The sequence below is a fragment of the Rattus norvegicus genome, chromosome 3 (assembly GCF_021556685.1).
Source record: "Rattus norvegicus strain SHRSP/BbbUtx chromosome 3, alternate assembly SHRSP_T2T, whole genome shotgun sequence".
Classification (NCBI taxonomy): domain Eukaryota; kingdom Metazoa; phylum Chordata; class Mammalia; order Rodentia; family Muridae; genus Rattus; species Rattus norvegicus.
The window spans coordinates 153854799-153915746 of NC_141536.1; the positions used below are offsets into that span (position 1 = coordinate 153854799).

The following is a 60948-nucleotide window of genomic DNA, read 5'->3' on the forward strand; positions in this document are numbered from 1 at the left end:
AGAGAAACAGGGTTGGGACAGATGTGTGATCCAGGAAAAACATTCATTCTAGGTTAGACCCAAGGATGAAGCCACAGGTGTGCACTATGGCAAAGTGAGGCCATGTGAAACTGTTGCTTTGAACTTATAATGAGCTGATAGAATGAAATACTGCTTTGAACTTACTATCAACATCCTTCTGTAACTCCCCTTTTGTGTAACATTGTATCTATGAAGTAATTTTATAAACTTTTGTCAGGGCTAGAGAGATGGCTCAGTGGTTAAGAACACTGACTCCTCTTCCAGAGGTCCTGAGTTCAGTTTCCAGCAACCACATGGTGGCTCACAACCACCTGTAATGGGATCTGATGCCCTCTTCTGGTGCTTCTGAAGATAGCTACAGTGTCTTCATACATATATACATAAAATAAGTAAAATTTAAAAAAAAGAACTTTTGTCTAGAAGGTATATATTACCTGAGAGAAGAAATAGAGTGTGGTATTTGGGGCTCTGCCCCATCTACCTAACTTATATATGTATGGGTCTGTCTGTCTATATATATGTACATGCATACGGGTGTAGGTAGGTGTGTATGCGTATAAGTATGCATGAACACGTGTGGAATTGGTGAAACAGGTGGTCAGACCCAACCAAGGTGTGTTTGTGTGTGTTAGCATGTGTGAGTGTGTCCATGTGTCTGTGTGTATGCCTGACTTTCTTCTTTTTCTTTTCTCTCTGACTCACAAAGAGTTAAGGAATCCTAAGCTCCTCACCTGGCCAGCAAGGAGCCCTTGAGCCAGAGAGATAAGAGCTCAAATAACTAAATTTCTTAATCTCCTGCTGCTATCAGCAGGAGTTAATTGCCAGAAGCCAGTGCCTTTTGGCCACAAAATAGCAGAGAGTTAGAGGAAAAATTACCAAAAGTAAGCAACTTCTGCCCCCCTCAGTCGCTGACACCTTTCTTGCCTTCCTCAGTTTACCCTGTGACACCAGGCTGGACCTCAGCATATACCCTCAGGTGAGATTCTCGATCTTTCTGGGACTCCATGCAATGGGAGAGTGACAGTGCCAGCTTCAATGGACGCTCATTGGGACACAGTAAATACGGAGCACTTGGCTACTGGGCACATAAAAGGAACTCAATTATATAAGTTTTGAATTTGTGTGTGCATGTCCATGTACACATGCTCAGGTGCATACTTAAGTGAACCTGTGTGTGTGTGTGTGTGTGTGTGTGTGTGAGAGAGAGAGAGAGAGAGAGAGAGAGAGAGAGAGAGAGAGAGAGACAGAACTTGATGCCGGGCATCTTCCTGTATTGCTCTCCTCCTTACTATTAGTGGTGGGCAGGGGAGATGTGTACCACGGTGTGTGTGCATGTGAGGGCAGAGGACAGCTTTCAGGAGTTGGTTCTCTCCTTCCACCACTTCTTCCAGGGATCAAAGCCAAACCGTCAAGCTTACTGGGCAACTCCTTTCCCTGAGGCGACATCTTACCCAGTCCCCTTCTCCTTATCCTCTGAGACAGCATCCCCCACTAAACTGAGTCTTGCTGTTCTGACTGCAGTGGCTGGCCAATGATCTCCCAGGATCCACCTTTCTTCCTCACCCTGCCCCCCCAAAACCCATGCTGGAGTACAGATGTAGTAACACTGAGCTTTTATGTGGGATCTGGGGATCTGAACCCAGTTCCTCACTTTACCCAGTAAGCCATCTCCCTAGCTCCGAGCCTTAAACAGTTCAGCATTTACAGAGCAAACTTCCCCTAGTTTTTTAGTTCCCCTAATAATGACATCTGAAACTGGAGCACAGGAAAACACCCCCTCCCAGTTCCCTAATCCCTTTGACCTACTTTGCTACAGTTCATTATTCCCCCAGCCCCACCCCTTGGCCTCACTCCTCATCTTGCTCAGTGTACCCCTCCTTTACTCCCTTGTTCTCAACTCTGGTGCCCTCTCCCCTCCCCAGTTACTGCTGAGAGGAATCCTGACCCTCCTGAGACCAGGGTCCAGCGCTGAGCGGGGCCAGAGCAAACTACAACATCTCCACAGTAGGCCAATGCTGCTGCTCTTCCACGTGGCCTGGGCAGCGCGCAGAGGCCCCTGGGTACCTTTTCATCTCAGTTTGTGAGTCCTCATTCCCTTGGTTGATGACCTCTTGTTTTAATGAGTTGGAGGGAAGAAACTATAAACTAAAAAACAGCTTCTTCTGCCCCCAGCCCCTGCTCCCAGCTCCTCTCTCCTCAGAAATGTCTCTCCCCTCCTTCCAGATCAAGTCACTTTGTCCCCTACTCCCAAACCCTGGTGCCACCATCTCTGTTTTGGACCTTAGATTAGTCATTTTCCTCATTCCTTCTGGAAAAACAAACAAATGAACAACAACAACAACAAAAGCAACTTAAGGAAGGAAGCATTTACTTCAGCTCACAGTTCAAGGGAACAGTCCATCACTGTGGGGACGGCATGGCGGCGGGACCGTGACGCAGGTGGTCACACAGGTTACATCCGCAGTCAGAAACCAGAGGGAGACGACACTGGTACTGAGCTCTTTTTCTCCTTTTTATTCAGGCCAGGATCCCAGGCCATGGGATGGCGTCACCCACATTCAGGGTGGGCCTTCCACCCCAGTGAACCCAGTCTAGAAACTTCCTCACAGATGTGCCCAGAGACCTGTCTCCTAGGTGAGTCTAGATCCTGCATGTTGACAACCAGTAGTAGCCGGGCGGTATTAGAACTTGAATATCTCCAAAGGTCCGTGTGTTATAGGCTCAGCCCTCAGCCCGGTGCTGTTTAGAAAGTGGTGTGGCCTGGGGAGGTTTTAGGTCACTGGGGTATGTCCTCAAAGGGCACAGTGGGACACCAGTCTCTTCCCATTGACTAAGCATAGCCATGACTTGGGCAGGCCTCCTCCTTTGCAAGCTCAGACCACAATGCACCATATCATCACAGATCTAAGACGCAGTAGTGCCCACCCACCACGGACTGGAATCTTCCAGACTGTGAACTTGTTGCAGCGCTAGCACCAACACCGTAGGGCCACATGGCATCTGCAGGGTATTCTCATCTTAGCAGCGGCCAGTTCTAGTGCGGCCCCGCCCCCATTGCTAGCCACCCTCTCCCAGTTGGCCAGCCAGGAACTCTCTGGTCCCAGCTACCTGGTAAAATCAGGACACTAGAGGTCCAACTGCCCCCTGGTATAAACTCCCAGCAACCCGTTAAAATTAAGATTCAATCGGCTGTCATTTAGCAATCAGATTTATATGTTAAATCCTCAATCCACAATACGTCCACACAGTAAACTCACAATCAATTGATAAGGATATTAAACACCCACCAAGATAAATGGCGTATAGAAATCCGTCCCTTAAGAAATATTCATAACTACCTATGGCCATTTAAGGCTACACAGATCTGGGTTGTCCTTCTCTGCCTCCGTCTTGGTTTTCCTTTTCTCTCTTTTCACTCTCTCTCTCCCCTTACCAAAACTCTGTGCCCGCCCCGCTTTCTCACCGTCCAATCACAGGCCTCGGCTTAACTTGTGCCAGCCCACACCTGCACATAGACATCAACCTATGTGAACTAAGAGAAACCTTTTCCTTTCTAAGCTGACGATTTTTACCAGCAACGAGACACCGGACACTGCACGGACACTGCACCACTTCCTTCCGTAGCACCATCCCGGTCCTTCCAGCAGCAGCGTCTGCAGACTCTGTCAGACGAACCATGCTGTAGAATGTGGTCCTCTGAGCATCAGAGCTGCTGTCTTCACGAGTTCAGCTGAGCCTCGCTGCGAGAGACCATGAGTGGCATAGGCCATTGACGTTTCCCAGAGAAGAAAGGGACGAAGAGGGTCACTGGGCCCTTCCCTGAGATTCTGGTGGGTTTTGACACTTCCCAGCCACCTGTCTGGGATTCCACCCAAGCTGTCATGGCTTGGGGGGTAGGGGAGTGTGTCTCAGAGGTACTTGACTGAGAAAGGTTAACTAAAAGGGAGGGCTCCATCTCTGTGGCTATGGGAAAGCCATCAACCATGCTGGAAAAAGATTTTCTAAAGAGGCTGCTTCGAGGTCTCCCAAACTTCTGTAAGCAACCCATGCTCCATAAGTAAGAACAATAATTCAAACTTTGGTTTGTCCTTGGGGGCATACGGAGTGGGTAGAGACTGTTGCTATCCCCTCCTAGAGGGAATCTTCATGACAGACCATCCTCGGAGTCTTTTTTGTTCTTAATACAACGAGGGCTCATGTAACTCAGAGTGGACTTGAATTCTCACCTTTGACATTCCTGGCTTGAATTCTTCGCCCCTTTAATTTTAAAATTTACTTCCTTTTTGTCATGTATGCATGTGCATCTCTCTCTGTCTCTTTCTGTCTCTGTCTCTCTCTGTCTCTCTCTGTCTCTCTCTGTCTCTCTCTCTGTCTCTCTCTGTCTCTCTCTGTCTCTCTCTCTCTCTCTCTCTCTCTCACTGTGTGTGTGTACTTAAGTCATGGTTCTATTGCTATGAAGAGACACCACGACCACAGCAACTCTTTCCTTTTAATTTATTTAATTTATATGAGTATACTGTAGGTGTCCTCAGACACACCAGAAGAGGGCATCGGATCCCATTACAGATGGTTGTGAGCCACCATGTGGTTGCTGGGAATTGAACTCAGGACTTCTGGAAGAGCAGTCAGTGCTCTTAACCAGTGAGCCATCTCTCCAATCTTACAGCAACTCTTATAAAAGGAAACATTTAATTGGGGCTGGCCATCATCATCATGTCAAGGAGCAAAGTGGCATGCAGGCAGACATGGTGCTGGGGAAGAAATGAGATCCACATCTGGATTCACAGGCAGCAGGAAGTCAGAGACACTGGGCCTGGCTTGGGCTTTTGAAAGCTCAAAGCCCACCCCTGCGACACCCTTCTTCTAAGAAGACACCTCCTCCTCCATCGAGGACCTTCCCTCTAATCCTCGTTAAGTAGTGCCATTCCCTGAGGACTAAGCATTCAAATATGTAAACCTATGGGGGCCATTCTAGTTTGTTTGCTTTTAAGACAGGGCTTCTCTGTATAACAGCTCTAGATGGGCTGGAACTGGCTCTGTAGACCAGGCTAGCCTTGAACTCACAGAGATCCATCTGCCTCTTCCTTTTGAGTGCTGGGATTAAAGACTTGCACCACCACACCTGGTTGGGGGGTCATTTTTCTTCAAACTACCACAGTGTGTGTGTGTGTGTGTGTGTGTGTGTGTGTGTGTGTGTGTGTCTGTGTGTGTGTGTGTGTCTGTGTATCTATCCCCCTAGCACATGTGGAGACCAGAACAACTTTCAGGAGTCTCCTTCTAGTGTAAGTTCTGGGACTCAAACTCGGTCAACAACAGGCATGTGCAACAAGCAGTTTTCCCTGCTGTGCCATCTCGCTGGCCTCTTTTCATACCTTCAAAGGCGGGTTGAAGAATGAGAGTCTGTGCCAAGCCCCCTTCTCATTTGATCCTCTGCTGCACAGTCTGGTAGCCCCTCCCTTTTGCAAAAGCAAACCCTGCAGCAGCCATTGTTTTCAGGCCTGAGTCATCTGCTTAAGAGGAAGCTGGCGTTCAAGCCTGGTTCTGTCTGAGTCCCAGGTCTGAGGCGTCCGAGACATTACCTTGTCTCTCTCTCGGGACGGCACTCCGCTTCAGATAGAAAGAGAGGCAGAATGGTTTAAAATGGGCAGATGCAGCCCAGGGAAGAAATTTATGGGGACTTGGTTCTTTAAGCAGGAAGCAAAGGGCACGAGGCAGCCAGCCAGTCTGCTTTGGCTCTCAGGGGCTGGGTGCACATAATTCACGATAACTTAATTTGAGGAAATCGTTCTTCTGGGAACCGAGGTTTCTGGCATATTTGTGTGTGTGGAAGCAGAGGGAAGAAAGGACGGGCCCCTTGAAGACTGTGGGGAGCAGGGAGCTGTCAGCCCCAAGGGGGAAAGCTCAGCTGGCCTTGAGGGACAGGCATGTTAGAACAGGGAGCCAAGGGTATGCGTGTGAGAGTGTGTGTGTGTGGGGGGGGGGGGAGGCCAGTCAATGAGATTTGCAAAATTTCCAGCACACATGGCAATGAAAATAATAATGACCACTTACCAGTGTAACTAGAGGTGGAGGGCAGGCACCATTGTAAGGATTGTGCATTAATTTATTTACTCCTGGGGACTTGCACATTGCATCGGGTTGAACCTTCACCCCCGACTCTTTGGATCAGGAATTATTCTTATTACTTCCATTTTTCACAGGCTTAAGCTGGCGCTTACAGAATTAAGCCATTTGCTCTACGTGTATTTAGTAGCAGATCTGGGGCTTGAACAAGTGGACTCTGACCTTGAGGGTCAGAGCTCTGGAAACCACACCGCAAACCTTAAGGTCTGGAGCGCCCCCTGGCACGTTTCCTCGAAACAGCTTTCCTTGAGGGACACTGGGAGATTTCTCTTTTATTTTCTGCCCTTCCTTCTTCCCTATTTCCCTCCCTAACCCACCTTCTCTCTCCTGATTTTTCTGAGACAGGGTTAGCCCAGGTTAGCCTTGAACTTGTTTTGTAGCTGAGGATGACCTTGAACTCTTCACCCTTCTGCCTCCGTCTCCCAAACTCAGGGCTTAGAGTGTTTGTTGTTTTTGTTTTGCTCTACTTTTTGTTCTTGTTGGAGACAGGGTTTCTCTGTGTAGGCCTGGCTGCCCTGGAACTCACTCTGTGCCCCTTCTCCAGAGTGGGAGGATCAAAGGTGTGTGCCGCCATGCCGAGCTTTTCAGAATTAAAAAAATACTTTTTAAATTTTTTAAAATTTATTTATTTTATTTATATGGGTACACTGTAGCTGTTTTCAGACACACTAGAAGAGGGCATCAGATCCCATTACAGATGGTTGTGAGCCACCATGTGGTTGCTGGGATTTGAACTCAGGACCTCTGGAAGAGCAGTCAGTGCTCTTAACCACTGAGCCATCTCTCCAGCCCTTTTCAGAACTTTTTAGAAGAAGTATTCTATTTTTAACTATTGTGTGTACTCGGCAGCCTGTGGGTACGTGCACATAACAAGCCAGGAGAGGCAGTCGGATTATTTGGAGCTGGAGTTGCTGGGAACTGAGCTCACATTCTCTGGAAGAACAGCCAGTGTTCTTAACTATTGAGCCAACTCCCCGTCCTCCAAAGTTGTCTTAAGAAAGTATGCTGGCACCCCGTGGGTGGGCTACTTTAGCATACAAGAGAGTTGGGGGGGGCATGGGTTCTTGTGGGAGGAGCACTTGTCTGAACAGGAGCTGTGTCTCCAGCAACACCAGGCTTGGCCCTAGGAACTGCTTTTGCCAGCAGTAAGACCTCAGGTGATGGCAGCACAAAATCTTAATTAATAATAGGAAGCATTTAACCAAGTGTGAGGCATGAGTTCCAACAGATCAGGGTATCTCTGAACAGGCTGAGAAGACATGAGTAGTGTAAGCCTAGATCCCAACTACACAGAATGGTAAGGTAGGAGGATTGCAAATGTAGGGCCAGCCTGGGCTACATATAAAGTGAGTTCAAGACTGAGGCTGGAGGATCACAAATACAAGGCTAGCTCAGGCGACTTAGTGAGATCCTGTCTCAAAACCAAAAGGGAAGAGAGGACAGAAGGAACAGGCATGTGCTGTGTGTTAACCTAGCGTGCCCAAGGTTGGAGGTTCACTTCCCAGTATAGAAAAAATCAATCAGATAAGCTTGGACGATGAAGATTCCCTCTCTCTTGCAATCCCTTGGTCTTCACCCTGAAAAGCAGCACCTGAGGGGCCTGGTCTGTGTTTCCTTGGGCCCAGCAGACACCTGAGAAAGTTTTGCTGCACTGTCTGGGACTTTTCAGAAGAACTAACTATCCATTTGTTAAGAAATGGTGGCAGCCATCATGAAAGGAATGGAGGAGGCAGGCCCACCACTCTTATCCAGAGACCGTCTTGGCTGGGGACAAGGCCCTGTGGCTCTGGTGAATTCTGTATAAGAAGTTCTCCCTCCCTTCTAGACAGATTGTCTGGTTGTTTTCTGCAAGTATCTGTTGAGTATTCCCTATGTATGACCTACGTCATAAACCCTCATTTTTATATTCACAGCCAGAGTGTAAGCAGAGAAATGTAAACTCTGTGTGTGTGTGTGTGTGTAAACGTGTGCATGTGTCAATGTGCATATTTGTGAATGTGCAGGTATGTCAGTGTTTGTAAATGTGTATTTGTGAGTGTGAGGTGCAAATGTGGTGTATGTGTTAGTGTGTGGGTGTACAAGTGTGTAGGTGGATGTGTGTGTGGTGGATGTGCACGTGTTTGTACAGATGTGTATGACTCTGTGTGTGTGTGTGTGTGTGTGTGTGTGTGTGTGTGTGTGCTGAGCCACAAGAGGACCTCCAGTGCCCTCCTCTATCATCTTCCACCTGATTCCTGTGAGAGAGGATCTCTCACTGAACCTGGAGCTAGGCTGGATGCCATCAGTACCCTCTCCCCCAACCAGCATCCTCCTGTCTCCGTCCCTCTCTGGCTTAGAGATACAGGTGAACACAGCCAGGCAACTTTTGACTGGGAATTCCAGTTCAGACCCTTATGGCTATACAGCCTACCCCTCTACCCACCGAACCATCACAGCAGCCCACTTCCTCAACGATCTGAAGGCTAGTGATCAAAACTGCAATGTCTGCTGCCGTGATCGGGGCCAGGGCGTCATTTCAAAACCATCCTTTCTCCTCCATCACCCAGTCTGACCTCCTCTCAGCATGGGTGTGCAGACCTTTTCCTCGGGGTAAGAGCCTTTACTCCGGCCTTTGTCTAACTGCCATCCTTCAGCCCAGTTGTAGATGTCCCAGAAATGCTCTGGGTACCCATGGTTCAGTAGCTTCCTGAGCTCCTCACCCCGCGGGTTGGCTTACCCTAGCTGATGCGGCCTTTCCTTCCTTCGCCCGCTGAATGAACGTCCTGATGTGGCCATGTGACCAATCCTGTGTCGGGTCCTTGTTCCTAAGATATCGCAGCACATATTCGCACAGGGTCTGCTCCCTGCTGGAGGATACAGCTTACTCCCAAAGATGCTGTCTCGGAGCCTCAACTAAACCCTAGAGAGGTCACTGCCACCCTGCCAGGAGACTGTGTTTGGGGATGTTGTACATACTCATTACCCAAGTGTGTGGATGTGGATGTGAATGTGTAGATGTACATGTGTTTGTGTATGTGAGTACATTTGTTCTGCATATGTGTGTATATATGTGTATTCGTATGTGTGTATACATATCTGTCCATATATATGTGTGTGTATATATATGTATGTGTACACACACACACACACACACACACACACACACACATATATATATATGTGTACACTTGTGGATATATGTGTTTGTGATGGGCCAAGACAGGGCAGAGGTTCCTCCACCTTAAATTCTTGCTGAGGTCATTTTAGGCTTAACTAGAATCTGATCTCCTTGATGATCTCCTGTGGAAACTTACTCAGCTCTATCATAAGAACCTTAGGTCAAGATGCCCCTAGCTAACTTACTTAGCTTCTGTTAAACTGTCTGTGCAAAACCTCTCCCTGCAGCTACCCAGGATGATATCACGATGTAGCTTTTGCCTTTAAAAAAACCCTTACTCTGAACACTTGGCATTACCCTTGAGAACGGAGTCCCTGAGTGTGGTCCCAGGCAGCCAGAATAAAGACTTTCAGTCGGCTATAAACCGTGTCTGAGTGGTCATTTCTGGTAGGCTCCCCACAACAGGTGTGTTCAGGTGTGCACGTGTGCAGGTCGGTAAGTGTGTATATGCATGCACGTGTGTGTACAGGGCCTCAGCAGCACTAGTCTGGGGCAGGGTAGTGGGAGAAGGGGGCTGACCGTGAGCAGAAGCTGGGCTCAGGGAACCTGCAGGCTGGAGCAACACGTAAACTACGGTAGATTCAAGAATGAACCGACTTTCACTCCCTGATGGAGATGCATTTTGTTTTGTTTTGTTTTGTTTCGTTTTGTTGGTTGGTTGGTTTTGAGGTGGGTCTCACTATGTAGCCTTGGCTAGCCTGGAGCTTGCTGTGTAGACAAAGCTGACCTCAAACTCACAGAGATCCTCCTGCCTCTGCCTTCTAAGTGCTGGGACTAAAAATGTACACCACTATACCTGGCCAACAAAGTTTCTCAAGCCCGTGACATTTCCTTTCTGATCGGGATGCCCTCTGTCTCCTGTGGACATTTGTATGAGGACGGCCCCTTTGGTTGTTTTCCGGGCCATTTTAAATTTAATTTTTATTTCCTTGATTACCAGGGTGAGCTAATAGTGTGTTTTTTACTCTTAATTTCCAACATGTGATCGTATGGTTGGTGACATTTTGAGTTCTTTTTATATTACATTGAAGTAGACTGTTCATCAGTGTAGGGATTGGTCTAATGTTGCTTTCATTCTAATGCTAATTTGGGGCCCCCAAGACAGGTTACCCCAAAGATGAGAGAATCTGCAGATAAGACACTGAGTGACCCCGCCCTCAGTTAGCGTGATTGGTAACTAAAGATGGGGGCTGGGGATTTAGCTCAGTGGTAGAGCGCTTACCTAGGAAGCCCAAGGCCCTGGGTTCGGTCCCCAGCTCCGAAAAAAAGAATAAAAAAAACAAGACAAAACAAAACAAACAAAAAAAAAAACTAAAGATGCCAACAGCCAATAGCCGGGCAGAAGAGACATGGGTGGGGTTGAGGTTTTGGGTCTTGGTGAGAGAGGACCAAGAGGATGAAAGGAGGAGGAAGAAACTGTCATGGGGTAAAGGAACAGGAGGAGAAAGGGAGCGGTTGTGTGTTAAGAGAAAGGAGAGCATGGCTCTGAGGGCTGCCCAATTGCTAAGAGCAGTCAAGACGGAACCTAAGAAATAGTGGTAACTCGGAGTGATCTATGAGAAGGTAAATTCTAACAGCATGGAGGGTAGGCAGCTGCCCAGCCACTGTGCTGCTTAAGGTATACTGAAAATATAAAGACTGTGCGTGTCTTTCAACCGGTAACTTAATGACCAAGGTGGGGGAGAAGCCCCGGGCCGGGTTTTAAATAATTTCTACTACATGTCAAATATTCAGTTTATTGACCTTGCACTATTTTCCTGCCCAAGTAGATAATACATTTTGATAAATATTTCACATGTGTTTATTTATTCTTTTTAAAGACTTTTTTTGATTTATTTGAATTTGTAGATTTTCCTTTAATCCTATCTTTTCTCACAGGGACACTGATTCTAAAGAGACCTCCTGGGGGCTGGAGAGACGGCTCAGTAGTTAAGAGCACTGACTGCTCTTCCAGAGGTCCTGAGTTCAAGTCCCAGCAACCACATGGTGGCTCACAACCATCTGTAATGAGATCTGGTGCCCTCTTCTGGTGTGGCTGAAGACAGTGACAGTGCAGTGTACTCACATACATGAAATAAATAAAATTAAAAAAAGAAATCCACTGGGAGCCCCAGCTGAGGGTATATTTGATATTCTCTCTCTCTCTCTCTCTCTCTCTCTCTCTCTCTCTCTCTCTCTCTCACACACACACACACACACACACACACACACACACACACACACCTGCTTCTCTTTCTCATCACTGTCCTTCCTTTCTTTTTAACTTTTGTTTATTGCAGTACTGGGGTTACACCATGGCCGGCCGGTTCCTGGTTGTTATGAAGATGTACAGCCGCATCTACCTCCCTTTACTCGAGATTATGTCGAGACGGCTAACAGAGGCAGCTCTCTCTGCTTTTCTCTGACATAGCCCTCCCCAGCCCTCCCCCTTCCCAACCCTCCCTTCCCATTTCACGGGTCCTGATCCCAAATCCTACCTAATGAGCTTCCTGCAAGTTTATCTCTGTTTCCAGGTCTCTCCTCTAGAGAAACCAGTTATGAAGCTAAGAAGTCTGTCGTCTTGGGGGATGCATGCTTGAGTGAGAAATAACATGGGTAACTTATTTCCGAATAGCTCAGGAAACAATATGCATGCGTGTGTGTGCAAGCAAACAATGTGTGTGTGTGTGTGTGTGTGTGTGTGTGTGCGCGCGCGCGCGCGCGCGCGCGCGCGCAAGAAAGAGACCTAGACACAAAGTAACTGTGAAAGAGCTTAATGTGTGGCCAAGGTGAACGGTTCATATATAGGCGTTTACTGCGTCGTCTCGCATTCCCTGGGCATTTGACATTTCGCAAAATTTGAAAGTGAAAGCTAAAGCCATCTCTGTTTTTAATAGTTGCCTTACCTGAAACCTCTCTGCAAGGTTTAATCGTTTTTGTTTTTATAGTGCAGTTTTTAATGTTGGAATTCAGACTTGGTCATGCCTCGCAAGTGTTTTTTTTTAATATTATAGTCTCATTGTTATTCATTAGAAGTACTTTCTAATTTTGATTTTGATTTCCTTTAACTGCATGGATAATTACGCCAGTGAGCTTTGGAGATTCGAGTCCGTAGAGGCTCTGCTAGCGATGAGTTTTTGGTCGTTGATTGACTCCTCTCTGCTTGGTCAGGTCTGGTCTTACTGCCCTGGGTCTAGGGAAAGGCCTGGAGGGTTCTGGAGTGTTTCTGCCTTTTGGAATGTAGTGGAATCCTGGGGGATGGTTGCCTGAATAGATCTCCACTGTGTTTATCCTTCCAGCCACCAAGAACTGCAAGGATGGCTGGCCAGTTAAGACTACTGCCTCCACGGGGCTCTGGGTTCAGTCCCAGCATCCACAGGGTGGTCCACCACTGTTCCTAACTTTTGTTCCAAGGAATTGAGCATCTTCTTCTGGCCTCTTGTGCACTGGATCCATAGGGTGAATGTGTTCACACAAGCAGGCAGACAGGCAAACACTCAAAATAAATAAATCCACTTTTGTTAAATTATTTTATGTATGCAGGTGTTTTGCGTGTATGTATATCTGGGCACCACGTGTGTGCCTGGTCCCCAAGGAGGCCAGAAGAGGGACATCAGATCTCTTAAAACCAGATGGTTGTGATCTACCAAGTAGTTGCTGGAAATCCAATTCAGGTCCTCAGGAGGAGTGGCCAGAGCTCTTAAACACGGAGCCATCTCTCAAGTCCCTTCTTCAGTAAATAAATCTTAAGGAAAAAACCAAACATTGAGCCTACTGTGAGTTGAGCTGCTTTGGGAGTTAGAGTAGACATGAAACCCAGTTCATCCCTTGAGTAACCACCTTCTCCTCAGAGCCCCTGAGAGAGCTCACAGACCAGAGATGTGGGGTGCAGTGGTGAGAAGAAAAAGCAATGAAATCTGGGAGCACTTGACTTAGAGAATTCAAAGCTCTCCCTTCCCCACTCCAGGGAGATGCCGCATCTGCCCAGATGTGCTTGCTCTGGGCTCACTGCTACAGCCTTCAAAGGGTGTGAGAAGTAATCACTGTATGGGCTTTCAGTGTCTGGGAAAGAGCCGGCCTTTGCAGCATGGGGGACCAAGAGGGTGAAGCCAAGACAGCCGGACCATCTGTTACTCAAGATGCCCCCACTGTCGATCTCAGTGGCTTTCTGTGGGCCCTGAAGAACCAAGGATGATACAGGTACCCCTAGCCCTGTAGTAGAAAGATAAAGAGCCAGGCTACCACAGAGTAGCAGCCATTCACCTACAGAAACAGAGAAAAGATCCTGATTTGAAAACATCGACATCGCAGTATGAAGGTTCTGGAGACAGTGCAGATACATGTGCGTGCACACACACACAAGAAGTAGCTGTGTGTCTCCTCCTCATCCGCAGACTAAGAATTTCAAGTAATGAATCAAAAGGGGTCGGGGTGAGCAGCGGGTGTTGAACTCTGACCTGGAACCCAATGTAGAAAATAGCCAAACACAGTTGGAAACGTCAAATGGATGGGGGCTGTGAAGGGAGATGGAAGGCCTTGAATGCGGGGTTCAGGCAGCGGAATGATCCCAGTGGAGTTCCACAACAGTGACTACATTACTATGAATGAAGCAAACAGGATCCTCGCTGATTAAACGAATACTGGAACACTGGGAAGATGTCTCCCCTGAAATTCTCTTCAGTGAAGACTTGACATGCAGACTTAAGAAGATGACTACACTCCCTCAGAAAGAGTAATGCCCACTGTGACGCTTGCCCGCCCCACACGATGAACATTACACGTATGTAGGGAAACCTACTGGTGTCCAGGAAGGGGAAAGAGTGGTGTGCACACAGCAGTAGTGAGGTAGACACTGTGTTTCTGTGCATCATGTGGAAGCACTTGGTGATGTAGTAAGATTTGCAGACTTTGGGTCATTGAGAAGGCTCAGTGGCTTAACAGCGTTTGCCACCAAGCCTGGTGACTGAGTTTGATCCTCAAGACCCACAAAGTGGGAGGAGAGAACTGGCCCCTGAGAGTTGTTCCCTGACCTCCACACAACTGCCGTTGCACACCTACCTCTCTCCCCAAATAAATAAGTAAATATATCGAATTGTATAAGAAATACCTGTAATCTTCTGAGAGAGGGCTGTGAAGAGAAGCTTGCAGAAGAGGAGGTACTGTTGGATCCGAGTCCAGTATTGGGGGAAGGAGCAGGCAGAGATAGAAAATAACGGTTCTGAAATTGATTCGGGTTTGGGGAGATGGGGTGTAAATAAATTATAAACAAGTCATCTCGAGGTAGAGAAATAGACGTACTGATTGGTTCCTTCCCAGCAGGATGACTTACAGACCATGATAATGATCTGTGTGTTTCAAAAAGCCAGAAGAGGCAAGAAAAGAAAACAGAATAGAGAAAGCATAGAACGTTACCATCTACAAGAAGATGTGGGCCAGGCATGGTGGTGCACACGTTTAGACCCTGCACTCCGGAGGCAGAGGCAGGCAGGTCTCTGTGAGTTCAAGGCCAGCCTGGTCTATGGAGTGAGAGACCTTGTCATAGCAAAAATTTAAATGCACACACACACACACACACACACACACACACACACACACACACACGAAAAGATGCAGGAACAGAGTAAAACAATTATGAGCCTACAGAAACATAAAGTAGGTCGAATTCACTTTGACACTCTCCTCAAACAGGGTGGACCCTGTTAGGACCAGAGTTCACTGGCTAGAACTGGAAACAAAGTTCGGTCATGCGCCTTGGTTAGGAATTTGCCAACATGCAGAATCCTGTGTGACAGAGTCCCGTTGGCATCGGGTTTCGATGTGTGAGAGATTCAATCTCTCCATGTACAAGACTCTAGAAGAGTCAGTATGAAAAGAAGTGGTTGCCCAGGCTATCTTAAATCTCCATGCTTCTTTCTCCCTCTGTACTTGTCCTTGACTTGGTGGCCCAAGGTGGCCTGTCCGATTGTGGCGTGACCCACCTGCTCTGGCTACTGTGTGCTTCTCATGATGGCCAGTTATTCCAGCTTCTGTTTTTAAATAGACAGACAGTTCATCTCGGTCTTATTCCTTCCTCTGTCAGGGATCTCCCCTCGGCTGGCCTGGCCTGGCTGGCCACTGTGAGTGTGAGCTGGGTTGAGGGAGTGGGGGTGGGGACTCATTCCCACAGCTCATTTGTGTCCCCTGGGTCTGCTCTGCTTAACCCTTGATGTCCCACTCCTATCCTGGCTGGCTTCTTACCATATGACTTAGCTAATATGACAAAATCTGCCTCACCATGGAGCAGTTCTGCCTGCATGGCAGCTTCTTGTCCCGTGATCCCGTGATCAGATGCTCCGTCCCCACCAGGGCCCAGTAGCACCTAGGAGCTGAACGGTGTACCCTTCTCCGCTGTGGACAACGTGGCCTTTATCCCAGTGTGGTGGTTAAGTCCCATTGCCAACCTTGTTCCATTTAAAGTCACTATGGAAACACACCTCCCACAGTGCTTAAGAGGGTGCTTCCAGAAAAACAGGAGGAGGGGAGACAAGCACCTTAACCCTGCCTTCGCTACCACGATGGCCTACGCCCTCAGACTGTGCTGCGCTCCATCCTGAGCCTGCCCTTGCTCCCATGATGGATGGCAAACGATAATAAACCTTTCCTCCCTTTAAATTGCTTTTACCAGGTGTTTTGTAACAGCAATAAGAAAGGCAACAAATACACCCGAAATCCAAGTTATCTCTCCCAGGAGACCTCCTGTAAACCTCGCTCTCTGCCACCACAGGGCCCCGACTTCCGGGCCCTTCTGTTACAGCGCGCCCCGCTGCAGATTTGTTTTTTCTCTGCCCCCGCGCCCACCCCCACCCCCAAGCACGGCAGCCTTTTCCCCCCCTAGTATTTGCACCCACCGGCACTCTGGGCTTTGGAATCTGCTGCCTTTGACTCCAGATACAAGGAGGCAGGATGTGGAAGATGTAATCGGCTAACCCTTCCCTTGCAAGACATTCCAGATCCAAATTATGGCGATCCGGACCTGCCCACAAAGGATGGTTCTCGGCTCATAGTACAAACCCCATTCATTCGGTCCTTATCCAAGGGTCCCAGCTGTCTATTACCTTTCTATTGCTATGATTGAAACATCAAGACCAAGGCGGCTTATCAAAGAAAGCATTTACTTGGTCTTACGTTTCACAGGGCTGGGGTTGGGGATTTAGCACAGTGGGGCCCTGGGTTCGGTCCTCAGCTGGGGGTTGGGGGGGGGGAGACGTTTCACAGGGCTGGAGTTCACAGTGGTGAGATAAAGGTACAGGGGCAAGAAGAGCTGAGAGCTCATATCTTGACCCACAGACAGGAAGCAGGTCCCACTCGTGGGATGCAGGCCTCTGAAGGGTTGGTCACATGTTGGAACGGAGCCTTTTGACGTCTCGAAAAGTCTGCCTTGTAGCTTCGCAGCTGCGGTTCTCGCCCCATCCTGGGCTGACTCAGCGTGCCGCCTGCACCTTTCCCTGGCAGATGCTCACAACCCTGGCATCTCTAATCTCCTGGATCCCCACTGCAGTTTGGCTCGGCCCCTCCCCCCATCCTAATACACTGCACCTTCAGGGCTGCCTGCGGGGATCCCAACCTGGCCGCACTCAACCCGGCGGCTTGCCTTTGAAATTGGTGTGGCAGTCTCTGGGGCCCCGCGACTCACACATGCTACATGCCTGCCCAGCAAATATACTGTGAGCAACGCACGCCAAGGTTTGCTGCCGGCTTGGGCAGCAGCTGCGCCTGCTTGTAACATTCCTGCAGCCGCCTAATGAAGCAGTCCAGACAAGAAAGCGCAAGGAACAGTGAGTTCCACACCTATGTGCTCAATAAAAAGCGAGAACTGATCTAGTGTCGGGCAGCTCCCCAGCTGCCTGCGGATGGTGCAGGGAAGAGGAGGGTGGGAATGCTGGCGGAGCCGGAGGACACTTGGGGACCATTTTGGGGTGCGGATCCATACCGAGCAATGACTGGATCTCCAGTCAGGCCTTGCTGAGGCTGGGCAGCAGCACGCTACACCCCAAGTTTTAGAAGATTTGATTAAAAATCCCTCCTAAATGCTGGCGTGCTGTAGTGACATTAGCATTTAAAAAATGATTTATTTTATGTATATGAGTACACTGTAGCTGTCTTCAGACGCACCAGAAGAGGGCATCGGATCCCATTACAGATGGCTGTGAGCCACCATGTGGATGCTGGGATTTGAACTCAGGACCTCTGGAAGAGCAGCCAGTGTTCTTAACTGCTGAGCCATCTCATTATAATTTCTCAATCTACTCTCCCTCTTTCATTCAATGTTTCTAAACTTTTGTTTTTAGAATGATGGCTCCTCAAGTAAGCCTTCTAAGGTACTTTCCTCTTAATTGACCCCTTTTCTGTGGAATTACAGAATCACAAATATGCTGTACGTTTATTTGCCTGTGGTGTATTCGAATTTTATCTATCTATCTATCTATCCATCCATCCATCCATCCATCCATCGTAGTCTTCTGGAGGTGCACAAACAGATACGATAGGTGAGATTTTGCAGGGGGCGGAACAGAAGTACCAGGTTTCGCCCTATTGCGGATGTTACTGACTCCTGGGGATACATGTATTATTCCTCGGCAAAAAAAAAAAGGAAGCAGAAACAAAGCAGTATGTAATTAAAATGTAAATCTACACAATTTAATTACCCATGTAGTGACAGAAGTAAGTCTCTGGAATGGTCTCCTCAGCATTGCGCGCTGTTGTATAATAGATTAATGAAAAGCGGGGGAGGGGATGCTGAACGGACTGGCGTGACCAGAGAGCTTTCAGTCCAGGGAGATTGTAGCCTTTACGTTTGTGACCAGCGCCCTCTGCTGTTCATTACGGGAACATCCTCCAGGAAGTCAAGTTTAGCTTCTTCATTTAGATCCTGCTTTCCCCTCGCCAGCCATGGGAGTTAGGAGTTAGGTTTCGGTCTGAGCTTCACTGAGGCCTTACGACATTCAGAGCCACATCAAGGTCGGTGGTAACCTGGGGATGGAGAATCCGTTTTCTTTCAGCCCCAGATCCCAGGACACTCCCTAGTCTGTTTTAATGGACTTTAGAGGGAAGCCACCTTCTTAAGCTCTGAGGCAGAAAGGAAGACCAGAAGCAGGCAGGGGTGGCTTCAAGGAAGAAGTTGGAGACATTTAGGAAACTGTACCATTCAATGACCCTAATCTAGACGCTGGAGACAGGGATGAGGATGACTTGGGTCAAGCCCCATCTGCGCTGGCTTGCTGTAGAGACCGTTCCCCAGAGATGGAGAAAAACTGGGATGGGGTGTGGTGTGGTGCGGAAGCAGAATTCTCCTGGTAACCTCTCAGGAGGGCGAGACACCTAGAGAAGGTTAAACTAGATGTGAGGACCCAGGAGGCCTCACAAGCAGATCTCAGAAGGGTCGATTTTTCTGGAGGAGCCCACCTTCCTTTGTGGGACCAACGGCATGTCCGTCGGGAGCCCCGACAGCCCGCGCTGAGCCTGCCGCAACTCTATTAGTGCCTCGAATGGTTGTGCTGCTGGGAAACAGAGAATCTCAAGGAGAAGGACTCAAAGATGGGTACCAAAGAGCGAAGAAGCCATCGTCCACTCCCCCAGTCAGGACTCACCAACAGTTTAGCTGACACTTCCTCACCTGCAATCACTTGCCCACCAAGCCATTTATTGCTGGTTATTTATTGCCTGAGCACAATGGCCCCCAAGGTTTCATCCAGGGCCCAGGAGGAGCGTGAACACAGCAGTATTTAAAGGGAATGTGGAAAATAAAAGGGAGCTGGACTGCTTTCTAACACTGTCAGTTTCGCTGGTGGGAATGTATACAGTTGGCTGGTGCATAGGATGCTGTAGGTAAATGTGCCATCGGTCTACAAGGCTACGATTTGACCAGGTCCCCCCAACCCTTGTGTTGGAATGTTAATCTGAATGCAACATGGGAGTGTTCTGGGACTAAGGGCAAGATTAACCCCAGTGCCAAAGTTCTGGGCTTTGCTTCAATCCTTTGCTCCCCTCCCTTTCACTCCTCCTTCTCTTGTCCTCTGCTAGGAGATGAAACGGACGACCCCCACCAGATTCTCACCCCTTCGTCTCGGACTTAGCCTTCCAAATTGTGAGAAATAAATTTGTCTTCAATGTAAACTAGCCCGCCTCGGGTGTCCTGTTACAGCAGCACCACATGGCTAAGATAAGTTAGGTCATATTAGGATATCGAAAAGCCTACATTTCCCCCATCCAAAGCTCCACAGAAGTTGAATTTAGTAATATAATCACACAACTCACCATTACAAAGTCACACTTTATTGGGTCAATTTAAAAATATATACCTTGGCTATCTTCTAACTTTCAAACCCCCCTTTCAACTGACTTTAAATTTCTTCTTTTCCTTCTCTTTTTCTTCTTCTTCTTACAAATGACCTGGTGTTGTTAGATCTAGGGTTTTTGTTTAAATTTTTAATTTTACTTATTATTATTAGTGTGTGTGTATGTGTGTGTGTGTGCGCATGCACACGCACATGTTGCATGTTTGGGCTCAGAGAACAAATGTGTGGAGTGAGTGTTCTCATTCCACCTTAACATGGGTTCCGGTCAATCTGAGGTCATGAGGCTTGTGAAACAAGAGCTTCCACTGACCCCTGGCCATAGTTTTTAACTCGTCACTATAGCACATGTGCACACATGCGCACATATGCACATCACATAGATTTTTTTTTCTTTTTCTTTTTTTCGGAGCTGGGGACCGAACCCAGGGCCTTGCGTTTGCTAGGCAAGTGCTCTACCACTGAGCTAAATCCCCAGCCCCCATCACATAGATTCTTGTTTGAGCTGTTGTTTTTTGTTCTTTTTTTTTCCCCCCGGAGTTGGGGACCGAACCCAGGGCCTTGCGCTTCCTAGGCAAGTGCTCTACCACTTAGCTAAATCCCCAACCCCATTGAGCTGTTGTTTTAAGCCATTCCTGGCATCTTTTCACATCCAGGGCTTAGATTCCTGTACTTTGCTTTTGGTCTTTTCCACTCTTGTTCCTTTATCTCTGTCAGTGTCCTTTTTATTGTCGAAAAGAATAAACTAGGAAGGAAATGGAGGGAACACGATGAGAATGAGGCTGGGTCGGCGATAGATGTCTTGTTTGTTCCGACTGAATCAGTAAACCCTCCCTTATCATGGTTATGATGGAGCCTTGCTTCGTCTCGCCTGAAGAGCAGATGGTGTTCTGTTATCTCGCCTGTAATGAGTTCTGTATCACGTCTGAAATATAACTTCTAGTTAGACAATATTTCCACAAGGACATTTTTCTCCGCATCCACGGAAATCATATCTTTCTCCTTCCACAGCGTTGGAGACCTGTTGAAAGTATTCACATGTTGGAAGTATTTTTTTTAAGTTTATTTATTTATTATATTTAAGTACACTGTAGCTGTCTTCAGACACACCAGAAGAGGGCATCAGATCTCATTCCAGATGGCTGTGAGCCACCATGTGGTTGCTGGGATTTGAACTCAGGACCTCTGGAAGAGCAGTCGGTGCTCTTAACCACTGAGCCATCTCTCCAGCCCCCTGGAAGTATTTTTTATGTTTTCAGTCCTACATTAATTCTCTAGTATCCATCACTTATAACCGGTTAGTGGAGTTCTGTCCGACACGTGTTGCCATGGCAGCATCTTGCGCTCGCATTTTGTCGCTGCTCAGTGAGCTTCTCTGGTTGATTCGGATTTCTGCCCGTGAAGGCTACTGGTGGGTGTCTTCTTCCTGTGTGTTTTCCTTTGATGCTTGGTAAGGGCCGACCTCTGGCTGAAACTCTTTTTGCATTCTTCACATTCGTAAGGTTTTTCCCCCGTGTGAATCCGCCGGTGTTTTGTGAGGGCGGACTTCTCATAGAAGGTCTTCCCGCACTCGAGACATTCGTAGGGTTTCTCTCCTGTGTGAGTTCTCTGGTGCACGACGAGGTTGGACTTGACACAGAACGATCTCCAGCACGCGCTGCATTTGTACGGCTTCTCTCCCGTGTGAGTCCTTTGGTGCTGTGTAAGGTTGGATTTCACACAGAAGGTTTTCCCACATTCACTGCATTTATATGGTTTCTCTCCCGTGTGAGTTCTCTGGTGGACCGTGAGGGCGTACTTTTGGCAAAATGACTTTCCACACTCTTTACATTCGTAGGGTTTCTCTCCTGTGTGAGTTCTCTGGTGTTCCGTGAGGTTCGACTTCACCATGAAGGACCGGTCACATTCATTGCATGCGTAGGGTTTCCTCCCCGTGTTTGAGCTCTGGTGCTGAGGAGGGCCTGCGGTCCTAGAGCAACTTTCCTCACACTTGCTGCACTCCTGGGCTTTCTGTTCTTTCCAAATGCTCTGATTTTTATTATGGTCCAGCTTCTCATTTCCCTCACACTCTGGTTTCTCCTCCAAGGACCATCTCCCATGTTGAGTGCTTCTTGATTCCTTGAGAGAGAGGCCCGATGACTTCTCGCACTCAACCCCTTTGGGGTTTTTCTCTCTTGTGCTGATTCTCTGATGTAGGCTCAGACTCGACGTCTTTAAGGCTCTTCGGTTGTCCGCACACCTGGGTTTTTCTGCTGTGCAAGTTCTCTGGTTCTGAGTAAGGCACGGCTTCCCACGAAGGGTATCCCCACAGTTCCCATGGCCACAGATCTCTCTTACATGAAGTTTCTCATTTTGGAGGTGAGGTGAGCTTCTTATAGTGTTCTCACTGACACTATGTTCACCACGTTCTCCTCCTGGCTGCCTTCTCTGACCTCTGCTAAGATCCGATTTCTCATTAAAGGGGTTCACAAGAACATCACACTCACAGAGTTTCTCCCTCACATGAGTTCCTGGATGTTCATGATTTGACTTCACACATGACGGTTTTCCATGTTTGCTGGCCTCTTGAGCCTTCCTTTCCCTCAGGGTTCTTAGAAAAGACTGGAACCTTATCTTGTGGGCAGTGGCTTGCATGTATTTGCTGTCCTGAGAGGGATCCTGTCCAGAGTGAACCGTCTGGTGTATAACGGAGGCTGCCTTTCTGTGTGTGGCCTTCCCACAATCTTTATATTCAAGAAGTCGTTCCAAATGCAATGTCTTCTGCTGTTGAGCAGGGCCCTTCATAGGACTGTGAGGTTTCTTCTTTTGATCATGTTCACAGATTTTGCATCCTATGTGAGCTTTTTCATACTCAGTATCAAGGGACCCAGACCCACCTAAGCCACCCAACTTTTTTGATGCGGAGTTTCTGTTACCAGTAGCTAATCCTGTGATATTTTCCAAGTTTGCGTCCATCGAGTGACACTTCTGATGTATTTCTCTCGAGGCCTCTGAGCTTGTGGCCAGATGAACTATTTCTCTTAGAGCCTGGCTTCTTCTCTTCGTCAGTGTTTCACTGCTGACAAACACTCGACTCAAATATCTGCCTCCGTTTTCTCCATTTGTTGTCATGGTATCGACCCTCTGGGCTTCTGGAAACGTGAGAAGGGAAGTGTGTTACACATCTAAGCAGTGTTTTAAAGGGAAGGGGTTATACACAGATGTCCTCTGCTGACTTGGTTCTGGGGTTCCGACACACTCCCCTGAGAAAGCAGCCATGCTAGGCAATGTCTCATCTAGTCTTTCCGTTGGAAATGTGAAGACAAAGAGTAACCTTGTTACCAGAGTAGCAAGGGGGAGAGATTGAGGAGAGAAGTGCCCCTGCTTTGGTTTCTAATAAACATGAACACCAAATGGCTGGAGGCCTTGAAATAAAACATAACCGGCAACAAGGAATGCCAGACAGGGACTCATCCACGGAAGGAGGGTATTTAAAAATGAGGCAAAGACAGAAGGCACTGCCCATGCGATAAGGTTCTGGTCTTTTCTAAGAACCCTGGGGGGAAAGGAAGGCACAGGAGGCTATCGAACATGGAAAACCGTCATGTGTGAAGTCAAACCATGAACATCCAGGAACTCATGTGAGGGAGTCAGACCTGATCCTGCATACGATCGCTAAGCCACACCCCTGCTTCCGGTCTTCTCCGTCCCACTCTGCGTACTGACACCCGAGAAAACTTTGAAAATAACCCATTCTCTCAGACCTGAAGGCCAGGCTTGCCGTCATGGGGACACCGGTGCAGATTCTGGGTCTGTACAAGGTGTGGAACAGAGTTAAGCTCTGGGACGAACTGGCCATTTCCTGTTACTGACTACTGTGGACCTGCTGAGACCAGGCGCGTCAAGCTCCTGCTGCCTTGGTTTCCCTGCCAAGATGAACTGCACCTTGAACTGTGCGCTGAACAAACCCCTTCCTTCCCTGAGTTGCTCCTGTCTGGAATATTTTAATCCCAGCAACAGCAAAAGAAAGCAAGACACAGACTGTTGATGTCTTCCCTAAAGTGGGATCTGTTTTTGCTGTCAAATTCACCCAAAGCAAGCTGGGCAGTGGTGGTGCACACCCTTTAGTCCCAGCTCTTGGGAGGCAGAAGCAGGTGGGTCTTTCAGTTTGAGGCCAGCCTGGTCTACAGAGTCTGTTTCAGGGCAGCCAGGGCTACCCTGTCTGGAAAAAAAAAATACAAAAAAGCAAAAATGAAAACATTCCACCCAAAGTCCTTAGTTTACCTTGAGTCTGACCCCGCAGTTGTATATTCTGTGGGAAGGGGCGGGTGTATAATAACGTGTCCACCATTACAGTCAAACACACCGAATAGTTTTACTGCCATAAAGCCCTGTGTGCTCTGCCTATTCACACCCCAGTCCCTTGAAACCATTGGTTTTCTTACTCACTTTTCAATGTTTTATTTTTTTATTTTTTGAGACAGGGTCTTTCTATGTGGTCCTAGCTGTCCTGGCCTCAAACTCACAGAAATCCTCTTGCCTCTGCCTCTAGGAATGCAGGGATCAAAAACCATGGGCCACCGCACCTGGTCTCATTTTGCCCTCTTACTAGCTTTGCTTTTTCTAGGTGAACACAGAGGTGGAACCCAACAGCATGCAGCCTCCTCCTGATGGCTTGGTGTCTTTCCCTTAGAGACGTGAGTTTAAAGTCCTTAACTAACTTCTGTGGCTTGACAGGCTGCATTTGGGAGCTGAGTGTTTCCACGGCCTGTTTGTACGCTATTTATCCACGCTGGCTGCTTTCAAGTTTCAATGATTATTAGTGAAGCTGCTACTATACACTTGAGTGGAGGGTTTCATAGAAACAGCTTCCAACTCTCAGATTTGTTTGTTTATGAAGCAGGGTCTCCAAGCCTCATTCTTTATTGCTTTTGAAAGTTTTTGCACTACTCCTACTACTCCTACTCCTACTCCTACTCCTCCTACTATCACCACCACCACCACCACCACTACTCTTACTACTACTACTACCACTACTGTTACTACTAATAATAATACTAATATTACCACTACTGTTACTACTACTACTACTATTACCACCACCACCACTACTACTACCACTATGACTACTACTATTACTACTAGTAGTAGTACTATTACCACTTCTGCTATTACTACTGCTACTATTACTACTATTACCATCACTACTATTACTACTACTATTACTATTAATACTACTATTAATACTACTACCCTTACCACCACTACCACTACTATTAGTATTAATACTACTGCTAGTGTTGGTAATACTACTATTACTACTATTACCACCACTACCACCACCACCACCACTACTACTACTACTACTACTACTACTACTACTAGCTCTTTGTGCTTTCTACTGCCTCCACCCTCCACTGCAAATGTAGCTGGTGTTTATTTGTTTTTATTTTCCCCATTGGCTTTTGGGTAATTTACATGAAGAGAGGAAGAGATGATCCTGGGCAAACTTTCTACTTGCGTCTCTGTATTGGAACTCACTTCTTCCATCTAACCCTATCCCATTGCTTCTGACCTCTGTTGCTGTTTATCTCACCAAGCACCCACCCGTCTCAGAGGCTCGGCCCCTGCTGTTCCCTGGCTCAGGTGGAAGTCTCCAGCAGCCTTGCTCCACCTGTCACCCACGCTCCACACTCCGCTCCCGTTCTTGCTCATTTCCTCCCGGAAGCACCTACCCCCATTTCCTCCCAGAAGCACCTACCCCGTCACTCACCTTGAACTCAAGCAGTGCTGACAGCTACTGGCCCTCAGATGTGCAGATTTGCTACCCCAAAGCCTCTGTGTCCCCCATGGTAGAATGGGACTGCCCCTGACAGGCACTTAACAGACACTTGTCAGATAGAGGACTTCTCTATGAATGAACGCACAATCCGCATCCAGAACATTCAGTCCCGGAGGCAACACATATACTAGTTACAGACAGTAAAATAGAAGCAAAGATTTACTTTTTTTTTTTCTTTTTTTTCCGGAGCTGGGGACTGAACCCAGGGCCTTGTGCTCGCTAGGCAAGTGCTCTACCACTGAGCTAAATCCCCAACCCCGCAAAGATTTACTTTTATTTTTATTCTTTTTATTCTTTTGAGGCAGGGTCTTACTACACAGCCCTAGTTGGCCTGGAACTCTATGCAACCTAGGCTGCTCTTCCTGCCCCTACCTCCCAAGTGCTGGTGTCAAAGGCGTGAGCCACCACACACAGCCTGCTGAAAACATTTGTACCTGGGGGAATTGATCAGGCTACGGGCATTTTTCTTCTGGCCTTGAAAATTCTAGAGCCTCTCAGAGATAGTATCTTTGTTTGTTTGTTTGTTTGTTTGTTTGTTTTGAGAAGGGGCATCCCAAGCCGACCTTGAACATCTGACCTTCCTGCTTTGGGGCTGGGACTGCGTTCAGGCCTGTGCCATCTTGCCTCTTTGATGCTGTGCTAGAGATCAAAGCCAGGGCTCCGTGTCTGCGAGGCAAGCATTCTACCAACCAAGCCAGGCATGCAAAGAAACCAAACCTCGCTCTGACCTCCCAGGACCTCATGTCTGCCCTCTTCTTTCTCCTTGACCTCGACTCACCTGAGAGGCCATGGCCTGGCGGGTCCCAAGGACCTTCTCCGTGCTCCAACTTGCATATCAGCTCAGGTTTGGTTATACTGTGCCCTGTGATGGGAAAATGGCAGGGCTTGTTAAACTGCTCAGGGCTGCGGGAGGGGTGCACAATGATGGGGGTCTGGTGTCTTTCACCAAAGCCAATGGCTGCATCCTCACAGGGTTGGGGTGTCACTGCTGAGGCCAGTGGTTAAGCCCTCGGCTAGAGGATCAGGCATCCGGTGAGTGACTGCAGGAGTGCAGGTGTCCAAGGAGGCCAGAGTGGGCATCAGAGCCCCTGGAGCTGGGGTTTCAGGCCGTTATAAACTGCCACATGTGGTACTGGGAACCGGATTCGGAGTCCTCTGGGAGAGCAGCAAGCACTCTTCACTGCTGAGCCATCTTTCCAGTCCCCAACTTTAAAACTTTACTCTTGACACTGATTCAGCTTCCAAGGTATGAAACATAAGCTGACGGGAGCGGTGTGGGGGTGGGGCTTACCCACTGCTTGTAGGTGCCTGTAGGTCTCCAGCATCACCTCCCTGTACAGGTGCCTCTGGGCAGCATCCAGCAACTGCCACTCTTTCTGAGTGAAGGCCACAAACACATCTTCGAACAACACTGGTCCCTGCAACAAACCAGTGGGGCTCAGTTGGAAAGGCTCAAAAACAAAGTAACAGGAGACACAGTGAGGGAATGAGTTACCATGGCATTCTAGAAAACGGCATAAGGTTACAATCCTGTTACAATTCTGTATGCTGTACGCTGGAGGAGTAACGGAATGGCTGCAGAAACACTAGGCAAACCGCATTTCACAGATAATTCATAAAGCGGCCCCGTCTGTGTAGATCTGATCTGTCTGCTGAGGGCACTTAGGCAAATAAGACTGCAGCTTGTTTTTAAGGATCTTACAGACCTGAGATTTCCTACACAAGCAAACACTGGCAGCAGTGGACTGTGGGAGATGGGCTTCTTTCTTTAGGTCACATGTCACCAGGTTTGTATGTGTGCATGTATGTGCACATGTGTGTGCTCATGTGGCTATCAGAGGTCAATGCTGACTTTCTTTAAAATCAATTTTGTTAAGATAAGGTGGGGGTGTATATTTGTGTACATGTATGTGTGTATATGTATGTCCGTGCATATGTGTAGTGTGTGTGTATGTTTATGTATGTGAGTCTATGGAAATGTATGTTTATGCTTGTGTGAAGGTATAGATACATGTATATATGTGTATATGCATGTGTTATATGTATATATGTGTGTATTGTGTGTATATGTGTATCTGTTTATGTATGTGAGTCTATGGGAATGTATGTTTATGCTTGTGTGAAGGTATATATGTATGTATTTATATATGTATATGCATGTATTATAAGTATATATGTGTGTATTATGTGTATATGTTTCTCTGTTTATGTATGTGAGTTTATGGGAATGTATATTCACTCCTGTGTGAAGGTGTGTATGTATGTGTGTGTATGTGCATGTATGTGTGTATTGTGTATGTATGTTTATGTGTGTGAGTCTATGTGCATATATGCTCATTCCAGTGTGGACCACGCATGCCGAGACGTGCATGTGGTGATCACAAAATGACTGCGAGGACAGAGGATGTCTGTTTTTACCTCTCCACCTTATTTGAGACAGGGCCTCTTCAGCCTGTGCTCCACAGCTAGCTGGCTGTGAGTTTCTGGGAAGTCGCTTGTCTCTGCCTCCTAATAGGGAGCACACCAGGGTTGCTGAGGCTTGTGTCACCTCGCCTGGTATTTGCCTGGGGCTTCAGGATTTAAACTTGAGCTGTCAGGTTTGTGGGGCAAGCACTCATACCCACGGATCCATCTCCCCAGTCCTAACTGGAAAGAGAGCACCCTCTACCCAAACACATCTTCCAGTCTCTGCCTCCCAGGGGCTGGCATTACAGGTGTGTGTCAGCATACCTGACTTTTTAACATGGGTGCTGGAGATCTGAACTCAGGTCCTCATACACAGCGGGCACTTCACCCTCTGAGCCATCTTTCTGGTCTTTGTGTCAGGGTTTGGTTGTCCATGAACAGCAAGCTCTGGGTAACTGCAGCTGTAGCATGAGTAAAGGCTTAGAGAGTAGCTGAGAATATAGCTGGTGTTAGAGGAGTCACAGTGAGGGTGGCGAGCAAGGAGGAGGCTGGGGGCCTGGGCAAGACCAGAACAGCTCAAGTGTGAGGGGATGGGGCAGAGGGAGAAAGGGTAGGCCAGTGGCTTCCATCAGAACATCCCTTGGCAATCTTTAGTGTATGCACACAGCCCTCAAGTAATCCCCCAAAGTTCAACAACTTTATTTTTAGACAAACAAACAAGCAAACAGCTCTCTCCTCCAGCCAAGCAAGATGCCCAAAGGAAAGAAGGCCAAGGGGAAGAAGGTGGCCCCACCCCTGCCATCGTGAAGAAACAGGAGGCCAAAATTTTGGTCAATTCTTTGTTTGAGAAAGGCCCAAGAACTTTGGCATTGGGCAGGATACCCAGCCCAAAAGAGATCTCATACACTTCACCAACAGCCTGGCTACACCAGGCTGCAGCAACAAACAGCCATCCTCTATAAGCAGCTCATGGTACCCCCTGCCATTAACCAGTTCCCGTAGGCCCTGGACAGGCAAACAGCAACTCAGCTGCTTAAGCTTGCCCACAAGTACAGGCCAGAGACAAAGCAGGAGAAGAAACAAGGCTCCTGGCCCATGCTGAGAAGAAAGCTGCTAGCAAAGTGGACATCCCAACTAAGAGACCACCTGTCCTCCGAGCAGGGGTCAATACAGCCACCACCTTGGTGGAGAACAGGAAGGCTCAGCTGATGGTGATTGCCCATTGAGCTGGTGGTTTTCCTGCCTGCCCTGTGTCGAAAGATGGGGGTGCCCTACTGCATCATCAAGGGAAAGGCCTGGCTGGGGTGTCTGGTCCACAGGAAGATGTGCACCACTGTTGCCTTCACACAGGTTAACTTGGAAGACAAGGGTGCTCTGGCTAAGCTGGTGGAAGCTATTAGGACCAATTATAATGACAGATATGACGAGATCCGCCGCCACTGGGGAGGCAACGTCCTGGGTCCTAAGCCTGTGGCTCACATTGCCAAGCTGGAAAAGGCAAAGGCTAAAGAACTCGCCACTAAACTGGGTTAAATGTACGCTAAGTTTTCTGTACATAAATATAATTACAAAATTATCTTCCAAAACAGACAAACAGACAAATAAAAACCCCAAAGGTAATGGGCATTTCAGTATTTTTCCCAAGACGCCTCTGGTTTAGCCTGTTCACTTCTCAAGGAGCATCTCCCTTCTTGCAGCCAAAATACCCATATACATTGAATTTAAAAAGAAAGGAAGGAAGGAAAGAGGGAGAGAGGAAAAGAAGGAAGGAAAAGAAAGAAAGACAGGAAGGGAGAGAGAGAGAGAGGAAGAAAGAGAGAAAGAAGGAGAGAAAGAAAGAAAGAGAGAAAGAAAGAAAGAAAGAAAGAAAGAAAGAAAGAAGGAAGGAAAGAAAGAAGGAAAGAAAGAAATAGAAAAACTGGTTTCCCCCTTCTCAGCCACAGCAGTTGTCTCCCGGGAACATCTGGTAACATCTGTGGACTGCACACTTGCTAAACAGAGAGCTAGCGCCATCTAGTGGATCCATCCAGACACACAGCTAACAAAGCGTTGCCCCTCTCCCAAGTGACCAGGTTTGGAAATGGCTCTGGCGAGAAGTTCTCCAATTTCTCTAACTGCTGGTAACAAGCCTTACTGATTGGTGTTGGCATCGAGGATGAGGACGCTGTGACTGACTGTGCCTGGAGTAGAGCAGGAAGGAAGAGGAGGAACATTGAAGACAGTGAGGGGTCACGCCGCTTGGGGCCACATACCGTCCAGAGATGGGACAGCATAACCCAGAGAATGCATTATGGGGGGGTTGGGGATTTGGCTCAGTGGTAGAGCGCTTGCCTAGCAAGCGCAAGGCCCTGGGTTTGGTCCCCAGCTCCGAAAAATAAAAGGGGGGGGGTAGAGGGGTGGGGAAGGGATAAAGAGGGAAAAGGAGGGAGGGAAAGATGGACATAAGACAAGCTTTGGACTCCAGAGAGAGATAGAGACAAACCCACTCTTTTAGAAATCAGACCTCTCTCTGAAGTGGAAACTTCCAGTTCTTTGGAAAGTCAGTCATGTCAAATGATGGCTTGCTGGGGCATACAGGTGAAAGGCTGTCTCGCTAAATCAAACACATGAAAGACCGTTTTCCTGGAGCAGACACACATGAAAGGATGTTTGGACAGAGCAGACATGTGAAAGAACTCTTGATGAAGGAGTGTGAATACGATCCCACAGACAGTGGGAGAGCACGGAGCATCGGTTTGGTTTGCTCTGCCTCGCTTTTATTCCTCACTAGAGACACACAGGTATTGGTGCGTGTCTTTAGCAAAGCCTTTACATAGCGTTGTTGAGCTCGACTTGAGATAACTCCACCACTGAGAGAAACTCACCTAAGAACTGCTGGTGAGGTCCCCGCGGCACCTGCTGCCTCTGCAGCCTCGCCCTAGACCCCTTAGCAAGCCTGGTGGTTTCTTCAGGATTGAACTGCAGCTGCTGGTTCGTGCCTGGTGTCTGCCCGCCTAGAGGACTGGCCAGCAGCTGCTGAGTCGGATTTGGGACTGCACTGCAGAGAAAGAAGATCAAGCAAACCCCCAAAGAACTGCTGCTGGACAGGTCCTCTTCCCCCACATCCTAATAACTTTTCTCTTCTACTACCTCTGCTGGGTTGTTGAACCCTCATTAAAAGTAGGTTGCAAAAAAACGTATGCCTACAAATCTCAGCGGTACACAAAACTGTACCACAAAGAACATAAAGGTTGGGAAGCAGAGACAGATAACCAGTGAAGACAACTCCCAGGTCCTGAGGCCCAAGAAGGGACCGGAAGCAGGGTTTGTGGACCGGAAGCAGGGCTTTCGGTCTGCAGTGTCGCTCAGTCAAGCTCGAGAGAGAGAGGGACGTTCCAGGGTTTACGTCACATGGCTTGCTCTTCTGATCTTCTGGGCAAGGGAGCCCCAGGCTTATCTCCACAGAGGAGCACTGGGAGGGGCTGTGGGCGCGCCAGATATTTCTGTTAGTTTCTGGCAGAAACGGAGTGGGTGGCGGGAACCCCGGACACCTGTTGCCACACCACAGACACAGACTGAGCAGCGCCTCGGGCCTCCTTACAGAAGCCAGCAAGGCCTCTCAGCTTAGAAAGTACAGAGGCTGGGGGTTGACCAGAGCTGTGATCAGCAGACAGACTGCCAGACTTCTGGGCAGATTCTCACCCCTGAGGGTTAATATTCAGGGTCATTCTCCAGGATGAGCAGGGAGCTGTCTCCTGGAGTCTCTTCAGAGCCAGTCAGGAGCTGAGTACCGTGCACAGCACCCTGACACGGCTCAACTTTCTTCTTCTGGGTGATTCTGAGGGGGAGGGAGGGGATAGACCATTAAGTAAATCCCACTCTCTGTCAGAGGAGGAGTCCCTTCGAGCTTGCCTCCTTGTCTCAATCTATACAGTCTGAAGGCAACATCCTAAAACGTCTCCCAGCGCCTTACACAAAAGGCCTCAGCCAGGCCTCCACCCCATGGGAAAGATGAGGAGGGAGCCTCGGTTCCACACAGCAGAGCAAATGCAGGCGGCCACCTGGGTAGTTGTCGAGAGGCCTCCCCCAGGACAGAAGATAGAAAAGGCCTGTGACATGAGAGTGACAGAGAATCGAGGTCCCAAAAGATGGGGAAGGGACTCACAGGCCACAGAACAAATGCAATGTGGATGAGAAACCGTGGACTAAATGTGCCAAGATGGAAAGCCAGCAAAGACAGAAATGACTGTAGTGAAAGAATCGAAGAGACAGGCTGGAGAGGTGGCTCAGCGGTTAAGAGCACTGGATGATCTCCCAGAGGTCCTGAGTTCAAATCCCAGCGAGCACATGGTGGCTCACGACCACCTGTAATGAGATTTGGTGCCCCCTTCTGGCCTGCAGGCACACATGCAGGCAGCATACTGTATAAGAGCTGGGACAAAGTGTACTGCATACAGTCGGTGTACAAGGCCTTGGGTTCACTCACCAATAGGGGAAAATAGACATTGAAGAAAATTATGTTGGTCTGGGGAGATGGCTCAGTGGGTAAAAGCACTTGCCTCCAAGCTTGAGGACCAGAACCAGTTGGAAGGAGAGAACAGAGTCTGACACTTCTGACCTGCATTTGCAGGCAGTGGTACATCCCCAAGTTGATGGGTGTTTTCTATGAGGGGAAAACACACACACACGCACACACACACACACACACACACACACACACACACACACACACACACACACCAAAAAATAGGGCACCAGAATGCTAAGTATTTTGTTGTTGATTTGGGGAAATAGGAAACACTTTTCCCTCGGGGAAAGCATGAGAACAGAAAGCCCAATGAACAGGCCTCTTAGTGGCTGGACGCAGATGGACGCAGACAGAAGCTCGGAATTAGGAGACAGGCTCAGACAGTGCAGACAGTGGCTGGAAGGGAGGCTTGGGTCGGATGCCTGAGTGGCCGGGATGAGGAAAGCAAGCGCAGAGGGAACTGGAGACTCCCCAGGAAGGGGCCCGGGCTTCTCTCTTGTGAAGACAGACATGAGCCAAGTGGGCAGGCTTGATGGCCTGGTTAAGTATGACATCAGAGGACAAGTGAGAAAGAGGAACGGCAGTAGTTACTAAGTCACAAGATTCTCCTACTTCTTGTTCTCTCCCAGTGCCCTGTGATACTGCAGACTGCCTTTCTCAGTTGTCGGAGGGCTTGGAACCAGACTTCCTGAGTCATTCCCTCAGTCATAGGACTGAGCGCTTCACGAGATTTCAGACACCCGGGTTCAGAGGGCAGACAGTCACGCTGTGCGATGTGCGTCACAGCCTCGATCCAAACTCTGCAGTGTCAAAGAGAACAAAACTCATGGCCAGGTAATGGAGGCTGACAGACAGGGGTGTGCAGGCAATATGCTTTCAGTCTCACACCAAGACACCTGTGGTGGGTACCAAGCCGGAGAACTCTTCGGTGCCCTGAAGGGCAGCTGCTGCGGGGCGTGGCCATCTGGGGCGAGCGCACAAAATTATCCGCAGAAAGCGGACCGCCGCGCCGCCAGCGCCAGTGACCAGCAGAGGGCGCCTCAAACTCCCTTGCCTCCTAAGAGAGGCAGAGCTCCCCATCTGAGGTACAAAGATTCAGATTTTAAAAGTCTTAGCATGTGGGCAAGTTAGAACAGGAAAAGGTGGAATTTAGCTCTCAGAACTTGTGCTTGGGGTGAACTCTGTATAACCAAACAGCTAAGGGATTATTTCATCTGAAAAGATGATCTAACTGTAGCTCTCAGTAAAAGGGTGTAATAAATGTGTGCTCAATAATGCTGTCAGAATCATATGAGGTAATCCAGGGAGGGATGTTAACAGCCACTGGAACAAAACACATAACCCTAAATTGTACACAATACTCTAGATGGGGTCACTGGCTGGCTCAGTGGGTAAGGGAGTTTGCCACCGAGCCTGACCACCTGAATTTGATTCCCATGACCCACAGGATGAAAAGAGACCTAACTCTTACATGTTTTCTGCCGACGTCCACAGGAACACTGTGGCGTGCACACACTCCTCCCACGGCAAATATAAATAAATAAAGTAAAAAAAAGAATAATATCACAACTGATTGACTGCTAGAATTTTGTCATTCTGTGCTCTAAATAGGAATGCAAGAATTACCAGAAAACGCATGTTGAGTTCATATTATTACTGTTTCGGTAGCTAGACGGTGTGCTACAAGCGATTAGACTATGCGTTCTATATGGGAAGATTTAAAATGGAAAGGGGAGATCGTGTAGATGGTTTCCATAAAACTGACGCTCAAGAGAGCTGCTCCCATCCACGTGACATCACTGCCAGAGAAACAGTTAAATCATGGTGCAAGGGAAGTGAGGACACGACCAAATGACAAGGGACATTGACAAGGGACCACGGCTACCAAAACTGCAAAGAAACCAGCTGGTGGTCCACCTGAGTCGTGCTCGTGTCCCTCTGTTCCGGGAGAGCTGCAGAGGCTGCAGGAGAGGGAAGGGAGCAGAACCACCAAGGCCCTCAGAGCCTTGCTAGAAATCCATTTCTACAAATGACCACGTGGGAGACAATGTCACCCAGACTCTTCAGAAGGGCAGGTAGATGAATGCTCAGGGGGGGTTGTCAGTGCCTGGAGCTCAGAGAAAGCATCTCTACGTCAGGGAGCCAGCCCTGGCCTCTTGCTGGCCTTTCACACTGACCAGGGCCTCTCTGGATTTGACAGCAAACAAACACGCACAGCACAGAGTCAAGCTGGGAAAGAGCCGGCTAAGCTAATGGTTTGAGCAAAGGATGACCTCAGGCCTTAGGCCCATTTGCGTGTTTTGATGTCTGGGGTTTACTCTTATGAACTGAGTGTAGCGGTGTGCCCAGTGCTGTTCCCAGCACTCAGGAGACAGAGGCAGGAGAATGTGACCGGCCTGAGCTACACAGAAGACCTCTGCTTCAAACAAACACTACAAAAATAAGTAAGTAAGTAAGTAAATAAATATGAAAATGGAAAGGAGAAAGAGTACGGATATGTGCTTAAGTGCATATACATGTATGAATGTATGCATGCATGTATGTATGTATGACTACATACATGTTGGAGGTAGACAGACAATACAGCTGTCTCTCCCTACCTCAAACTGCGCCAAGCACTCAGGTGTTACTATGGTATTTTCAACTTCTGTCTTGAATATATTTCTATACTAAAAGGTATAAATCAATTTATAGGTTTCCTTTTGCTTTAAGACAAGGTCTCACTGTGTCGCCCTGACTGGTCTAGAACTCTCTACACAGACCAGGCTGGCTTCGAACTCAGAGATCCGTCTACCTCTTATTCCCAAGTTGCTGAGATTAAAGTTGTGTGTCATTGAGACCTCGTGTGTGTAAAACAATTTAACAATGGAGATGTCACAAATATCTCCTCATTTACCTTTCTACATATATTTTAACTCCTCAACACCTTAACTGAAATTATCAATTGTTAAAAACAATCCCCCCCTTTTTTCTGAGTATGTGTGTGTGTAAGGGAACATGTGTGCAAGCGCCCATCGAGCCCAGAAGGTATTTGGTTCCCTGGAGCTGGAGCTATGACTGGGAGCTGCTTGGATGTGTGTGCTGGGAACCAAACCCAGGTCTTCCACAAGAGCGGCATGTGCTCTTAACCGCTGAGCCATCTCTCAAATCCCAGCTCAAAGAATCTATGCTGCTGGCCAGGAGGACAGGATTTAAGTTAGTTCTTTCATTTCAGTATCTCCAAAAGAGTTTTGCTTGGTTTCAAGTCTTGACTAGCTGAGACACATGGGCCTGGGGGTCAGAGGGTCTCACTGATTCTCACGATCTGGCCTCTAGCAAGTAACTTGCATGTAGATGATAGCAGTCTCCTCGTGATGCCAGGGACTGACTACGCCTGTTTAGCGCTGGAATCTGGCAGGCGTGGCCTCATTTAGTGCTTTTAATCAATGACGTAGGCACAACTGTTACTCCCCGAGGAAATGGAGGTGAGGAATAGCAGAGCCATTCTTATGGAGGGATGAGTTTTGAAACTTGAGCCATATAGTTAAGGATTGCTCATTATGAAGCAGAACAGCATTCCCACAGAAATGGGAGTGGGCAGTATGGCCCTGAGATCCAGCTGTCCTTGACAACGAGAAGGCTGTGGGAGGAGCTTCCAGGGGGAGGGGCCACTGCATCTGCCAACACTTCCTCCTCACATCGCCTCCTGGTCATCTTCCGTGGCACTCTCTCTTTCCAAGCAGCTGCCTTTGCTCACCTTCTTTAGCTGGCCTAACTCACTTCCTTCCTTTGGAAGCTGGCTTACGCCACTGCTGAAGGCAGATGAGGTCATATTCTAGGGAAGAGGGCTCTGCAAGGGCTTCATAAGCTGATGTGGACTCTGCTTACAGTTATGGTACACTGCAACCAAGACTGGAGGAAAGGAGGGAGGGAAGGACGGAGGGGAGGATGGAGGGAAGGACGGAGGGGAGAACGAAGGGGAAGAAGGAGAGGACAAAGGGGAGGATGGGCTTCTCCTGGGGAGAGTCCTGCTTCTGGTGTGTCTTTTTTTCCTCACAGGAGCTGTGATCCAGAGAACTTTGAATCTGACTACAGGGCACCCCCTCCCCCCTCAAGTGAATGTCCAAACCAATGGTAATACCACACAAAATTTGGAGGCCTCTTTGCAGACATCAGGAGCCCTGTGCCCAGCTGTCGGTTGGTCCTGGGGGCTTTGGTGATCTGCTACAGACTCTGAAAACTTCTGGAAGCCTAACTTAGTGGTCTGTAAAGTGCAGTGGACACAGACAGGTGGCCCAGGCAGAAGGGCTCAGAAGCCTTGATTGAGCCTCAACCCTCCACCCTCCAGGCAGGTCCTGTGGCCCTTGGGGAGGAGCATGTGGAGGATAATTTATAGCAGGGAGGGCTGGGGGTGGGGGAGGAAGGGAGGGAGGGAAAGTAGATTGAATCTATCTTCTGACTTGGGGTTTGCATTCCACCTCTCTTCTGTAGACCACGCCCTTCGCCCCCACCCCCTCAGTCTTTCTTCTCAGTTAACAGCGGCTTTCAGAGCCAAAAGGTGCACAGGGCTTAATGAACAGGGCATGAAGGAAGACAGGCTCCTTTCGGGTCCTGAGCAAATGCCACCGGCTAAAGCCTGTCTGTCTCAGGCACTGTCCAGAATAACCCAGAGGCAGGTTCCGGGAAGAACCCCCATCCACGTACAGACAGTGAAACAGAGTCTTGAGGTCCTTTTCTGGCCAAGGGGACTCAGTAGTAGTGCTCGAATTTGAACTAAGACTCTGAAAACTGCCTTTTCAGCTACAGGACCCTCGCTGCTCTTGGCCTACCTGCCCGGGACAGGTGTCATCGGACTTTATCCTCATCCTATGGAAGTCGCTCGCCCGGTTGCTGCGGGCCTCGGAGCCCTAGCAGGCAGCTCTGACATCAGAATGCCTTCCCTAGCTCACTTTGCCCCGACCACCAAGCCTTGTCTCTTCTCCTTGGAGAACCCACCGCCGCCAGCGCGAAGCACACTTAGGGACAGTGTCAGGATTCCCCGAGGACCCGCGCAGGTGTTGACACGTAAGCCGCCCCGAGCCTGGCAATGCAACCCTCCAAATTGGCTCTCACCCGTAGGCGCGCCTGTCCTGGGGACCGGGTCTCTGAGCGGCGCGTAGACCCTGAGGATCTGAGGGTTTCCTCCACGCTCAGCGGGACGCGGGAGCGAACAATGAAGAAGAACTGCACATGCGCAGGAGAGATGCTAGGGACTGTTCCCGCGACCCCCTTGGCCTCCATCACATTCCAGACTCCGTTCCCACGGCGCCCGCGCCCCTCCCAGGGGGCGACAGAGCTCCTGTCTAGCGGGAGAGCTTGAGCCACCTACGGCTGCTGTTGCCTCAGAGGCAAAGGCACTTGAAGAGTCGTGTCTATACCACGCGAGAACGAGGCAAGGAGGTGAAGTGTTTATAGAAAGTAAAGCCATGCATTATTATCGACGATTAATACTACCTCAAGTTTCCTCTTTCAAAAGTACATGACACCTTCACACAAAACTGAGCATCGAATATAAGACCCGGAAACCACAGAGAAAATCAAATACACAAGTCAAGGGGCATATGAGCAAATGAGGCCATGAATCACTTCCTTTCCCAGAGATGACCATGGATAACATTGCGTGGTCCGTTAAAAACCTTTTTAAAAGGTTTGTGCATATGTGTGTGGTTTTGTGCACGTGAATTTAGATGCCCGTGGAGCCCAGAAGTTCCCAGAAGATCCCCTGCAGTCGGAGTTACAAGCAGTTGTGAGCCGCCTTGACTGAATCCTGGAATAGAACCCTGGACCTCCGCAATCATAAAAAAAAAATATTTATAACCACTGGGCCATCTTTCCAGATCCTAGGCAATACTGTTGGTGATATAGGACCCTAGACAGGACGTGGTGGCGCATGCCTTTAATCCTAGCACTCGGAAGAAAAAGCAAGCGGATCTCTGAGTTGGAAGCCAGCCTGGTCTACAAAACCAGGACAGTCAGAGCTACACAGAGAAACCTTGTCTTGAAGACCACCACCACCACCACCACACACACACACACCCAGAGAGAGAGAGAGAGAGAGAGAGAGAGAGAGAGAGAGAGACAGAGACAGAGACAGAGAGAGACAGAGAGACAGAGACAGAGACAGAGACAGAGACAGAGAGAGACAGAGAGACAGAGACAGAGACAGAGACAGAGAGAGCATATTAATAATTTTCTTACTGTGCAGTGGTGAGAGTAGATACCCTTTGAGTCCAGAAGAGGGCGCCAGATGCACTGGAGCTGGAGGTCCAGGCGGTTGTGAGATCCTGATGTGGGTACTGGGAACTAAAAGGGTAAACCTGGGTTTTAACCTTGAGCCTCGCCCCCCGTCCCCAGTCCCTGGAAATAACTGACAAGTTGGTATACGGCGATTCACAAATTTGTAAGGTTTTGCATCTTCTGTGAGTGACAACCGGCTACAAAAGGTTCTACTCACTGTAGTAGTCAGCATCTAGGACTAAGTTTACCAGTGTTGAGCGCTGGGCAGAAAGCTATCCTTGCAGGCTGCCGGGTGCCCTGAGAACTAGAGACTAAGGCTGGGTGTGGTGGCGCATGCCTTTAATCCCAGCGCTTGGGAGGCAGAGGAAGGAGGATCTCTGTGAGTTCTTGACCAGCCTAGTCTACTACATAGAGAGTTCCAGGAGAGCTAGGAGCGATTCTGTTGTCGTCGTCGTCGTCGTCGTCATCATCATCATCATCATCATCATCATCATCATCATCATCATCATCATCATCAACAACAACAACAACCCCATCAAAACCCCCGGAGGCTGCCACGACAGGAGAACGAGTACATTTTCGACCTCAGCTCGGTGAGCAAAGTGGTCCCATTCCCGTCGCATTTCACTGTATTGCTTGACTTAACACATCAAAATTTCATCTGAAGAGCCGAAGCCCCTAAGTAGCATTGGGCATTTTTAATTGATAACTTAGAGTACTTCCAAGTAGATATGAAAGTTCTCTCTGCTTCTGGCAAGGACAGGCTTAAACCCAAACGTTCCTAAGAACTCCTAGTAACATGGATAAAGGTGAAATATCTGTGTAGGAGGCTAAGAAAAAAAAGGAAATTATTTAAAAAATCATCTTAGGAAACTAGGGGACTGGAGAGTGGGGGGGGGGAGGAGGAGCAGGGCACGTGCTGCTGTGGGTACCTCACATGGATGGGACCTGGCATTCTAACCATGTGTCGCCAGGCACTGTATAGGAAAATTTGATTCATGGGCAGGGAACAACAATAGTACCTACAAGAACACGACCTGAATCTTAACTCTTAAAAAAAAAAGTCAAACCTTACCTTAAAAAGTATCAATGGGGCTGGGGATTTAGCTCAGTGGTAGAGCGCTTGCCTAGGAAGCGCAAGGCCCTGGGTTCGGTCCCCAGCTCCGAAAAAAAAAAACCAAAAAAAAAAGTATCAATAAGATTGGAAAATATATAAATATATTTTGTAAGTCTACACATATGAAAGAAATGGTTTACTGGCTCCATTTAATTATCCCTTACACATTTGTAAGAAGATCACAGTCCCATAAAAATGATCTATGGATACAAAGGACGAGCAATAAAAGGGAGATGCAAATGAGGAGTAAATATTCAGGAGCTGGCCATAAACTTCAGATAAAAACTGCAAGTGTTTAAATACTTCTTCGCCTTCACAGTAGGCGAAGATTATAAAGAAATATGACGTGCGGAGTGGTTGAAGTTCGGGGAAAAAAACGCTCATTCTCATAAATATCTTCTTGGGATGTAATTTGTAGAACAATTGGAGGCCACTCTGTCTCGGGGTTCCAAAGGAACATGTGCTTTGTTAATGCAGTCATTCCATCCCCAGGGCTGGGAAGGGAGGGAGGGAGATCCAATGGGCATTCCCCGGTGTTTGCTGACAGGAATGTGCCGTATGTGTGTGTGTGGGTGGGGGGGGGATTAAGTTACAAAAAAAGATGAAAACCCACAAAGAGGGATGTAGGACGATCGTTAAACCCTACAATGTAGATTATAACATGTTAATATACAATACATGGAAGTTAGGTAGAACTTACAATGTAGTTTTAAGATTTATTTTTATTTTTAATTGTGTGTGAGTGTGTCTTATTCAAGGTTCTCTAGAGGAACAGAACCGATAGGATTACACACACACACACACACACACACACACACACACACACACACACACAATGATGTATTAGAATTTCTTACAGGGTAAGTTCAACAATGTCCAGCTATCTCAACAACGGTTGTCTGCCAATGGAAGGTCCAAGACTCCAAGAGTTGTAGTAGACTGAATGTCCCATCTGATCTTCAGTACATTCTAGAATCCCAAGAAATAGGCTCTAACGCCAGTGAAGGAGTGCACTTGCCAATAAGAGCAAGCAGGCCAAGACAGCAAGCTTCCTTCTTCCGTGTCCTTTATACAGGCTGCCAGCAGAAGGGGTGGCTCAGATGAAAGGTTGACCTTCCTACCTCAAAAGAACCAGATTAAAAGTAGGTCTTCCCATTTCAACTGATTTAAGAAAAAAAATCCTTCACAAGTATACCAAACCACAACTAGACACTCCAGATGTAGTCTAATGGACAACCAAGAAAAGTCATCGCAGGGTGAGAGAGTGGGAGGGTGTGGGGATGTGCTATACAAAGGGGCCTGCAGAGGCCAGAAGAGGGGGCTCAACCCCCTGGAGCTGGAGTTATAGGTTGGTTTGTGAGTCTTCAAAGGCGGGTGCTGAGAGTTGAATCCAGGCTTTCTGTAAGAACAGTGTGAGTTCTCAACCACAGAACTGTGTCTCGTTGCAATGTATTTTTAAATAAAATATACTTAATTTTAAATTGTGTGTGTGTGCATGCGTGTGTGCGTGCGTGTGTGTGTATTAGTAACTTTTCTATTGCTGTGATAGAACACCATGACCAAAGCGACCTATATTAGAAAGAACCTATTTGGGCTTTCGGTTGTGGAGGGCTAAGGGTCCACCATCATCGTGTGAGGAAGTTATGGCAGCAGGTGGCACACACGACAGCAGGACTAGGTGAGGCCTCACATCTTTAACCAAAATCAGGAAGCAGAGAGCCAACTGGAAATGGTGTGAGTCCTTAAAGCCCACCTCTAACGAATATTTCCTCCAGCAAAGCCACACCTCTGAAACCTTCTCAAACTGAGTCACCAACTGGGCTGTTCTCCAATTGGTTATCGATCTGTCAGTAAAGAAGCCATGGGCCAGTTGCTGGGAGGAAGGAATAGGCGGGACTTCTGGGGTCCCGACCCTCAAGAGACAGATGTAGGAGAGAGAAGAATGGAGAGTTCGCAGTGGTTCCGAGAAAGGAAAGCCAAGCGGCCATGTGAGATCTCGGGTGGAGTGGCCACCGGCAGGTGGTCGGGAATGTTTAGCTGGGATGAGATGTAACTGATCAACCGAAGTCGAGGGCAGGCGGAGAAGTGAGGAGCTAAGAGTATCGATATAAGGGCGTGCTTCTCCACAGGCGGGAGATAAGTAGCGCCCAGCAATTGCCCCAGAAAGGCAATTTGAAATTGAACAACTGTGTGTCTGTATTTTTTATCCGTGAATTCAAGGGAATCTGAGTTGGGGCTGGGGTAGCCCGGCCTATTCCTGGAGCTTAGATGGGGTAGCAAAGGCTACACGCAACACTGGGGACCAAATGTTCCTAATGCTGGATGGAGACTGTGAGGAACCCTTGTCGTGGAAACCATCACAGTGTCATACATGTGTGTGCCCATGTGTTCATCTGTCTTCCACATTATATTATTATTGTTGTTGTTATTTATTTTGAGGCAGGGTCTTTTCAGCTGAACCTGGAGCTCACTGATTGGCTAGACTAAATGGCCGGTGGGCTCTAGGGATCTGCCTGTCTCCATCCCCTCTCCTCCTCCCAGTGCTCTTGGATTTTATGTGGCTGCTGGGGATTTTAACGCAGGTTCCCTTGTTTGTTGGGCATAGCCATTTCCCCAGACTGCCAATAAAATATAAAAGAAGATAACGCCAGGTTGAAGACATGGCTTAGTGGTTAAGGGCTTTCTCTGCTCTTGCAAAGGACTCCCAGTCCCCATGTCTGCCTCTAACTCTAGGTCCAGGGATTTGACCTCTTTAGATGCCTACACACCTGGACATACCTCCACATACGCATGTGCATAATCATGGCTAAAAATATGAATTAGAACTGGGGGTGATGGCACCCACTTTTAATCGCAGAGTTTAGGAGGCAGAGGCAGATGGCTCCCTTATGAGTTCAATGCCAGCCAGGTCTACAAAATGAGTTCCAGGATAATCAGGGCTACACGGTGAGATCCTGTTTCAAGGAACCACTGCCCTCTTCATAAAAGGAATAAGAATGAAAGCCTGAAGAGGGGGCTCTTCCAGAAAACCCTGGTTCGTGTGCCAGCACAGCTTGCAATCGAGCATGTGTAACTCCATCTCCAAGGGATGCAATGCTCTCTTCTGGCCTCCGTGGTCACCAGGCCACCTAATGCACTAGTGTACTTGCAGGCAAAACACCTACACCCATAAAGAAAAATAAAATAAAACATGAAGTCTTTTAAAACAAAGAAGATAAAGCCATGGGTTTTTATTTTAATCATCTGTCCTTCCTAGGGTTTGAAAATAATGTTAAATACCAAATATAGGTACAAAATCAAACAAAAAAAAAGTTAAACCTCACCGTACGAAAATCTCTGAACAGGTTTTATTTATAAGCATTTCTGACCTCTATTCCTTAGCACTACCCTGGAGGACCCAGGCACGGTGGGCCACACTCAGTAGCTGGAGTCAGTATTCTCTGCGGAGGGTGTCACTCTAAGGCGGCCCCTTTAATTTTCCCGGTGTTAGCATGATATATTTAGTGCTCGCCACTAAATTAACTGTGCGGTGCATTACAGTGCTTGTTGAAGTGTCTTTGTTGTGCATTATAACATCTAATTTCCACTTCAAAGTAATTGGCTTCCGTAAGTCTTTTTTTTTTTAGGCCCCTAAAAGCTCTATCACTTAATGACTTTGGATGAAGCTGGGGTAGTAATTAAGTGATTTACAATTTTAGTAAAAGTGAACGTTAAAATGATTAACCAAGTTACTAAATTATTCAAAATAGTCTAAAGCCCTGTCGCCAGTGGATTCTTTGACGGGACAGTAGCACTCTACGTTAAATGGATGCATTTTTGGCTCAGCCAAGCTCCACGACTCACACCAAGCGTGCACGCGATTTGCGCTCCTCCCCACCTTCATACTATGGCTCTGCGCACCTTCAAGGAGCTGAGAAGGCCGTTGTGTCTTTGCTGTCATTTCCAGACAGTACACTGTGTTCCTGGGCGCTGAGCTGCACTGCCCTCCCACACTGTGTTCCTGGGCGCTGAGCGGCACCGCCCTCCAACTTTCCTGCGGTGCCATTTCAATGTGTGGATACAAATGCTTGGAAGTCAAGGAGAATGCGTGCTGACATTCTGACTGTCGTACTCTCTCTAGTGGCCGTGGGGTCTGTGATTCACAATGTTGAGTGTCAACTCCAGTCGACACAACCCAGAATCACCGAGGCAACGGGCCTGGGAGGAGTCTCCTAACTGGGTTTACTGACGTGGGACACCCACCCTGGATGTGGGTGGTACTGTTACTGTGGCTGAGCTCTAGACTGGACAGAAAGGAGAGAAGGTGCTGAGCGGTGAGCCTACATTCATCTCTTGCTTTCTGCGTACATACGGTGCATATAATGCGGCAGTTGCCTCAAGCTCCCATGTCCTGACTCCATGGATGGACTGCCCTTTGAACCATGAGCTGAAATAAAATCTTTTCCCTTTCAGCTGTTTTTGTCTAAGTATTTTTTTTCTCCACAGAAACAAGAAAAGAAGCCAAGACACAGTGACGGCCAATATTTTACTTTTTATTGATAGAAGTGAGCTTATTTGGTGTATCCAGATGTGTATACATAATGATACTTTCATTGACCATGGGCCCATAAGGTTATATAATGGAGCTGAAAACTCCTGTGCTCTAGGATTGTGGCTTGAATGTGCAATGTTCCCCATAGGCTAATGTGTCTGAATGCTTGGTCCCCACCTGGTGGTGCTGTTTGGCAGCTTATAGAATTCCCAGGAGGTAGAACCATCCTGGAGGAAGTGGGTCACTCGGGGCAGGCCTTGCAGTTTTATGGTGCATCTCCTGACACTATGCCTTGGCTACCAACAGCCACATCTTCCTTGCCTCTGTGGACTATGACCCCATGGAACTGTAAGCCAAACCTTTTCTCCCTTTAAAAAGCATACTTTCTTAAGGAGAAGTAACTAAGATGGGCAGCACCTCTACTGTGCCTTTTCTGTTAAGATACACACAATCGTTACAACTGCATACAGTACCCAGCATGGTGTCTCTGTCTGCCATAGCACATCATAGTGGTTTGTACATATTACAGGTCTGTAGCCTGTAATAGATAGCTTAGGTGTGCAACAGGTGACACTCGCCAGGCTTCTGGAAGCATGTTCTCTGAAGACAAGTGGCCTCAGGAAGCCAGCAATGCTACTCAGTCCTCAGCCCTCTCTCTGGTACATTCTGGGCTGAGGACTGAGCTGCTGGAGCAGCTTGGAGGGGACTTCATGGGGGACTCAGGGCAATGCTGTCCCCTGGACTTCCAGATGCCACTCTACCTTGTGTCAAGTTATTCAGCGAGATTGTGACACCATAGATGGTGTCACTTCTACAGAACACTCATATCAGGTGTCTGGCTTTGTCATTCTCTTCTTGATTGCTTAGCCTGTAGATTTTCAAGCCGAGGCATGAGACACGGGGTCAACCATGTCATAACTTCCTCCATTGTTGCCTACGGCCACACCTGTGCGTACACATATAGATATACATATATGTATACATATACATGGCAGGCAGGCAAGCTGTAAGTCTCAGAGGCTGCTGGGAAGAGGGAGAAGAGGAAAGTGGCAGCTGTGCCTTTGGAGTTAGGGTCAGCAATGGATGCCTACAAGCAGTTGTAAAGTTCGGCTTTTGACTAAATCTGGAATGACACAGGACCTGGAGAGAGCTCAGCCTCCAGCAGAGGGTCATTGACTAGGATATCTGGTGACCAGAGATTCTTGTTGGTAATAGTTCCTGTGTGTGGAGGGGGGGTGTTCTGGGGGTATGGGGGGCATCAGATGCAGCATTTGAACAGTTCACACTGATGTGAAGGATCTGCTGCACAGGAGGAAGCCCAGGCTTTCCCAAGGAGTCCCACTGACCTCACACAGTCCACAGACACAGATTGTGAGCCAGTGGTCAGTTAGGGGGTGCTGTGCCTATTATAGACTGGAGAACGTCCACTAAGCTAGCTTCCCCGTGAACCTGGAAGATGAGATCGCCAGGTGATTTCAACATGGGCTGGCTGTACGCAGTCAGTGGACAGTGTCCGTGCACTCCTGCAAACAACAGGGCACTCTAAGGCATCGCATGAAGACATTAGCTGAGAAAACAGAGACTTTTCTAGATATCAAAAGACTCGCCTCAGTGGGGTGCTACGAAAGATGGATGGATTTATACACGCAGAGCAACAGGGCAGAACTGAAAGCTGTCAGCTCTGTCAACAATGGATAATTTCTAAAACTCGCCTCCTGCTCTAGGAGAACAATGCTACTCACTGGCAGAACAGGAGCCATTACAGTGGTAGTCCACAAGCTCCCACCCTGCGGATGAATCAGCAGGGCAACGCCATATCTGTGATTAAAGGGCTCCCCTGTGCACCAGACTCCACTCAATTCACTGCCCCCAACAGAACTCCCTTCCATCCTTGTTATCTGGGAGGGGAAGACCTCGATTGGGGAGGAAGCCTCTATCAGGTTCGCCTGTAGAGAATTTCTTGACGATTGTGTGAAGGGGCCCAGACCACTGGGAGTGGTGCCACCCCTGGGCAGGTGGTCCTGGATGGTATAAAAAAGCAGGCTGACCAACCCAGTAAGCAGTGCTCCTCCATGGCCTGTTTCAGCTCCTGCCTCCAGGTTCCCACCCTGATTTACTATAGGTATGGACTATAAGACGTAAGACGATATAAGCCCTGGGACGAGATGAGTCCTTTCCTCCCCAAGTTGCTTTTGGTCATGGTGTCTTTATCACTGCAATAGAAAACAGACTAAGCCAATCCCCTTCCTAAAGAGTTTCCAGGGGCTGGGGAGATGGCTCAGTGGTTAGAGCACTGACTGCTCTTCTAGAGGTCCTGAGTTCAAATCCCACCAACCACATGGTGGCTCACAATCATCTGCAATGGGATCTGATGCCCTTCTGCTGTGTTTGAAGAGAGCGACAGTGTACTCACATGCATAAAATTAAAAAAATAAATAAGTTTCCAACTGGCACATAAACATGCAATTACCCTGGTTCTTCATTTGGGGTGTGTGGAGAGATGGCTTAGCACTGGCTGCTCTTCCAAAGGACCAGAGTTCCCAGCACCCACATGGCAGCTCATAACTGTAATTCCAGTTCCAGACGTGCAGGTAGAACACCAATGCACATAAAAATAAATACATCTTTAAAAAAGTACATTTATGCTGGGTAGTGGTGTCAGGACGCACCTTTAATCCCAGCACTCGGGAGGCAGATCTCTTGTGAGTTAAGAGACCAGCCTGGTCTACAGAGTGAGTTCCAGGACAGCCATGGCTACCCAGAGAGCCATGTCTCAAAAACAAAGCAAAAATTACATTCTCTTGTGTATTTGGGGAGGAGAGGTTGACCAGCAAGGGCGCAAATGCCGGAGTGTGTGTGGGGACGAGAGGCCAGCCTGTAGGAGTTGGTTCTCTTCCTGTATCAGGTGGGTCCTGGGGTCAAACACAGGTTGTTTGGCTTGGTGGCAAGTGCTGTTACCCCACATGGTCTGGAAGCCTCTCAGATTCTTTATAGATGCAGTAATAATCGCTAGGAAAGGAGATCGGCCAGCCAGGCTGCAGATCCTCAGACTGCTGAGCCGTCTACAAGCTGTGCGGAGAGATCCAGGGCTGCAGCCTTCACCGCCCATGCTAGTGGGATTTGATAATGCAGCTAGAGGCTTCCGGTCCATCCCTGATCCTGTAAGCAACCCCTCACCCATACCTGTTTGTAACCCCAATAAACTCACTGGTTTACTGAGGTGGACTTTGGTGTAATCATTACTTTGGTCTGGCATAGGTTTCCTTCCTCGGGTGTGTTGCCTCTCCCCAGTAAAAGTCTCACACAACAAATATCTGTTATTTTAATGTGGTAAACATGGGGTAAGTTTTAGAGTACCAATAATGTCCCCTCAGCCTCTAATACTTTCAATGTGACCTTATGGGATAAGGCTTTTTACAGATGTCAGTCAACATGAGGTCATGCCTGAGTAAGATGGGACCTTGATCAGACATGTCCTGAAAAAACGGAAACGTAGACAGACATGCTCAGTGAGGACAGATGCAAAGCCTGAAGTCTCGTTGGCACAAGCTGCAGGACACCACATGGGAGAAGCAAGCCTAGCCAGCCTCCAGTTGTCAGAGGGTTGCAACACTGGGTCTGACTGGCTGTCTCGGGTCCTGTGAGAGGAGATCCACTCTTCCGATGGTTATGACAGTTTCTTACAGCAGCTGCAGGAAGTTCACAGACCCTACAAGTCGCCGTTCCCTTTAGTTGCTTTTAAGGATCTTCTTCCATTTAATTGCTTTAGAATTTTTTATGTGTCTTCAAGTTATTTTTTAAAAACTGCACTGTTATTGTATGTGCGTGGGTCGGCGGTCCATGTATGGTCAGAGGACAACCTTGTGGAGCCGGATCTCTCTGTCACATTTACAGGTGTCTCGGGATGCTGGCTTGTAGAACAAGCACCGTTACCAGCTGAGTCCTCTCACAGGACCGACAAGTTTCACTCGTGACTTTCTGTGATTGGGTCTCACGACTTTCCCTTTATGGACTTGCATTTTTCTCATCAGGCTTGAAAAACAAAAAATCCGTTCCCCCCAGCATACAGCTCTCCCTTCTATAGACTAGGTCAAACCAGTAAAGACAAACAACTCCGTGATCACAAGACTGGTGACTTGTTGCATAACCCACGGCAAGCAGAAGGCACGATTAGACAGTTAGGGTATATATCTTTGAAGAATGAAATTACCTCCCCAAGACAGCTCACCAACATCCTCTACAAGGAGCTGTGACCAAGCAAAGAAAAGTTAAGTATGAGGAATGCATTTTGGCAAATGTGGTAAAAATGCTTAAGAATCCTATCAGTGAGTTTTTATATTTATTTATTTATTTATTTATTTATTTATTTAGTGTGTGTGTGTGTGTGTGTGTGTGTGTGGTATGTATTTGTTGTGTGTGTATGCCACATCACCCTCGTGGAAGTCAGGGTAACTTGTAGGAAAATCAGTTCTATTATGTGGGTCCCAGGGATCGAACTCAGGTCCTCAGGCTTGCCAGCAAGCGCCTTTGCTTGCTAATCCTTGTCAAGCCCCCATCAGTAACTCTAAAAGCGGATGATAAAACTGCGTTCGCAACAGCACCCAAATCTTTCAAGTAATTATTAAAATCTTCAGGAAAAGATTACTATTGATATATGCATACATTCATGTCTTAGCATGTATTCGTACATATCAAATGTGTGTGCATTCACAAATATGCATTTACCTTACTGAAGGATATAAACTGAATGACCAGGTCATCTTGTCCCTACTGGGATTTCTGATGGGTCTCAAACAAAGGGGAGCTTTTCCCACCCCAGAACCCAGCGTCACAAGTACAGGCAGCAGACGGGTCAGAATGAGACTCAGTACCAAGACTACGTTGGACAATACAACTTACTTTGGCCCCACCAAGGGCTGATTTGCCCAGGACAAGATACCCAGAGGCCCTTCTTTGTTTTGTCAATGAAATTAAACTCACTTCATTGTTCTATAAAATGCACAGCACATCAGAGAGCGGGGCTGGGTTTGTGGAAAATTCCACTTGTGGCTGGATACCAGGAGTTGGCAATAACCCACCAAGAATGGCGGGCATTCTGGCTAGGTGCACACATCCACACTACGTGATTCTATTTGGCACGATGGAGACATTTTCTCAGAAGCTGACAGATAAATTCTAAATCATACCCCTATGGACATGTTCATTAAAAAAAAAATCAAGGTATTTTTGAAAGCACTGATATAATCAAACCGCTAATAGAACAGAGGTATTTAAAACATGAACAACACAGACACTGTTTTGACTCGAACACTCCCCAAATCCTCTTCACTATTCAGATCTGCTCAATTCATTTTTGGTTTTGCTATGGTAACCGCAGTCGCTGTTGTCTTGGCTTGCATGGAAGCTCAAGGAGGCACTTACAAGCTGCCTGTGCCTCTCACTAGAGAACTCCACGGACTCGCTTCAGCAAATGCTCACTCCTGTGTGGGAGTCGCCACAGGCATGAAGTGAAGGGTGGTTCGTCCGACTCACCTTTGCAGAGAAAGGGATTAGGACCTGTCACTAGACAGGAGGGACAGAGGACGGATGGTTGTGTAGTCTGAGGTGTTAATACTGGAAACTCATAAACAGAAACTACTCAGTTACCACAGGAGCAATGATCTGGAGTCAATGCTGGCTACTCACATCCGGCAACATACGCTATGCAAATTAACTGTGGAGGGAGGTCAGGTAGGAATTAGTGTTTGTTCTGTGATCGGAAGGGAGGCAGGCACACCTGGTATAATGTTTAAAATGCTGAATGTCTTCATAGTTAACACTGAATGTCCAGCGTCCATAAAACAAACTCTGTACGTGGCCCACGTGAGCTCTCTGGTGTTTGAAACAGGGCTGCCTTTCGCAACGGTCCCTGTGCTGACAAGGACTCACACCTTTATGTGTAATTCAGGACTTAAGCATTATGTAAATGATCTGTTGTTGCCTTGTTGGAATTTACTTCTTGTGAGTTTTCTGATGTAAAAGGAAGTTTGATTTGTGGCGAAATGATTTCTTACATATGCTACATTCATAGGGTTTCTCCCCTGTGTGTATTTTCTGATGTTCAGTCAGAGTCCAGAGCCGGCGGTAGCTTTTTCCACATTCATTGCATGCGTACGGTTTCTCTCCTGTGTGGATTCTCTTATGCACTGTGAAGGCTGACTTATGGCGGAAGGACTTCCCACATTCCTTGCACTTGTGTGGTTTCTCCCCAGTATGAGTTCGCTGGTGCTCAGTAAAGGAGACCTTCTGGCAGAAGGTCTTCCCGCACTCTTTGCACTCGTAGGGCCTCTCTCCGGTGTGTGTCTTCTGGTGGTGCCTGAGAGCTGACTTCCGGCAGTAGGTCCGCCCACATTCCTGACACTCGTAAGGTCTCTCCCATATGGTTCTCTTGTGGGCGACGCGGCGTGAGCTCTTGTGGGCTGTCCGCTTGTGATCATGACACTCGTGCAGATTCTCCTTTGCCTCCACTCTTTTCTGCTCGCCACAGTTGGACTTCCCAGTGGAGGGTCGGCTCCATTTACTAAGCACGCCGTGCTTCTCCCCTGTGTGAGTCCTCTGATGTATCGTGAGGGTGGACTTCAGGTAGAAAAGCTTCCCGCACTCGCCACATTCAAAGGACTTCTTTCCTCTGTGAATCACCTGATGCGCGACCAAGGCAGACTTAGTGCACAGAAACTTTCCACACTGCCGGCATTTGTAGGGCTTCTCGCCGGTGTGGCTTCTCAGGTGAACATTGAGCGCCGACTGACAGAAGAAGGTTTTGTCACACTCCTTACACTCATAGGGCTTTTCCCCGGTGTGGATCCTCTGATGTGCTGTCAGGGCGGAGAGACAGAAGAAGGTTTTGCCACACTCCTTACACTCATTGGGCTTCTCGCCCCGGTGAGTTCTTTGGTGCACAATGAGGTACGACTTCTTGCCAAAGGCGTTCCCACACTCCTTGCACTTGTAAGGCTTCTCCCCGGTGTGGGATCTAAAATGCTCAGCCAGGGCTGACTTCCGGAAGAAGGTCTTCCCACACTCGATGCACTCGTAGGACTTCTCCCCGCCGTGGATCCTCTGGTGCACGATGAGGGCAGACTTGTCGATGAAGGCTTTCCCACACTCCTTGCACTTGTAAGGCCTCTCCCCGGTGTGGATCCGTTGGTGCCGAGTGAGACTTGCTTTTATTCGGAAAGTTTTCCTGCAGTAATTGCAAGCATAGGGCCTCTCTCCTGTGTGGATCCGCAGGTGTACAATGAGGGTGGACCTCTTAGAAAAGGTTTTCCTACACTCCGCACACTCATTCCGCTTTCGTTCAGGACACTCCTTGGTGCAGGCTGACTCCTGTTCACCTTCATTGTGTTCAGAGGGCTGACTTACAGCCTGGTTATTCAGCTGTTGAGTGAGATCCTCACCTTGACTCCTAACATCCCCGACTTCACTCCATTTGATCCGCTTTGCTGCAGAATGACTTCTGTCAGCCTTCGTGTGGAGCGCTGGCTTCCCCCTCCCATCATGCTCAGCAGCTACCTTCCCATTGGCTTTGCTTGGCTTTATGACAGTGTCTTCTGAATTATTTTTTAGGCCATTTCCACCTGGATCGTATTTATGGAGCATTTTCCCCGAAGAAACACTGTTCGTGTCGAGAGCAACTGTTTTCTCAAACAGATTGGCTTTTTCTGATGTCGTTTTGTTATTGATGACTAAGAGCTGCTTCAAATGTTTGTCTTGTGTCCTCTTGTCCTTCTCTAAGGCGTCATCATCTCCTGGAAGGAATAAAGGAACAGAAATGACATTAATATGTGAGTTCTGTGAGCCTCTGACAATCTGTGCAAAGGCCTTATGGGGGCCAAGGCTGCAGCACTGGCTTCCCAGTGATAAACAAAACCACAATGGATGAGAGAGCAGGGGTCAGGGGACAAAGCAAACCCATCTGCAGCAGCTCACTATCAGGTCAGAGAAAGGAGAAACTGACAAAGGAACACAGGAGCCTTGGAACCCCAACAGAAACATGCAGCCGGGATGGTCCCCGACAGCTCTCCATGGCTGACAGGGTGACAGGACAAGGACCTGGTGTGAACGAAGGGAATGCAGCAAGACAGTGAGAGCTGGCTTCCGGAAGTGCTCAGAAGCATAGGAGGGAGGGGCCAAGCGGACATCGTTTCAGTGCCGAGTACTCTGGCATTTATGCAAATGCAGTGGGGTGGAAAGCTCGAGAGGGCGCTGAGAGGCACGGACGGAAGGCAGTAGGCAAGGCACCTGGGTGGGCACCTGGGTGGGACGAAGGAATCAATGTGGGGTGAAGCTGCTTGGAGTCTGTGGATGGAGCACATAAGGCTCCATTGAGTGAACAGATTTGGGGAGGACATTTTAGTATCTATGAGCTGGCCTCCTCATCTGTCACTTCGAGACCTCTAGGTCCTAGAAGATTCCAGAAGAAGATCATACAGGTGCCTGCTGTGGTCACAGATCAGCCTGGGACTCAAGTTCTTCGGTTTTACCCACTCAGTCATCACACTCACCTGCATGTGACAAGTTCTGATGTGACAAGTCTTCCACGATCCAGGGCTCTTCCCCTTGCTCCAGTTTTAGGATCACATCTGGTTTGCTAACACGAAACCCTGTTAATGAGAAACAGTATGGAACTTGAACCAAGCTCTGTGGACTCCAAGGACTTAAGGACGGGGAAACTGGGCGATGGAGATGCCGTCTGATAGCTCAACAGGGCCGGTACGAGTTGGTAAAGAGCTGTGTGCAAATGGTTGACATTATCATCCTTCTCCTGTTACTCAAGGTGAGTGAATTCACTTCTACTCTACCGTGTTCTCTGACACAGAAGAAAGGCTGCCTTTGGTGCTGTGGGGGCTGCGCTCACCCACCATTGTGAGGCTGCCTCTGGTGCTGTGGGCTGCACTCACCCAGTGCGATGAGGTTACTGTAGTTCTCCAGCATCACATCTCTGTACAGGAGGCGCTGCGCAGGGCCCAGATATTGCCATTCCTCACGGGTGAAGTCCACAGTCAAGTCCTTGAAGGAGACTGATGTCTGAAAGAGCAAGTTGCATCTGAGATACCAGCACTGAGTAACAGCAGAGGAGAGGGAGTAAGAACCATGAGGTCTGGGGGTTGGGGATTTAGCTCAGTGGTAGAGTGCTTGCCTAGCAAGCGCAAGGCCCTGGGTTCGGTCCCCAGCTCCGAAAAAAAGAAAAGAAAAGAAAAAAAAGAACCATGAGGTCAGCCCTGCATGGCCAGGGTCCGGCAAGAGAGAAGCTCAGGGGGAGCAAAGAATAAACCGCTCACGATGGGTGAATGGGTTCTTTACATATACCGTGTCCTGGGATCCTGGATTACTCACTCGTGTGCACGACGGCTCTTGCTCTCAAGGAGCACCCAGTGAAACAGGGGTCACACCCAGGGCTGCACTTCAGGCAGGAACATACATACTAGACAAAGCACCACCACCAATGGTCCCGTTTCGTGTCCCGAGAGGTCTGTGAGGTCATGATTTTAGTCCTCACAGAAGGTATGTCTTGCCACAGTATGTTCGCTGAGAAATACACTTAGGCAACACACACACACACACACACACACACACACACACACACACACACACGCAGACACGACAGTGGAAGAGTAACCTTTGTAGGAAAGAAACAGGAGTGGGCAGAGCACAGAGGCCTTTTGCTACTGCAACGCATCAGTAAAACCCTCTTTCGATGTACAGAGGACCCATGCCTTTACTTGGAAACCATAGTGTAATTCTAGGCTAAGCAGTGTGTTACTACCAATAACCATGTTAACACCGATAACAATTTGTTGTTTGCTCATGCTCCTGGCCAAGATATGAATATGACTATAATAAGCCCAGGGGCTGCTGGAGCGCTCCTCACCATCCACTCTGGAGAACACAGAGATGTCTATAACCCCTGGAGCAGCAGGACAATGTGCATTCTGGGGGTGACACTGTTGTGTGTGGGTGGTGGCAAGCCACTGCCCTTGGGCCCAATCTAGTCACAGCGGCTCAATCTGGCCGCTGCCTGGTTCACACTTTGCTCGGGACCTTTTCATTCAACAAGCGGCTGCATGTAGAGCTAATAGAGATCCTGTGTCCAGGCAAAACTGAAAACCATTATCATACAGTCCCCCAGGAGAAGCTTGCTGTTCCCCACTTGAAAACATGGGAAACAGCTAAAAGGTCCAGTCAAAGGGGAAGAAAATTAGGATGCCCTCCTACAGGGAGCTTCAGTGGGTGAGGGACAGAAAGACAGAAATAAACACCCCCACCCACGCACACACGTAACAGCACAGGAAGCTAAGACACCAACCTGCTGCGCTCAGAGCATCTGTGCAGGACACGGGCGAGGGCACCTACCCTGGCAGGCGACATTTGGTTCTGGCGCTCAAGGAAGAGAATAGCAATGGGAAACAGTATCTGAAGGCAAAACGCGGAAGTCTCTAGACTGCATGCAATGAGTTCTAGGCTGTCCCGTGAAGGGAAGGAGGTACAACGGTATCTACAGTGTACCGCTATGTAAGGAAGGAAAGGAGAGAGAACACACAGGTAACAATACCCATGTAACACACACAGAGAGGGCCGACCAGGAATGCATGAACTTGTCGCCTTCGGGAGGAGGACAGAGGGAGAGAGCAACAGTAAGGAGAAAGGGCGAAAGTGCGGAGGGCAGGGCATTTCCACACAGACTTCTGTGTACAGGTCTGATTCAGAGAACCGCAGGGATGTTTCTCAAGTCCCCAAACCCAAGCAAGCGAACTACCACACACTATGGAGAACCACAAATCAGACACAAACAGCAACACACCTGGCTGGACAAGGGAGCCACAGAGTGTAGGTCACAAGACAGAGGTGCTACAGACAAGGACAGGGTCTTGAGACCGTGCAGGGTCGTGAGAGACAAAGGTCATCCAGGATTACAAGAGGCCATGGACACGTGACAACTAACTGTAGCACTGGACCCTGGCTGAAGACCCGGGCACTGCACTGTTGTCCACTCGGTAACAGAACCAGACTGGCATTTTTCCCAGGTTCCAATCACTGTACCCAGCACTGTCAGGCCAAGGGAAGACAGGCCAAGCATTCATGAGAACTGTCTGTGACTTCTGTTCCTACATTGTCTGAATTCATTTCTAAGTGCAGCAGTGATGAGAGCATCTCCCAGCTCTACAGAAGCCCATGAGCTCCCTGTGTGCCAGGCCACAGGCTCTCCTCACGAAAACTATAGTGGGTCCCTGAGCCTTTCTTCCTCCTACCTCACAAATGCACACGGGCCTTAGGGCACCCTTCCTTCAGGCTCGAGTGCCTGTCTCCTGGAAGAGGTTCACTACCCACGTTAAATACTCTCTACGAATCACTCCCTTCAAAATAAGCTTCCTGGTACTAAACAGTACTTTATAATTTGTATTATAACCTAGGCAGGATGATGTGCACATGCACTCTTGATGACTACAAAGAAGGCACAAAGAACGTTAGAGGGAAAAGGCCAGGGAGGGTCAGATGAGGAGCGCGGACTTGAGTCCTCTGCACACACGGACAGCGACAGCTGCCATGACAGCACACAGCCCACAGCAGAAGCGAAAGCAAACTCCTTTTGGAAGACACTGAACGGTGTTCATGACGAATGGTAAAAAACGTCAAACTCCAGTGATTCAGTCAACTCTGGAAGAACCCTATGCAGTCTAAGAAGAAAACAAAGGAAAACCAAAAGAGAAGAAAATGAAGGCCCTCCCTGTAAGGGATGGAGTGGTAGAGAGGCCATGGAGAGGAGGCCGATGGCTTCACCTGTAGGCAAACGTGCAGACCCTACCCTGATGTGGAAAAAGAGACAGCGGTACAGCTCTCTAAACACCCAGCTTGGAGGATAAAGAGAAGGGACAGGAATGGGTTCTAAAACAGAACAGCTTCTGCCTGTGAAGAATTAGAAATTATTAAACAACAGGGAATAGGTTCAAAGTAAACTCAGGTGCATGATCAGGAAACAGAAGCATGATACAGTCCTGCAGCGGGCTAAACGCAGTTGATGCCTGCTTCCTGGGGCACAGTGCACAGCTGGCAAAAATGTCTGGCTGGGGCAGTGCCATGAGATGACTTCTGGCAGAGGGACAGCAGGCCTGGGATGGTAGGTGTCCTACAGCATATGGGACAGCCTCAGAAAAGATGAGCCCCCAATCTTGAGTTGCTTTCTAACATCCTGGTCACATCCATCGCAAATCTGTTGATAGCGATCTGAGCCATGTCTGGGTGTCAGCCATAGGAAGGCCACTCCTCTGCCAACTTGAGCTCCACAAGGGAGCGTAGAGGCGCTGGCTTCCAACAAGCTACAGGTGCAGCATCCAACCTACAGGTACAGCATCCAACCCACAGGTGCAGCACTCAACCTACAGGTGCAGCATCCAACCCACAGGTGCAGCACTCAACCTACAGGTGCAGCACTCAACCTACAGGTGCAGCATCCAACCCACAGGTGCAGCATCCAACAAGCTACAGGTGCAGCATCCAACAAGCTACAGGTGCAGCATCCAACCTATAGGTGCAGCATTCAACCTACAGGTGCAGCATCTAACAAGCTACAGGTGCAGCACTCAACCTACAGGTGCAGCACTCAACCTACAGGTGCAGCACTCAACCTACAGGTGCAGCATCCAACCTACAGGTGCAGCATCCAACCTACAGGTGCAGCATCCGGGAGTGTCAGGTACACAACACAGTGATTTACACATAGGTGTTAAGTGAAAGGTCTGGAGTGGCAGGAACTAAAGAAAAGCAGGAAAAGGCCAGGAAGTAACCTGCCTTGTTAAGTCAAACCAAGGGTACTGAACTCTTATCCTGCACTAGTGTGGACCTGCTTGGGCAGGGCGGTACTAAGACATTACAGACAGGTATTGCTAGCAAGACAAGCAAGAGTGAACAACACACTTGAGAAAGATGTGGATAGATCACGGGGAAACCTATCATGAGAATCCCAAAGACAGGAACTGAGGCAGGAGAAGCACGAACTGATTCTCATGAGACTTTTGCAAGGCCTGGGACTGGAAACAAGGAACGGGAAGACTAAACACACACCTCGATTTCTTTTTCTCCCCCTTTTGAGACAGTTTTATTCACCCTGTAGCCCAGGTTGGCCTCAACTCATGGTAATCCTCCTGCATTAGCCTCCTGAGTATTGGAGTTGTAGGCATCAGTCACCACACCTAGCTTTGGGCTTCATTTTCTTTCTAGCTTGTGGACCTGGAGGGCTTAGCAATGCTGGTTCAATGAGGGAGCCGCACTGAGCAGACAGAGGTGCGGACATTATTTCTGCTCTGCACTGGAGGACACCAAGGGCCTTTGGCAGACCCGCTGGACAGAAGTACAGCGAGAATAACACCCCGAGAGTCTTACAGGCAGGAAGATTTCGGGGGTCAAAGGGTTCGAGTTAAAACTCTAGATGGCACGGCAAAGAGAAGGATGGAGAAGCGTGCAATGTTGGAGGCAGAAGGCGGGAGCAGTGGGTATGAGAGAGGAACTGATTAGCGAGTTAAAGAGAGAAGTGGTATGGAGGCTAGAAACCGTTAGGAGTACGATTTGGGGAGAGACGATCACACCGTAAGGGCAACAGGGAGTTTGGTGAAGCATGGTGTGGAAATGCTAAGTTTGAAAGCAGGCAAATGATCACTAACTTTGATCACACTGGTAGTACACATGGAGCGAGTTGACATTAGAGAAGCAAGTGAAATAGTTTTACCACAGGATCTAAAATCAAATTGTGCCCTGACGCCTGTTTTAAAAGTAGAACTGAAACACTCAGGAGGCTGAAGGATTACCAGTTTGGGCCGGTCTCCACTTTACAGTAACACACACACACACACACACAGTTTCCAAAAAAAAAAGGCACTAAAGATAAAAAGAAATAGTAACAGGCACCATTTGAGGCATACGCAGCCCATTTAGTGTAGGTTTTATCATTACACCATGGAGAACCATCAGAGGGCCGTCTACGCCTCTGAAAATAGATTAGACATCTGTAACTGCTAGGCCTTGCCAAGTTGTCACGGGGAATCCCCAGCTGTTGCTGGTAAAGGTGATTTTGCATCTTCTGCTCACAGATTTTCTAAGAACATGTTTATAAATAAATGATTAAAAACCATGGTGACAGCCCACTTCCTTCTACCTGGGTCTTTGTCATACAACCCAAATCAGCCCACAGAGATGTATAGTGTCTGTTTACTTATTGATTCATTCGTTTACTTTTTCAAGACAGGGTTCTCTGTGCAGCCCTGGCTGTCCTGGAACTCTCTATGCAGATCAGGCTGGCCTCAAACTCAGAGATCCTCCGGCTTCTGCCTCCCAAGCACTGGGATTAAAGGCATGCGCCGCCACATCTGGCAATGCCTTCTGTTCACTGAGGTTCACTCTTCTGGTATTGATCTGATTCCCTTATTTTCCCTGATGCCGACTTTTTATATATTTCTACTATTTCGTCTGGAACGTATACGCTGCAATCTATGAAAACCCACTGCGAAAGGTGGGAAGCGAATCCCTCAGTGACTTACCTGGGTACTGTCCATTTTCAGGTGTTCTCAAGAAAGGGCCAGGAACAGTGACCGAAGGGCTGGGTGAGGAAGAACAGGATTGTGATCAGCAGACTGGCAGTGACTCACAGACACGTGGAAGGAAAGGACCCTCCCACCTGTGTCAGACAGAAAACAACTGCAGAGGGAATCTGAATGGACCAATCAGAGCTTTTCTTACTGTGTGACTGAAAACAAAGGTGTGAACTGAATTACCCTCTTACTTATGCCTCCTTAAAAAACACAACACTTTGGAGTTTAGATTAGATCCTATCAATAAGCTTTGGTGTATATAAAGCCTGAGACAGCAGGCCAGCAAATCTAAAGTCTATCTGTCTATCTATCATTTTTTTTGTGTGTGTCAATTACCTATTTTCCTACTAATGTATTCAGCAGATGAAATGTGAAAACCCAGAAGGAGTGAGGGTTTAAAGATGCTTATCACTCTGCTCCCCTCCCCCAACCTTAACTGCAGTTTCATGAGAGGGAGGCCTCTGCTTCAGCGTAGCAGAGGACAAAGCCCTGGCCTTCAAAACGGCAGACCAGAATTCAGTTCTTGGTTCTGTCACTAGCAAACTACCTAAATGGTTAAAATAGCTGCCTTCCTCACTTGAGAAAAAGTTCGAATGTCTCAAAAAACCGTCTCTGTAGGTACTCTTGGGTCATTCTTCTATATAAAGGAAATCAATAAACCCCAGGCTGGTGTTGGACGTGGTTTGAGCAACTCTAGCGAAACAGAATGGAGACTCTAAGGAACGACATGCATTTGTTCCAAGTGATGCAGAAACGTTTACTTATCCATGGCTGGCATCCCTTCCCTCCCAAACGAAAGACCCTCCAATGAAGCACCATTCTCCCCAATCTGGACCTGTTCGTTCCCTCAATCGCAGTTCAACTCTTAATCAACCCCGAAGCTTTACCGGGCCAAGGGCATCCGCAAGACTGGTGGGATCCGATTTTTGCACGCACACACCTCTCTCCCAGGCTGCCCGCCCGGAGGCCTGCAGCCCGGGGATGCTCTGTTGCCTCGCCCGACCCCTGGACACGCGCGAGCCTCCGCGGGCCCCAGGAAGGCGCTGGTCTTTCTGATCCTGCCCCGGAGTCGCCACTCCGTTTTCCTCTGGCCCGGGGAAAACCTTGCTTCTTTTGTAGCTCCCAGAAGGCCCCAGGCAACCGTGGCGCACAGGGGCCCCTCGAGCCTCGCCTGGAAGAGCCCAGCGAAACGGAAACGTATCCATAGAGGCTAGGAAACGGCGCATGCGCAGAGCCTCGGAGCGCCCATTCCCACGGTTCTCCAAAGGGTGCTGCAGTCTTTCCAGGACTACATTTCCCACAAGGAGTTGCGGTCCCCCGCCCCTCCGATTTCCTCTGAGGCGCTAGGGTTTTAATCACAGTAACCGTGAGTAAAAACCATGAGTACCAAAAGAAGTGTGATAAATGAAAAATTAGAGTTCTGGAAAGAAATTCCAACAGTATATTAAGAAAACAATAATAAGCAAACAGTTTTCTCAGAATAAGAAAAGTAATGACAACCTTCCCAAAATTACAGAAGAAACCCCTAATAATGAGGAATCAGACCATCTCTAAATATCTTAAAAGAAAAGAGTCGCCACCCTGTTGATCCCCAGCTGTCTGAGTTAACTTGACAGGTGCACACTCTCCTGCCAATTTTACAAAAGGAGAAATCACAATAAGTAATAGCAAAATATTTTAACAGTATATTATTTTCGATTTTTACTTTATTTTATATGCATAGATATATTGCCTGTCTGCATGTATACCTGTTCACCTATTGTGTGCTGTGCCTGGTGCCTCGTGTCTGAGGAGGCCAGACGATGGTATTATGTGGGTGCTGGGGACTGAACTCTGTTCCTCTTGAAGAACAGCCAGTGCTCTAAATCACTGAGCCATCTTTCCAATCCTTTAACAATATATTTTAACACGACCCATTATTTATAATGCAAGTAATATAGAACCTATCTCTTCATCCACGAGGACAAATTGTATACACGTATATACCTTAAAAAAGGAAAGCTATATAATGTTTACTCACTGGAAGACAAGGAGGTTTCTGACACAGTTATCTGTTATCTTTAAAAGCTAAGAGAAACATAG

General features: G+C 48.2%; 2 protein-coding genes and 1 long non-coding RNA gene across 5 annotated transcripts; 1 reads left to right on the top strand and 2 right to left on the bottom strand.

Moving 5' to 3' along the window:
- Nucleotides 1-895: 895 nt before the first annotated feature.
- LOC147995807 (uncharacterized) lies at nucleotides 896-5141 on the top strand. Its single transcript, XR_015684827.1, has 3 exons — nucleotides 896-997; nucleotides 2543-2655; nucleotides 3580-5141. It is a non-coding gene; the product is annotated as an uncharacterized LOC147995807 (long non-coding RNA).
- A 14428-nt stretch (nucleotides 5142-19569) lies between these two features.
- Nucleotides 19570-37538, bottom strand: Zfp663 (zinc finger protein 663). Of its 2 annotated transcripts, NM_001408838.1 has the most exons (5): nucleotides 37437-37538; nucleotides 28163-28329; nucleotides 26724-26850; nucleotides 26211-26294; nucleotides 19570-22742 (listed from the first exon to the last, which is right to left on the bottom strand). In NM_001408838.1, the coding sequence occupies exons 2-5, from the start codon at nucleotides 28175-28177 to the stop codon at nucleotides 20974-20976; spliced, it is 1995 nt and encodes a 664-aa protein (NP_001395767.1). In that variant the 5' UTR covers nucleotides 28178-28329; nucleotides 37437-37538; the 3' UTR covers nucleotides 19570-20973. The 2 variants fall into 2 exon arrangements, with proteins under 2 accessions (NP_001395767.1, XP_087501797.1); XM_087645671.1 differs by lacking the exon at nucleotides 37437-37538 and having other exon boundaries at nucleotides 28163-28330.
- A 10018-nt stretch (nucleotides 37539-47556) lies between these two features.
- Zfp334 (zinc finger protein 334) lies at nucleotides 47557-60057 on the bottom strand. Of its 2 annotated transcripts, none has more exons than NM_001431759.1 (5): nucleotides 59807-60057; nucleotides 58816-58874; nucleotides 53188-53314; nucleotides 52792-52890; nucleotides 47557-52035 (listed from the first exon to the last, which is right to left on the bottom strand). In NM_001431759.1, exons 2-5 carry the CDS (start codon nucleotides 58828-58830, stop codon nucleotides 50240-50242), a joined length of 2037 nt encoding a protein of 678 aa, NP_001418688.1. In that variant the 5' UTR covers nucleotides 58831-58874; nucleotides 59807-60057; the 3' UTR covers nucleotides 47557-50239. The 2 variants fall into 2 exon arrangements, with proteins under 2 accessions (NP_001418688.1, NP_001418687.1); NM_001431758.1 differs by having other exon boundaries at nucleotides 59754-60057.
- Nucleotides 60058-60948: the final 891 nt, after the last annotated feature.

Bases quoted from the DNA above. Each gene is read 5' to 3' on its own strand.
- Zfp663 (NM_001408838.1), bottom strand. The intron at 26,295-26,723 runs GTAAGCCCCACC...TTCCCATCACAG, and splicing joins CAGGCACCTACAAGCAGTGG to GGCACAGTATAACCAAACCT. The intron at 22,743-26,210 runs GTGAGTCGAGGT...TCACGTTTCCAG, and splicing joins GCCAGGCCATGGCCTCTCAG to AAGCCCAGAGGGTCGATACC.
- Zfp334 (NM_001431759.1), bottom strand. The intron at 52,891-53,187 runs GTGAGTGCAGCC...TCTCATTAACAG, and splicing joins CAGTAACCTCATCGCACTGG to GGTTTCGTGTTAGCAAACCA. The intron at 52,036-52,791 runs GTGAGTGTGATG...TATTCCTTCCAG, and splicing joins TCAGAACTTGTCACATGCAG to GAGATGATGACGCCTTAGAG.